Raw genomic sequence first — 60,948 nt, 5'->3', positions numbered from 1 at the left:
ATTGGTGTATGACTTAGACAAGATTTTAAAAAATGCTGCAGAGATGACAGGATTTTGAAAAATCCTAATATTTAAGACTGCGATTCTAAAATCTTCAGAATATGCTTTAAGTCATGCTATAGAACTTTTATTGTCCACTAACTCAATTTTAGCATTGAGGAGTAAATCAAATTCTTCACCATCCTCTCTCTCCAGCAACCATCATGACTGTTCATCAAAATAAATCCCACTGCAATACTCTACTGGAAGGCTTAGCATCTGGCAAAATTATGCTACTAATTTGTTTTGAAGAACATAACCCAACATAAAAAGTGCAAACAGAGCAGATGACACAGTTTGAATTCCATTTATTTTCAAATTATATTAACAGCAGAGTTTTGGGGTTTTGTGGAAAGCTTTATTTTTTTTTTTTTGTTAGTGTTCATTTGTTTGGTTTTTTAAAGTTTTTTAATTATTAGAATTTGGTTGATTACTTGGGGCTTTGTTGGATTGCCTTTTTTTTTTTTTCCCCTTGAGTTATTTTGGGTTTTTTTGGGTTTTTTTTGTGTCAGCAATTCTAAATGATTCTTTATTATTACAATCATGCAAAAGACACAGTTAACTTGAAAATCTGTAGGGCTGGGATGCCATTATGTTCTTGAAATCATTCTGGAGTCCTTCATGACTAGAAGTTTGGGGTATGAGAACTGATACAAGGCTCCAGAATTTTGGAATAAAAAATCATCTAGAATGTTAGCAAGAGAAGAAGGAAGACACTTGATTTTTTGAAAATAGCATAGTAAGAAAAAATTTTTTAAATATCAAGATTTTTTTATAAAGTAAGTTAGAAAACATTACACAACTGTTAATTAAAACAAATTAATTTAAAATTGTTAAATAAAAACAATGCTAGATTGGCCTAAGTATCCTAAGTAGACTTCCAAAACCAGTTTAGCTTGAGAAGACACATATTGCATATTGAGACAGCTATCAATTTGAAGAGGTAGATAACAATATTAATCTATTAACAGTACAACTTTTATGTAAATATCATTAAATATTGTCTATACAGTGTCCCTATATTTTTAAGGGTGCAAAGAGAAGGAAAAGCCAGCCTCTCATCTAAAAACAACTGTATTAATCTAATCCCTTGGTCTAAATCACCAGCTCTTCTGGAGATGCAGGTGGGGGGAAATGAAAGGATTAGTAAGGCAAGGAAAAAAAATAAAATCAACCCTGTTTGTGTATGTAGAGAGAACACACCATCCAGACTGCAATGAGGGTGGCTGAGCTCACAATACAGTCGACAGGACAGCTTGGCTACATTGAGTGGAAACAGTAGAAGCCCTCACAGGCAGAAAAAGAAGCATCAGAAGTCATGCACAGTTCCCACGATGCCAATTCAGACTCATTGCCTAATGTATTTATGAAGGTGCTTCACTGCTGGAAAAGCATTTCTGTTCCTATTCACCCTGTCCATCAGATTTCTGGGTTACCAGAGGAAAAAGCAGTAAGTAAGAGCAGCACTGATGGAAAGGCTTTGCCACAGTGATGATCCGAGTGCGTTGCTAACCTGCCAGCAGCTGTAAAATGTTGGCTGTTACTAAAAGCCATCCATCTCAAAGTGTTAAAAGCACAGCTCAGTACAAAAATGGGATGACAATTTTTCTGTCCTTTGGATAGTCTTCAAATTTCTCAAGGTACCATCTGAAAAACAAAGAAAAAAATCTGAAGAGTATTGAGTCTTCAAAACGCTGTTGAGGAAATTGAATAATTGTACAATATATTTCATTTAATCCATATATATTTTGGTCTACAAACAAAAAGAAAATGACTTTAGAACCTACTCTGGATAGAAAAATGGCACCTACTGCACTCACCCTAATGACATCTAATCACCAAATATAACAACACTAAGTTACAGCTGCCTGCAATGGGAAATCAAACCAACAGATGTGGTGAGTTACGTCAGGGAAGGAATAACCAATTCTTTCAAAATGTATATTGTTACACACCCTGAGTATTTACACATTTTAGAATTAGAGAGAGAAAAAATTAAATGAAAAACATGTAATTGCATAATGACTTCACATGGAAACAAGGGATACTTCATACACTGGAATGAGAGTCCCATTCTGCATAGAAACATCTTTGGCTGCAGTTAGAGTTTGGGTAATCAAACTCAACATGACAAACATTGCACTGGCCTTATTGCTAACATCCCTCAAAGACCATCACTATTTTCATATCCAGACAATAAAAACAAAATGCAGAGCACTATCTGATATTTGTGTTTTCACCTTCCATAACAAGCATGTTTACTCCCATTTTTGAATATTTATTCTTCTGCTTCTCTGAAATGAAAAAACTAAGATCACCTGGGCTCCTCAAAGGTGCAGATATTCATTGTATCAACAGCTAACTGAAAGATCAGAGCTGGAATAAACAGAACAAAACATGCAATGCACGATAATCTGCATCTAGGGAACACAATTATTACGTTATTTACCCATTTTAGACATTTATTCTAAGTTTTTTAAATAAACAAACTACACTAACATGTTTCTTAACTTACATGGATTTGATATTTTTATTTGCTTGGGGTTCTTTTCCTGCACACCTCTTCCATTTTCATGCATTTTTCCTTTAGTGTAAATAACTTCCTCTAACAACATTTAGCTTTTCTTGATGTTCTGAAAGAGTGCCATCAAGGCTTAAGATTGGTGGAAACCAACCATGGCATTTGAGCCTGAAGGATGTAATATTTGAGCCTGAAGGAGAGGCAGGAGAACATGTCCTTGCTTCATCTGGCAAGGAGGAGATGCTCAGAACTCAACGGGATGAGCCCTGGGCAACAGGCAGAGCCTTGTGGTTTGCCCTGGCTGGAGCAGCCACAGCAGTTGTCTGGACAGCCTTCAAATGCTCCTCCCAACTCACCATACTCTGCAACTCTGCTCAGTAATAGCAGGTGATAAAACAGGAAGAGATGGTCATAGGCAACCGGTTTGGAAGGCTCAGGGGGGACAGTGGAAGAAACTTGTTCACTGAGAGAGTAATATAGACCCAGAACATCCTACAAACAAGGGGCAGGAAAACCTCTGTTTCTGGAGGTTTTCAGGACTCCATTAGATGTAGACATGGCTGCCCTCACAGATGGTCAGTATTTTTTTCCAACTAATTTTCTCCTTAAATTCATGCTTATTTCCTCTTATGCCACTAAGTTTCAACATGAGAACCAAAGCAGGAAGCTGAAAATAACCAAAATAAAATGAACATGTTCAAATTCTTTTAAATATGCTATTCCTTAATGAGAATCCTTTCAGGAAAGGAGTCTCCCCAAACTATGGTCCTTCTTGTTAGCAGGAAAGCCACATTATACATACAGTACATGAGCAGTCAAAATGTTTAGAGCAGAGACTTCATTAAATATCATCTACCAGAACTGTTTTCATAATGTCCATACAATTGATTATAGATAATATGACACAGACGTTACTATAAAGTGTGCCTGTTAAATACAGCTTGGGTGATTTTCATAATTTTTATATTACAGAAACAAGTTTGAGAAGGGAAAGTATAGCATTTGATGAATTAAGACAGTATTCCTAAACTTTTCTATAATCTTTACAGACCCAGGATGAACTATCTTCATTTAAACATTATTTCTACCACCTCGTTGTAGTGTGTTTATGCTCTGTACTATTCTGCTGAAATTCTGCAATACTTAATCTTCTCAGAGTATTCTCTATCATATTCTGCCCTACAGCAGCAGTCTCTTTCACAAGACTTGCTCTGCAACATCCCTATAGGATGAGGCATAATTTGTGAAATGGAAATGCAGTGTGGCATAGAGACAACAGAAATGACAAGGCAGGAACACTTACTTGTGGTGTTGTCTTGCCCTTGAACCCAGGATGAAGAGAGTACACAATGCAAATGCAAGGCTTTCAATGGTGCAGCAGGCAAGGGCAAACCCAAACCATTCCAGGATCTCTCCAAAAAAGTTGGCTCCACTGACATACTCAAACATTCCTCCTGAAAGCAGGACAGATTTACTTCAAAATACCTTAATCAAGATGTCCAGCATTATCTTTTCTGTACACCAAATAGGAGGTATATCACCAATGTCTCTATTTAATCTTTAAAGGCAGTGGAGACAGCATTTTTCAGTTCAACCTGTACTATGAAGGATCATTTCAGATCTCATTCTAAGACAGACCTATTGTAGCTCCACTTTTCCTCTTTAAATAAAGAAAAACAGATTTATTAGCATTAGAAGCAAGTACATGCCTTTGCAAATAGTTACTTAATGACATGTTCTTTGATCATACACTAAACCTTTTTTTAAAATACATAGAAATAGAAGACATACTCCTCTTGAGTCCCAGAAAATACTCATAGGGTTAGTTAACCTACAATTTTTCATTTCTTTAAGTACTTCAGAAATTGAGTTAATTATGAACAATACTATTATTAAGTAAAGTTCCAATTTTATTCTCTAGCTTAAAGTTGTACTTTTGTTCCCACTCCTCATCAGATCTGCTGTTTCAACCCTTACACTCAGTGAAAATCACTGTGTTAAATCTATTGTATAGACAATTGTGCGTAAACAATTGGTACTCAGCTGCTGAGAATTTTATAAACTAAGAACTTCACCCTTATTCCAAAGTTGGTGTACAAATTGATAATATCTCAGTATGTGCTTTACCAGTGGGACCAAACAAACAAGTATTTGGCAAATGTAATAAAGGATATGTTTTGACCTTGCCCTTATTACAGTACTTTGTGACAAAAGTCAAATTCTAGCAGTTAAACTGGGTAAGAAACATCAAAAAGACCACCTCCTCCCGACCTTACAGCAAATAACATATTTCCTTCAGAACCTTTTTGTGCACTGAACACAGTACAGTCTGTTCATATCCATATTAATTTTTCACATGAGCACTTCAATTTACATCTATTAAACTTAGAATTATTTTTACCATCTTGGTGAAAAATAACAGTCTACCTTATATATCTTAATTCTTACAGTTTTATTAAAAGAAAGTAACAACCAAGAAAAAGCAACAACTAAGAGAAAAAATGTAGTGAGACATCAGAATTTGGAGGTAGTATTATCTTTCTGCTCTCAGAGTGTACTGTACCCAGAAGAGTGCCTGTTTCCAAAAGTGTCAGTAAACCTTAACACTTCAATATAGGCTCCATAAGAAAGCCTTTTATATTACCAATTTTCCCATGAAGGCCAGAATTTATGACAGATTCATTTGGATTTCTGTCCTCTTTTCCCCCGTGTCTCTCTTTCCAAAATTGTTGCTGTTCTCCAATTACTTCATATATGGGACATGAGATGGGTCACATGCTGAGTACATTCTTCATTCCCCTCCTGCCCCCACATTGAGTTGATAATCGAACTCTTTCTTCTCCACCCACCTGCTGATTCCCTGAAAAGTTGGGCAGTGCTGTTACATTTTTATCCCTTTCTAAAAATACAGCCAACATTAGTCAAGAAACCCAAAGATCTGCACAAGCCAAATGGTATCATGAAACACATTCCTTACAATACTTGGCTTACAAGCAAAAAAAAAAGAAAAAAAAAAACAAAAAACACAAAACCCAAAAAAACCCCCCACCACTTTTCAAAACTATAAAATCACTTCCTGTGGTAGAAAACAAAATTCTATTTCCCATTGCCTCTTCTATAATTAATTACTATCTCCTCTAAAATACACCAAGTTTTATAAGGTCATTTTCACACAGAATTCCTTGAGGTTGGAAGGGATCTCTTGAGATAATCTTGTCCAACCACCACTGTTGAAGCAGGATCAGGCAGAACAGGTTGCCTAGGACTATGCCTAGTCTGGTTTTGAGTCTCCCTACAATCTCTCTGAGGAACTTGTTCCACACCTGTGATCAAACAATCACCATAAGAGGAAAAAAAAAATTAAATCTAATTTTATGTGCTTGAATTGTGTCTACTGCCTCTGGTCCTGTCACTAGGCACCACTAAGGTGAGCCTGGCTCTCTCTTCTTCATTCTCTCCCATCATGTATATATAAACTCTGGTAAGATTTCCCTGGGCCTTCTCTTCTCCAGCCTGACCTGCCCAAGCTCTCTCCACCTCTTCTTATATGAGAGATACTTCTTTTGGTTGTATTAATTTCTGTACCATTTTACTTACCTCTTGGTATCTTGTAACCAGTTTCCCCTGGTTTTCTCAGATTTCTGAGAATATGATCAGAATGAATATTGATGGCCATGCCAATCAACCACCCTAAAAAACCTGACAAGAAATATTGGAAATACTACATTTAGTGCACTGTGTTTGTTCAGAAAACAAATTATAGTCATAAATCACATTAGGCATATTGTCTCAAAGCAGTAGTAATGTAAGCAGCATAAACAGTTTTGGTGACATCCTGAACAGTCCCAGTCCCACACTGGGCTCTTCAGTCAGTAGAGCTCACAATATCAACAGCTCCCTACAAGGGAAGTAGCACTGTAAAAATGCATTTTATTCTTCTGTTGCTAGACTTACATAAATGTATGTGCATATATGCAGATGCAACTTGTATGTTCCCCTAACCTCCACACAGAAAAACAAGTACACTAGAATTTTACACACTGAACGAAACAGCCATTTTTAATCTTCCCAGAGGGACACATCTTAGCCCCACTCTCCTTTTACTATTTTACTGATAGCATATCAAAATTTCCCCAACAGATTTTTGTGCAATAAAAGGAATACAACTGTGAAGGAATTAACGTACCATTTACTTGTGCCATTCAGCAAAATGGTTTAGCCATTTATTAGAGCCTTTCGCAGAAACTGAGATTGTTATCACATTCTGCATCCTTATGTTGCCATGAGGATGGGATAAATCAAAAGGAATTTTCGATTAAAATTCATTATTTTTATCCCTTGGCGACATGTTACCTATGTTATCTTCCCTTGAAGGCCACATGTCCTGCTGATAAGAAACAGATAAGCTCTGCATTTTGAGGTTAACCAGAGCCTCATCTCAGATTCTGTGATTAGTTTTTCCTACAAGACACAATCATCTGGAGCATCCAGACACCTATTGATATTAGGAGAGACACTGGTAATCCACATCCCTTGCCTACAAGATTATATCCAGATATGGGCAATGCATACACACTCTTCAGGTCTGATGTGTGGAGAGAGCAGAGGTGAAACATGTGCTTAATTGCCTGATTGCCAGATAAAATGCTTCATGCAACATTGAGGTGCTGATGTTCTGTAACCCGCACCTTGTGACTTACAGGTGCTCTTCTGCTTTGCAGAGCTGCTTCTAAAAAAAGTAGCAGAGCTGCTACTAAAAAAAGCATTTTGATGCACAAAAGAGTTGGCCAACTCTTCAACAATCGAAGGAAGTAGTTGAACAGGGACTTAAAGGAGTAAGAGAAGACATGGCATATAGCAAAGCGTTTTGAGAAGCTAAAGCAAGCAAAGGAAGAAAGGAGTTTCCAATTAAAAGTGCAGATAGATTAGGAAAGGACACAAGGGAGAGGTACAGAGGTGCTGGTGTCCTGTTTGTAGCAGTCACCACTTCAGGGTATCACCAGCTCTCTCAATAAATTCACAAATTCTTTAGTGGCATACAGGTGGAAGGTTCAGGCTGAAAGATTATCACTTTGCTCTTGGTTTGCAAGCTCATGGTTCTGCATTTGAAGCAGAACATTCCCATTTCCTCTGAAAACGGACAGGTTCACTGCTATGAGCTAAACCAACACAGTCCAGAGAAACCATGAGGAAATACATCAAAATACATATTCCTGCTCCAAATCTCAACTGCTGGTATAGATGTGTTATTGTGTTCCCCAAAACAGACAAACTATATAATAAGGTTCCACAGTCAGAGAACACATCAGTTGTTTGAAACTTCTCACCACAATAGTTAGTCAGCCTGACTTCTCCAAATTTCTGTCTTCACTGAAAATTTATCTCATTTCAGCTTCCAGATATTGAGCCTTGGTTGGCTGCTACTTGTAGACTCTCTCATTTATCTTCCACATGTAACTTCATACAGCTGAAGAAATATCGCATTAACTACCAGGAAATGCGCTTTCTTGCTATCATTATTTTCTAATAGCCTAGAAATTTTTTTTTAGTAATTTTAAACAAAAGCCTAAAGATGCTGTCAGATATTTTTGAACTACTATAACGTAATAGTCCAGTTGTTCAGGGAGTACCCAGTGTACAATACTTCACCTTGGCATTTGCTTTGACCAAAGCCATAAGCATAAACTGCAGGTATTTGGAAGTGCCCAGGTGGAATGAATACCAAATAGGAATTATAAGCCCCTAAGATCCAATTATGTCGATATGCACTACAAAACAAAAAAATTCCAAAATATATTCTAGTTATAGGAATAAAAAAGAAAAAGAAGTCTTCACTTTAGCTGTTTAATGGACATGGCAAATTTTATCTCAAGATTTGTTAAAATTACAGTCTCAAAAAATCAGCAATGGCCACACTATTAAAGTGGCTGATACATATATCAGGAATCTTCACTTTCTTAGTTTTCTGGATAACTTTTTAAAGCACTCTATTGACTAACAATAATCACCAGAGCAACACTCCACTTGTGCACAGCAGTACTAGAAATTATATATAAGCATATATTTCAAACTGGTATTATTTGGGGGAAAAAAGCAAACAAACAAAACCACAAATACAAACCAAACTAATTCATACACAGAACTATTCATAGCTGAAGGCAGATGAACCCAACTCTTATCATTTATACATTTGCATGTTGCAGAAATCCTTGAAACTTAAAATAAAAAAACCCAAAACAAATACCCAAAAGAACCCAAAGAAACTTGATCAACACATCTTATTAAGCTGATTTTTTTTAAAGATATTTGAGTGAGGAGGAACTGGATTTATGGCTCCTTAACCATGATTTATTCACAGCACTGTATTGAGATATCTTTCATCTAAGGTACTGAAAGCAAAGCCTGCCTGGATTTAGTCTTCAACAGTTTTGATCAACAAATCTTTTATTTTTTTTTTTTTTTAATTCTGATTTAAGAAGACTGGAAATTTGAAACAATCAAGAAAATTTCAAATACATTCTAGTGCCCTCTAAAGTTATCCCCTTGTACCTCGAGTTCTCTATTTTTAGTGCACAAACAGAATTGCCTCCTAATCTTGGCAAGAGAATCTACTTAGATTGAAATTTCTTAAACCTTATATTCATGACAGCACTTAGAACAGTTGTCCTCTATTGTCATCCACAATAACACTGGAATAAAGACAAAAAAATTTGTTGTTGTTGTAAAAGGCTCGAGAAATATAGGAGAAACACTAACTTGCTCTGGGTATGGAATAACAAAAAGAAGGGTACTGATCAAGGATCTACACAGTTCAGTACTCTGCCTTTGACTGATGAGGCAAAATATTCTGGTTTATCTTCAGATGAAAATGATCTTTCTGTAAAGATTTCGTTAAGAAATGATACTATCATTTTTACAGTAGGCAAAAGTAAATGCCTAGGAAACAAAAAAGTAGAGTAAATAAAATACTTTTTCACCAAATACCATAGTCTTTTAATTATACCCATGGCTTCAAGTATAAATGCAGCCTCACTTCCCAATTGGGAGTGAATGATCAACCCCTCCACCCCTTCCTTGTGGGGCCAGTTCTGTCATTTGACAAAGCCATTCCCCAATTGCAAGGGTAGCTGGATTGGTGCCTGTGCATGTATCCAGTGTGGATAACCTGACACTAAGGACTTGTAGCATTTGCCACAGTATGTCGGCAGTTAGCAGCTATCCTTGCTAGATTTTTTTACTCCATGAATTTGTTTACTTTAGTTTAATCCACATGTTACACAGAAAACCTTTGCTTCTTCTAAACATGCATGCTGCTGGTTCCATGTAGAGCTTCAAGTTTCTACGTGAAAAAAAAAAAAAAAATGCATGAGCTGGATCTACTTGGCCGCTAAAGAGTAAAGATGACAATCAGATCATCTAGCACCGCAGAAAGAAGTGCCAGCTCACAGTTCCAAAGTAAACAAATTAAAAAGCCAGCTAAATCAATGAGAAAATGATGAGAAGACTTATAAAACGGCATTGAAGATACTATAAAATCGCAATAAAAAATTAATAGCCATGAAGACAGAGGCAAATTACATGATTTAACACACCTGTAATGAAGCGTGAATCGCCCAGCCAGCCTGGAGGGTAAGTTGAATAGGTGGTTAAGCTTCGGCCCTGCAAGTATCCATTGAAAACACAGAACAGAAGCGCTAACACAAAAGTGAAAAACGGTGTTGGTTTTCCTTCACGGATCAGAAGAGGAAAGATGAGTGCTCTATAGCAAACAAAGAAAAGAAAACTTATTGTATTAACCACAAAAAATGATAGTTTTGAAGTCCAAACACTGTCCACACTACCCTACTTTTCAAATTTTTCAGCACCAGCCCCTAGCGCCTGTTTGAAAGGACAGCTGTACTTGCTTTAAAATCTAAAACATTCTCCTTTTTTTTGCCTAACTGGAATTGCAAGATCAGTCTTCTCTCCCATATAGCAGAAATTTTGAACTTTGTATCCAAAGCAATTACTTTGGTGAGAGGAACAAAGACAACTGATACTAAGCACAGTCCGGTTTTGTTCCTAAATCCTCAGTTGTATCATCAAGGTTTTTGAGATGAGCTAGGACTCAAGATCCCACCACCAAATTCCCCCACTTCCAGGGGGAAAGTCAATCCCCTTGAAATTAACTTAATTGACCTCAGTTTCCTGCCTACCCTGTAAGCCAAACATTAATTGCTTCACCTCAACAATTTTGGTTACTCTATGACACCTCTAAAGATGTGACAAACACACAATTGCCATCCCGTTTGGGAAAGGAATCTTGATGGCTTCTCCTGGGGGATTATGCAAGTAAACAAACTAGCTCCAAACAAGAAGAGCAGGTGAGTATTTCATGGTCTTTCTTGTGGAACTAGCCAACTCCCAATTGCCTATTGATTTAATTACGATCTATAATGATACAGAAGCAGGATCACTGAAGCCTGAGCATTCTTCACGTGTTTTCCATCTACCCAAGGATGACTGCTTCAAAATAACCCTTCCAAATGAAGTCCAACCCTAACAGCTTTCAAGAAGAGTAATAAATTAATTGCAGGATTATTTAAAGCACACAATGCTACAACAAACAGAACTAGATAACAGAGGTCTCTTCCAGTCTACGTCCACCTACAGAAGAGTCCCTCAGGTTTGGCAACAGCAATAAGCAACTGGAAAAAGAGAAACTGCAGCACAGCGCTCAACTTTTTGTACAAATCCTTGCCTCACGTTCCTAGCTATTCCCAGACATCAAGGACGAGTTAAGATCCCATGTAAAAGCTATTATCTTGATGCTTAAGACAAGACAAAGGGGGAGCAAAGACACAATTCCAGGTTTTCAAAGGCAGCCTCCAGGCCAGCCATATGTCATATACCTCCCCACCACAAGGCTGTGGATACACTTGGTCAAAAGCAAGAGCTTTTCTCAATAAGCACCAGAAAATAAGACATCAGCCACACAAGTAGCTTAAAATAAACCTGACAAATCTATCCCTCCTGTCTTAGGGGCAAATTTACTTGTGAAGTATGACCAGCAGCTACCGTCCATACTCCACAGGAACGGCAAGATTGCACTTGGGCTCCAGCTAAGCTGCCTTCTCCAAGTATTTTTACAAAATGCCTGAATACTGCCTGCTACCTGGCAACATAGGGCACTCAGCCTCAGCTTTGCTAAGACTTTACTACACCATTGAATATGCTGAGCTGGAGGAAACACACAAGCTCATCCAGCCCAACTCCTGCAATGAACACAGTGTTGAAAGACAATGTTGAACAATATAATTGGAAAATAGCTGTTGTTTCGCGGCATCAAGATCATATCAGTACACGGTGCTGAACTGTCCTTGTTGTAACACTGTGACCTGAAAGGCAGCCTGGTCAACCCACAGCTGAAGCGGGAGTCCCCACGAGGCAGGGCAGCAGCGCAGGGACGGAGCCAAGCGCTCCCTTTGCGCGGCGGAGCATCGCAGTGCGCAGCACAGCGCGCACAGGGCAGCCAGCACCGCATCGCCACGGCTATTTACCCAGCCACCCTAACAACACAGGACGGACCTCCACGCAGCGAAGCAGACGAAGAGACGTCAGTGACTATTAAAATAAGTAACAAACGCTAATTAACAAAACCTCAACCCCTTCGGTCGGGAAGCAGCAGCCAGATACCTCTATGAAGACCTGCCCCCAGCACGGCAGGGAGCCCCCGCCCCAGCCCCAGCCCCGCCGGTGCCCGCGGGCAGCGCCGCCCGCCCGAGCCCGCACCTGTGCGCGTAGTGCAGGAGGAAGCAGCCCAGCAGGACGCGGTTGGGCCGGGCGGCCGCGACCGCCCCGCCACAGGCGGCGAGCCCGAGCGGGACGAGAAGGGAGGGCAGCTCCTGCAGCGCCCATGCGGGGCGGGCGGGCAGCAGCCAGCCGAAGCGCCGCGAGGAGTACCGGCCGTAGGGCATGGGGATGAAGCAGAGCAGCAGGGCGGAGGCGGCGCCCATTGCCGTCAGCCCGTAGGAGAACAGCTCCAGCAGCCGCCGCTCCTCGGGGCCCTCGGCCCGGCGCCACAGCGCGCACACGCCACCGTCGCCAGCGAACCCCATCGCGCTGCGCCGCCTCGGTTCATCTGGCACCGCCAGCGGCCGCCGGGGGCGTGGCCGCCGCCGCCCCGCCCGTTGTGGGCGGGGCCGGGCCGGGCAGGGCCGGGCGCTCGGGAAGTTCCGCCGGGAAGCGGCGCCGGGAGAGGGTGGGCCCGCGCATGCGCGCCGGGAGCACGCGGCAGCCGCGCGGTGCCTCCGGCCGAGCGGCCGCGTAGGCGAGGCGGGAGCGGCCGCTCTTCCTCACGGCGGGGCGGGTGGCGCGGCTCGGCCGCCGCCTGGCTGCCATGGGCCGCAGGGCGCGGGACCGCCGGCGGCAGCAGCAGCAGCAGCAGCGGCAGGAGCGGGGCGGCGGCGGCGGCGGCGGCGGGGACCAGGCGGTGAGAGCCGGGCCGGGGGAGGTGAAGCGGGGCAGGGAGCGCCGGGCTGACGGCGCGGCGCTTTTCTTCAGGGCTGGGCCGGCGGCTACCCCGAGATCGTGAAGGAGAACGAGCTGTTCGAGCGGTACTACCGGGAGCTGGGCATCGTGCCCGCCGGAGAGTGGGACGCGTTCATGGCGGCGCTGCGGGAGCCGCTGCCCGCCACGCTGCGCATCACCGGCTACCGCAGGTACGGGCTGGGGCTGCCGGAGCCACCCGGCACGGGGGGACGTGTCCCGCCCACGGCACGGGGGTGGATCTGCGCGATCTTTAAGGCTCCTTCCAACCCGAACCATCCTGTGATTTCTCCATCCGGTGTCCCTCCCGGTGTCTCTGGCATGCAGCCACGCCAAAGAGATTCTCCACTGCTTGAAGGAAAAGTACTTCCGAGAGCTGCAGGACCTGGAGGTGGATGGCCAAAAAGTCGAGATGCCGCAGTCGCTGAGCTGGTGAGTGATCTGGAGGCGGGATAAGGCATTCTGCATGTTCCCGGCTACCAGCCTGCCTCATCGGTCTCTTTCTTCTGCCTCTGTTCTTTTCCCATCTCTTTTTCCACCAGGTACCCTGAAGAGTTAGCCTGGCACACTAACTTGAGTAGAAAAATCTTACGCAAGTCCCCGCAACTGGAAAAGTTTCATCAGTTTCTGGTTAGCGAGACAGAATGTGTAAGTTTTGGATAGATCTTGATTTTTTTCGGGCATATCCACTTTATTGAAATACATTATGAAAGATGGAGACTCTACCTTTTCTTTCAGAAGCTGGGTAGCTCAGAAGAATCTGGATTTTGTGTTGCAGTTGGCAGTGATGCATCCAATGATTCTGTTGCATAACTGCAGCTACAAAAATTTGCCTAAACTAATGGTATTTTTGTTGTTGTTGTTTGGGGATGTAAAATGAGTCCCTGTAAAATAATCAGTTTCTGTTAGAAACCAAATGTTTAAATCTGGTAAAATGTGCGTGTATGTGCATGACAGCACTTAAGTGATGGATGTTTGTCACTCGATTTGAACCAGTTTCTCCTCTCTTTTGAGCAGAAACTACAGAATTAATACAGTTGGAGTAAATGTGCAATTTTTAGAAATTACAATTGGGTGAAATGCTGTGATTTTTTTTGCTAAATTCTAGCAGAATTTAATCCTAATTTTATAATTGTGTGTTTCTGACTGCTTTGTTATTTTACTACGTAGCTATTTAAAAGTTTTATTGCAAAAGAAATGTATTCTTTCATGGAATAAAAACAGATTTAATTTCTTTTTTCCTTTCAAGGGAAATATCAGTCGTCAGGAGGCTGTTAGTATGATCCCACCTCTGCTGCTTAATGTTAGCCCTCATCATAAGGTAAGTCTAGAGTATAATATGTACCAAAGTTTGTTCCCTGAAATTAGCTTAATTGGACTACAAATCACAAGAACAGTATCAAGGCTGATATACGGTTCTGTTTCATTTTAGTACATGTTATGCTTTCTGCACGTCATAAGCAACGCTTAACTAATGTTCAGATCACAAACACCCTATCAGAGGAACATCTGCTTTTTCAGCTGTGTGTAATGCCCTGCAAAAAGCACTTTGATTTTAGTCAGTTGCATAGTCTTTTTTTTTTCAAAGTATGACTGTGTTTAGCTGCATTTGAGTTATGTATTCTTGTTACAACCTGCTTTTAAAGTGAGGTGACTGTTTTTTACTTCCTCTCTCCCTGCGAACAGATGTAGTTTTCAAGATGCAAGTAACGATAAACAATATCCCCTACCTCGTAGATTTCACTCCTCTGTGCCTTTTGAAGAAGCTGAAAAGTTCTACTCTATAAATAAGCTGTTAAATGAAATATTTTGGGTGAGCTCAAACATGCTGTTGGTAGTGGCTAAACAGTATAGGGTGCTAACTTTAACTGAAGTGTGTAAGGAATGCCCATGGTATTTCCTACGGCACACCATAGGAATGAGGATACCTGGAAGCAAACTTTCCATTCTGACTTTGTGATGTTTTCATACTCTGTGCTGGTTTGCAGGCTGAATCTGTCAGGCGGCCTTACTCCTCTTAATTAAATTAATGAGCTAGTTGCCTTGCTATCTCAAGCAGCTACGTTGCGTTCTTCTTTCTTCAGTTTTCATGCTGTATCTCAAAATTTTATGTTTATCAAACGTCTTACATGTGTTTTAAAGAGTAGTTTGTACACAGTTGTTTTTATATTAACATTACTTAACATACATAACTTTTCACCATTTCTTCTCCTTCTTTCACCCCAACCCGGCTATGACTGTTTTATATAAGGCAAGGTCTTCTCATCTCTTTTGAGTGAATAGTAGATTGAAAATCTCCGTCCTGATGTGTCACAGGTGTATTTTGATTTTTGCCTGGAATTGAACAGATGGTGAACGCATTAATCTTAATGTAGAACACAAATTGTGGGGGTATTTTTGCACACACCTTACACTGTATATGCTAAGCTAGCAGTATATAGGCTTTACATTGAATGCTTAATTCGGGTGAGTATTGCAGCATTTTCCAGAAATGCCTGCAAGATTTCATAAATCAGACTAAGAATAGGTTCTTTATCCTCTCTTGTGCCAAAACAGCAAATGATGTAATGAAGCCCTGACTTGTCATTTAGGGCCTTTTATGGCCCTTAGTGCCTTAGCTTAGGAGCTGCTTGTTAGGACCAGACTTGCAGGTTACTTTCGCTTAACCGGCATGTTCTGTAGGTCATTTCTAACATGCTGATTCCATCTTCCACAAGGATAAAATTAATGATTGTCAAACCTCCCCATAGCTGTGTTCATTTTTAATCTTTTTTTCCCATTTAGTTTTCTCCACCATCAGTTTGCTGGGCAGTTTTAGAGTGTGTTTAGTCTTATATATTCTTCATTGTCTTTTGTGTTATCTGCAGAAGTAGAAAATAGTAGCATCACATCTCTTGATTTAAACAGCAGGTCTGATACTGTCAGGGTGTGTTTCGTGATGCGTTAGCGCTGTTGCATGGTAGCACTTGCCACATGCTCTCTGCAGCTCTCTATGTTTCTCTGTGGGCTGTCTTCTGGTTCAGTCTGGTTCATGCCAGGGGCTTGCATGAGGATCTGAGCAGATCATTCCTCTCCTTTATCCTGTTGCACGATCTTAGCTGATTTTTACTGGAGCCAGAGGTCCAGGAGATAGACATATGTTTCTGAAAATCTGTAACTAGGCAAGAGGAAAGACTCTATGCTTCCTTGCTTAAGAGAACAGTGTGAGACATCAGTTCTTTTGCTGTGAAAGTGACTCTACCGGTGACTCCCATCACAAGCCCAGTTAGTGATTAATTAGGAGGGAGAAATATGCTAGAATTTAGGTGTTGATGTCTCTGCTGTTGTATTCAGCTGCCCTGGGACAGTTCAAACACTTCCCAAGTGCTTCTTCCAAGATAAAGAAACAGGAGACATTTACTGCCCTGATTTTATGCATTAAAATGTAAATATGTGGGGAGGGAGAAGAATTAATTTTTATAAAATCTATATAAACTGCTGTCTCTGATTAATTTACTAATAGTTTAAAGTACTACTTACTCTTGAATGTAACTTTGTCATTAATATATGCGTATATATGTAAAGTTGCAGATAACTTCTGTTGGAATTGTTTGTGAACTGATAAAAGGATCGTGTCCCCAAATCTGTATTCAGGTTCCTCTTTTGAATTTTATTTCAGCTGATGTTTTGTTCCTTACAAACTGAAGTCCTTTTTATATTTTCAGTCTTCAAAGGTAAAGCATACAAAGAACAGGATTGTACTTGCTATTTTTTTCAAATTGGTGTTCAGAACAATCATAATTCTGCATATTCAAAACAGTAAATTTCTCAAGTACTGACAAAGTACAAGGCAGGACTCTTATAAACTTTCTTATGTTTATAGATTCTAGATATGTGTGCTGCTCCTGGATCTAAGACTGCACAGCTCATCGAAATGTTGCATGCAGACATGAATGTTCCTTTTCCCAGTAAGTCTGAAAAACGAAAAACTTGTGGCTTGGAATTTCTGCTTTTTCTTGTAGTAGATTGTTTTTAATGTTACAGATGAGTAACTGCATTTAAATGCATACTGAATTCCCCAAAGGGTTGTTATGTGAGTAAAGGTACCCATCTTTGATTTGAAACTTCATGGGCTTCCTTTGCTTGAAAAACAGACATGAATTATATGTATCATTACAGTTCAGGTTACAGTACATGTGATTAGAGCTTAATTTCTGTATATAAATCAGGTTTGCTTGGTAGATGGTGGCCCATGAGCCTCTGTGCTTTCGTGGTATCCTGCAAACACTGGATTAAGCTGCTTTAGACTTGAAGCAATTGTGATATTTATGGTTTTTGTAAGCTTAAGAATCTTTATTTTTTGTTAGATACTCAAAGAAAATACTACCCACTGACATTGTAAAGTTATAGAAAGTGTGGATTGTTTCTACATTGTACTAAAAATTTGCTGATGTAAAGATTGTCTTTGATGACAATGGGGTTTTTTTCTGTTTTAGAGGTTTTCCTTTGAAAAGTTGAAGGGCCCTTGGCTCTGTCTTACTGCCGCAGAATCGGAGCTAAAACTCCTGAGACTATGACACATCAGTTAACCTTCAACGTGCTTTAGGTTATTTTATGCTCAGTAAGGGCTCCCCTATGCATGAGCAGACTTTTAAGTAAAAATCTCTTTGTGAAAGGTTTACAGAACTTTCGAAGGTAAGGTAATAAACTATGTGAAATTATTTATCTGTTGAATATTAAAGCATTTTTCCACTGTTTTATGTTCCCAGATGGTTTTGTAATTGCCAATGATGTCGACAACAAGCGCTGCTATTTGCTGGTTCACCAGGCGAAGAGATTAAACAGTCCATGCATCATGGTGGTAAATCACGATGCCTCCAGCATTCCCAACCTACAAATAGATGTTGATGGAAGAAAAGAGATCCTCTTCTATGACAGGATTTTATGTGATGTCCCCTGCAGGTACCTTGCATGTAAACTTGAATGAATACAAGTGGATTTTACTGCTTTAAGTGCAGTGCTAAATTTTTTATGTTACTGAATTGTGCCTTTTGAGTAGGTTAGTGAGTTAGGATTTATAGTGAATTCTGAATGCCTTTTAAGTATGGGGATACAGAGTCAAGGTGAATTTTTTCATTCCAAGTGGTCCGTAAATTTGTTTAGTTGAAGGGCTTCAAATTTTGACCTTTTGTTCAGGACACTGAAATACAAAGACAGTGATGAAACAGAACAGTGTAGTTTTAAGGGAGAGGAACTGGCATTTTTGTGCCGCTGTAAACAACTTGGATATGGAATGAGTTTTACACACAAATAATACGAATGTGTTCAACCTCTGTTGTAGTGGAGATGGAACCATGAGGAAAAATATTGATGTGTGGAAGAAGTGGACAACACAAAACAGTTTGCAGCTCCATGGGTAAAAATGCTTATTGCATATCTGCACTTTCTTCATTTTTCTCTCCTTTTTCTATGTCTTTACATCTGCATGCATTCACATGTTAATATATGACAAAGTGGAGATTAAGAAGAGTAATTTTTCTCTCAAATCAAGAACTTAGTGCCATTGAGAGGAAGTATAGGGTTTCAGATGAGAGGAGGAAGCATGTGAATCTAAATTGCTTGTATTGTCACAAATATCTGACACAGAAATATTAATTGAATTTAATTTAGACAAGATGTCTAATAAAATGGAACAATTACTTGGTTGGGATTCTTAGAATTTAGGCAGGTAAAATAATCTTGGAAAATACAGTGAGTTGTAAAATTTAATAGTGATATTTTAAAGTCTTCAGGATTCTAGAGATCGTGCACAAATGGTTTCAGTTACCTGAGATGGATTTATGTAGACTGATGCTGAGTGAGTACTTAGCCTAATGCAGACACATGGTAAAATGTAGTGACTGAAACACATGGAAAAGCTCAGAACATTTTACCCCATATTTTTAACAAGCCTGGGGATGCACTGGTTTCTGTGACTCAGCTGACCTATGACTTTTTGGCAACTCATTCATTATTGCAGGTTTAATTTTAGTTGAAAGTATGCAGTTAGGGTCTAAGCTCATGATCCAGCTCAGTGATACCTTTCTCAGAAGGCCACTGCTAATTAAGCTGTGTTGTGCATAATATTTGTAATAGTCAGGCTGCTCCTCATTTTAACTGGATTTCTGAAAAGGGTCATGTTTTGGGGTGTTACTTTTCTAGTGTTGAGTAGTTCATAATAAAATTGATGGGGCTTTAGAAAGAACAAAATACAGAAAGTTTTGTTCAAAGTTATGCTGTGTTAGTGTTACTGTTTGACCTAATTGCTACTTTATTATAATAGGTGTTATTGTGAGCATGTCTGCAGTATAGACTGCACTAAGCTGACTCGATTGAGAGCTGACTATCATTTATGTACTGCTGACAGCTGTAGAACTCCCCAAGGGCTGGCTTAGTCCATGGAGAGTTGTGTGTCTGCTGTAAAGCTTTTTTTTGGGATCCTGAATGATAGCTGCCTAGACCAAGAGTGTTCTGTCAGATTGCAGTTGAGAATTGCAACCCGTGGTGTTGAACAGCTGGCAGAAGGCGGGAGAATGGTGTATTCCACGTGTTCCTTGAATCCCATCGAAAATGAAGCTGTGATCGCATCTCTGCTGGAAAAGAGTCAAGGTGAGAATGTGAGCTTGAACAGAGTGGGGAACTGGTTTTGTTTGTTTGTTTGTTTTTCCCCCCTCTGCTCAAAAAAGGATGTGTGTGTGGTGGTACTAGTGATAAGCTTAGTGTGGGTAATATGCTGCTAGTTTGCAAAACTATGGAAATTTTTTGGTACCGTAAGATTTCATTAATGTTGCTAAGAGCAGTCTTCTTAAATGGGTGTGAATCAGCTGCAAATACAAAACCTGAAGAGTTGTGTTACTTATACAGAAGACTCTTCTACAGATCAGTGGCATTCAGTCTGTTATCTGGCTCCCACTAACTGCTTCCGCTGGCTGGGGTCCATGTCTGACATCTATAATTCCTTTGGAAAACTCAGTGTGGAACGTTGCTGCTGTGCACTACAGGAGTAAAAAGCCTGCCGTTAATCAGTTAGGGCAAAGTAATTGTACACCAGTAGGTGGGAGCCACTGATACCTTTAGCATCCTTTGCCCCACATTTTGACATGCTTGGAATTTTAATGTGCTTAAACTCATGGGGGTTTTTTGCATTTTTGACTTGCATGTGAAGGCTGAGGTTACAAGAGGTAGAAAAACTGAGATGAGCTGGTAAGCTGTACTGCATCACTTTGGGATAGTAGAGTTCCATAGCCCATTTAGTAGCTGGTGTATACTGTTTTTTCTGAATCAATAACCAGAAATTTGGAAACATCTAATTGGATTTGGCATGAAAAGTTCTACAGTTCTACAGTTTTTAAAGCTGAGCCTTTTACAGAGCAGAAGCAGCTCTACTGCCCCCGGAGCTGCACTTACTCAGGAAGTTGGTAGCCTATTTTGTGTAATGTTTACTTTTGACTATTCTGGCCCCAAATTACACCTGAAATTTCATTGTCTTAGAAACAGCACTTTAGCTAAAGTACTTGCAGGTTAATTAGGAATTGACTGTGTAATTTTTACTCCCACTCTTCTGTGCACTGGGGCAGTCTCATCTTGTGCCCTGTGTGCAGTTTTGATCACTGCAGTGTAAGGAAGTCATTAAGCTATCAGAGAACATGCAAAGGCAGGCAACAAAGATGATAAAGGGTCTGCAGAAAAAACAGATGATGAGTGGCTGAGGTCACTTGTTCTGTTCAGCCTGGAGGAGACTGAGGGGAGACCTCATTGCAGTCTGCAACTTCCTTGTGAAGGGAAGAGGAGGGGCAGGTGACCACTGACAGGACCCATGAGAATAGCCTGAAGTTGTGTCAGGGGAGGTTTAGGTTGGATATGAAGCAGAAGTTTTTCATCCAGGGGGTGGTTGGGCCCTGGAACAGTGGTCACAGCACCAGCCTGACAGAGTTCAAGAAGTGTTTGGACAGTGCTCTCAGGCACATGGTGTGACTCTTGGGGTGTCATACACAGGGCCAGAGTTGGACCCGATGATCTTGGTAGGTCCCTTCCAACTCAGCTTATTCTGTGATTCTCTGAAAGGACATTTTTATTTAGAAGTAGTTTCTTTGGTAATCATAGGCACATTTCCAGTAAATTATAGTATGCTTGGCTTATTGAAGGCCATAGTAAGCCAGCATTAATTTTAACAGTGACAAGATTGGAAAGCATTAAGAACTAGTTGGGATAGGAACACAAAAGCAGTAGCATGTGGAGGCCAGCAATTGCAGCACCTGAGGGAAATCCAATACTTCGAAGGAAGGACTGGCTATGATGTTCGGATCTAGTCTTTGCCCGGTGGAGGTATTTTGAGGCATAGTTGGAGGCTGTGATGTGCCCCAGCAAGGAATGTTATCCTTTGAACTTGAGCACAGGTGTAGCTTAAGAAGGTAGTAAAGAGGTAGTTCAGTGGTCTCCAAGGGACATTGTACCTGAAGAACTAGTTCAGGTCTGTCCAGAAGGTTTGTTGGTAGTTTCTAGCGCAGTGTTACCTTGCTGCTTGTAAGGCAGGTAAGAGATTGCTTTCCTCTTAGGGATGAAGGAGTAGGGAGAAGGCCTTTTTGTACCATGTAGCAACTATTGGAAATTGTAGCACTTCTGACAAACTCTTCAGTGCCTGATCAGTCTGATGTAGGCTTGAGACATCAGCTCAAGTCATGCTGTAGGGAGGCAGGAGTGTATTCAAAGGGTGGATGCAAAATATCAGGTGTAATCACATTTGAGATGTCATTTTTGAATTTTTCTGTCAATTCATATATCTCCTTTTATTTAAAAGACTCGCTTAAGCTGTCACTGTGAGAGTAAACAGTTATAGTCATGTAGAACAGGTTGATAAATTATGTACAACATGAAGAAAAGCCTACCTGACTGTTATATAACCAAAGTATTCAGAATCACAGAAAAGCAATGTTAAAAGTTATTGTTTTCTAGGGAGATCACCTATTTAAACAGTAATTTTTTAGTCATTCCTTCTGGACTTTGAGCAGCTTGAAGCTTTTATTCAGTACATTAAGCTATATGCTGTTGATGTTTCTGATAGTAATTTGACATATTTTAGGCACATAGTCTTTTCTCATGTTAGTGTTAAACAGTTTGGAATTTTCCTTTCCATTTTAAAAATCAAATTTTCTTTCCTCTCACTGGAGTATATTGAGATTGTAAATCCTTGAAATAAGAATATCATAGGCATTTCAGAAGGCTTAGTTACACCAAAAGTTATTCCCTGAAAAATACTTAGTCAGTGTAGTAAATCCAAATGCTGAGTAAATGAGAATAAGAACTTCAGTGATTCCATTGCTCAGAACACTGATTTTTAATGATACAGGTTGTAGAGTATGACTCTGCAGCTGCTACAAAAATATCTAACCGTTATATTTTGGCTAATTTATAGGTTGCATGTTATGTAGTTATTATTAACAGCTCTTCTTTGTTAATGTAAGTGGTAGAGGTTGTATAGCATTTTATTTCTTGAATATTTTAAAAAGTACTATTCCTAAAATGGCTTAAAACATTAAAGAAAACTATGTTTGTAAAACTTAATTGGCAACATAACTCTTCAATTCTGTTTTTAAAATGTTTATCTTCTTGGGAATTCAGGTGCCTTAGAACTTGCTGATGTCTCTTCTGAATTACCAGGTTTGAAGAGGATGCCAGGAATTACAAAATGGAAGGTATTTAACCTGGTATTTCTGTGAAGTTCTTGGTCTGTGATAGAGAGTTAAATTAGGGGAATTCTAAAGTGTAACATTTCACAACATTAGGTTGAGCTGCATTAATGCAGTGATTTGATGTTTAAGGGAGAGAGCTAAGCTGAAAGTCTTGGCGAGGGTAAATTCTTTTTTCCTCATCTGCTCTCCCCTTACCTCTAGGTTTCTTTCCTCTGTCTCCTATACTTTCTTTCTGTAATTCCCTATTCTGTTGTGGGTGTTGTGGGTATTGTGGCCTGTAGATGGCAATATAATTTCATCCACTTTTAACGTTAGCCATCCATCTCTGTCTTCAGGGTCTGTGAATGTTAGATTCTGCTGTTCTTCAGCTGGTCCATTTTACTTCATTTGGAAGTAAAAGCTGTGAAACTGTTTCTGCAGATGAGCTATAAAGCTTGTAGTGATGTGACTAATCCTAGAATATTAATAGAATTCTGAATTTTCTTCTAGGCCTTAAATGATTTCACTTCTGGAAACAAGCTAATAGGGAGGGGCAAAAACTTCAAAGCTGCTTCAGCTTCTTGTCAAGAAAAGTAGAAGGCCATCCTAGTAGTGGGGAAAGAAGCTGATTAAATTTTAGTTATGAGTGTGTGCCTTTGCAACGCCATTGGGTTTTCTGTCTTACCATCTCACTAGTATCTTGCAATGGCAGACAGGTTTATGCCTGTGTACAGGCTAATGAACAAGATGCAGGGAATAAAGATTTATGTTCTGGTACTGGAAATCCAGCTTAGAAACTAACCGATTTCTTTCTTATAGTTCCTAAAGTTTACATTGTATGCTTGTACCTGAAAAATAAATGTAAAATGCATAACTGTGGCTCTGTGATCTTAATTTTACCTTATTTTGGTACTCCATAAAGCCACTATATATATAATGATCACTAAGGGTATATTCTATTCCCTGTAGCATCTAATTCTCTGTTTGCAGTTGAAATATAACTCTCCTTAACAGGTTTTAAAAACTGGTCTGATAAAATGTGTTAAAGGTTTGCCAGAGTTTTTTCAGACTTGATTTGCTGCTGCTGTATATTTCCATGCCCCACTGGCTAGCATGTCACTGTGTATCTATTTGCTTACTTTGGTGCTGTTTTTACTTGGTGTAGTCTTTTGTTCCATGGTGCAGCATTTGTTTTCTGGGAGATCTGTGACTGACTACATTGAATATTGATGAACATCAGTTGACTGTAAATCTCTGGAAACAGCAAAAACAGAGATAAGGTTTTGTTCAAGAGACACTTGGGTGCTTGGAAATAGCATTCAGTACTCCCTCCTTAAGCTAGATGATGAGTGAACTCCAGTGAATTATTTTTGGCGTGAAGGAAGAAACCTTCTTAACTCCAGATTTGGTCTGTTCTGTTCCTGCAATACTTACTCTTCCTTCTGCTCTAACAGGTGGTCAGTAAAATGTGCAGTAGAGAAGAGTTCAGCATGTTCTTTGGTGCTTTGTCATTCTAACAGTCACACCAGCTTACCAATTTGGCTGGTAAACCAAAACTGAACAGCACAGAACTGCTAGGCAGTTTTTCTGGTAAAGCAAAAATAGTTCTAGATTTTTTTAGACATTGGTTATTTATCACTCCTGTTGTTGGTTTTTCTCAAGCTTGAGTCGTGACTTCCAAAGAAAATCAGTTCAGAAGTACAGTCTGTCTTGTCTCCATCCTAGCACTATGAAATGTAGCATATTTTGACTTCAAATACTAATTCTGTAAGTACAGTAATTTTTATTTCAGGACATGTGGAAAGGCACAAGGTGGGATCTGATCAGTGGCTGAGAAGTGCCAGACTTCATGATGCTGAAATCTGCGTTCCAAAGTTCTCAGTGAAATTGTAGTCCAGATAAATGTTACATTTCAGTTTCCACTAGAGCACTTGATTAAACTTGGAAGACAATCACAGTGAGATGCATGAAAGTCCTTCATCATACTTGCCAGTCCTGAAGTCACCATCACTGCAACTGCTTTGCTTTGTTGCCTTAACAACAAAAATGGGCCTTCATCTCAGTGATGAATTTCATGCGTTTGCCCTGTGCATCCCCATTTGGGACCCTTCTTACGGCAGCATCCAGTACAAAACCAAGCATCTAGGACTCTGAAGACAAATTTTCCCTGACTTATTTTTTCGCCTTGGTATCTTTGCTTGAAGAGCATTCTGAATTCCTTCCTGTAAGATTTGTGGCTCTAACCTTCTGCTTGTATCTTAAGAGTCCATCAAAAGCTTTGACCCTTAGCCAGACTGAGGTGATGTTATGTCTACACAGTGTCATAGACCAGATCTGTAGATATGTTCTGAGTTCTAAGTAAAGGTACAGATGCTACAGAATTCGTGGGGACATGGGTCTTCAGCAACTTTTGCACTTCAACAAAAGCATCTGTCAGTGACTTGTTTATGCCTGTGTCATGTAGCTTTCTGCCTACCAAGCTGTTGTGTTGCACTCTTGCCTATTTCTTATGTAATGAAATTGAGATTCTTCAGTTCTGATCTTTACTAGACTGAAGTAGCTCTTTTCCTTTGTATACTACTGCTTGGAAGCTGCCTATAACACAGTGTTTCACAGCTAGTCTCAGGGAAAAAAAGGAGTAGTGTATCTTAAATCTGATGGCTCATCTATCTTATATATTTCACCACTGTTCTTCTACTGGATTTTGGTGGTTCACATGTTTTAGCAGGTTAACAAAGGTCTTTGTAGTTGATTCAGCACCAATCTGCACTTTGACGGTATGCTTTTTTTTCTTTGAAGCATATAAAGTGGAGCAAAGAGCTGCAGCTGTCAAGAATCTCCTACTCTGAAGTGCACACATACAATGCACAAAGAAACAATACACTTTAAAGAACTTAATTTTCTTTACCAGAAAATAACTTCTCTATTTGGTGTCCGAGCTTTGATTTGCAAGTATTTTAATTAAAACTTGTAAAATGGTGACCTATATTCTTCACTGAATTTATATTTACCCCTTTGAAGGTGATGCTGAAAGATGGACAGTGGTTTGAGGAGTGGAAAGATGTGCCTTCAAACAGACAAACACAAATACGTCCTACTATGTTTCCTGTGAAAGACGAAGAGAAGCTGAAGACAATGAATCTGGAGCGCTGGTAAGTTTTGTCAGAGTAGATCTTATGAAGATTTGATGTAACGTGTGGTGGTTCTAATTGTGACCAGATTATAATTAGGTCAGATTAGGAGTGTGTATAGGTTGGAGTATATTTTCATTGCTTCATATGTAATGGCAGTGCACAATATTTAAGCTCCAGTGAATCAGGAGAAATTATTGCAAGTTGCATAAGAGGAATAAGTACTCACAAGAAAAGGTCAGAGTCTTTGTAGCCAACAGAGATAAACAGTCAAAATTACTGAAAATGTACGTAAAACTTCAACTTATTAATAGTGTGATTTACTTGCTTTTAAAGGCTTTCCATAGCTATTCTAAAAATATTGTTTAGAAGTGAGTCATTAAAGCTTGAATGTGAACAGTGAATGAATGTGTTGCATTGATGCAAGTAATTTTGCCAGAATGCTCTATTTAGATCCTGTTTCTAGTTTGATAAATTAAACCTACACAATCCTACTAGGAACTTACCTTGTCCTGAAAGTAAATATAAATGTTGGCCTTTTAGTATTTTGTGATTCTGAATCCAGCTATGAATGTGCTGCAACATTTTTTTTCTTTTCTCTCTAGTCTTAGGATATTGCCACATCACCAGAACACAGGTGGCTTCTTTGTGGCTGTCTTAATAAAAAAGTCTCCAATGCCATGGAATAAACGTCAGCCTAAGGTAACTGCTTTTAAATTATCTAAAATGTCAATTACTAATAATGTTTCAGGATTTTTTTTAAAGTTTGCGCATAATGGAAAACATGCTATATCTGTTCTGTATCTGCCCTTCAGTTCAGTCTGTCAATTAAATTACTAAATCCATGAAGTACTTAAGAAAAAGAAGTGACAACTGTTAATATAGGAAAGGGAAAAAAAAAAAAAAAAAAGGGGATTTTGAAATGGTAGTAAAATAACAAGATAAACCTTTACCCTAAAATTAAGGCTTTGAAAGAATTACAGAAGCATATTGTATTGGATAGCTAAAGCTGTCACTTCCTTCAGCTGTGTGTGGTCCCCTGCTAAAAGGCTTTTTTCTGCTGTGCTGTAAGCTAATTCTGATGTCAGTTTATCTTTGTGGCTGGTTGCTTAGGAGTGATTCACTAGCAGATTAGCAGATCAGCATTACGGGGAATGGATGTAAAACTGTTTGGAGCAGCAGCTTCAGCCATCTGACTTTAATCCATTTGTTGTCAATTGTCTTTAAAATCCTGTCAACAGGATTTTAAGTTGATGTGATTTATTTGATCTCTTAGATTGTTGTGTCTGTGAGAAGAATTTCTTGTGTGAATCCCTGTTAGGTGTTTATTTGATTTGCTTCATTAGAACAACTTAAGAGTAAAATATATGGGGCAATAGGGAAGAGGCTTTTATTCAGAAGCAAGCACCTTCCAAATAGCTTATGCTGTTCTAAGTTAAACATCATACAGAATGTGTATGACTCTTACAGAAGGTGTGCAGCAGCAGGTTGCATGTGTCACTTTGAGTGCCATGAGGAAAACAGCAGATCCTGTTTTAAAACAGTAGTCTCTGAGTGCTTGAACCTGATTTTGTAGATGGTACAAAACAGCTTTCTTGGACAATTGGTATGAAACTGTCCAGATCAGTACTAGAGGTAAATGCAATTTATAGTGGTATCTTGATCTAGTAATCAGATTAACTCCCTGAATGGATCCGTTTAAGCGCTTGCATACAAATTGACAAGAATTAAGCACATACAAAGAGAGAACATAGGTGCCTTCTGTTACAAGTTGGATACTGCTTTTCTTTTTTTGAAAATACTGTAATTTGAAACAGGTTCATCAGAAATTACCACAAAGAACAGGAGATACTGAAGTGACAGCAGCTAATTCAGGTAATGGTTCTGACTGTATTTTTGGAGAACCAACACTTGCTGAAAATGAAGAGTCTAAGAAAATGCAAGAATTGCAGAATTTGGACACTGAGCAGAGTAAAAAGGAAGGAGTGTGCGGGTAAGGACCACATCTAAGTATTTGTCCTGTGACAGCTCCGCAATTGCTGAGTATTTTGTAGTTCCTTTGTAATTTTGAAGTCGATCAAGAAAAATTAATGAATTCATTCAGTTGCCTTGCATTTCCATTTTTTCTGTCTTATCTATGTTTCATTCAGCAAGTTTGGAAAGCAGCCAGTTTTCTTATTAGCATTTGTTAAGTCTTTTAATACTTTCTTCTCTGTTTAAGAAAAAAAATACTTTTGGAAGGTCTGTATTGCCTTCACAATCATTCCATCAGAAATCTCTGTTTACTTGTTTTTGTGAACTCTTTCTCAAAGCACTGCTTCACTTCCTTATTTAAGCTAGTTAAATTGTGTATAGTATTAGTGAAGCACAAGAAAATGCCAGTATTCTGTTTGGCATACTGTTGTTAAAATAAACCAAGTGTTGACGAAATGAGCTGAATATACTTATTTTAAAGCAAGTACTTTTAGTGAATTGACAATGCAATGTTATTTCCTTTTTAGACCACCACCATCTAAAAAAATGAAGTTGTTTGGATTTAAAGAAGACCCTTTTGTGTTTCTCCCTGAAGATGATCCATTGTTCCTCCCTATACAGTAAGAAAAAAGATGTTTCTGTTTTGGCAGTAAGATTCCTATTAGTACAGGGATGTTAGTAGTTCAAATTCAGTTCATTACAGAAGATGGGTCTCGTTGGTCTTGTATAATGACTTTTGCCTGACTTTGCACCAGAGCCTCCTCTCCTCAACATTGAAATGAAAATAGCCAACTAGAGTTTGCACTGGCAATTTTCCAGTGTGTCTCAGGGTCTATAACAGCTTGTCTTTTCTGATGTCATGCAGCTTAGAAAGTCTAATCTTTGTGTTCTGAAGCCAAAGTACTAAGTGTTTGCAGAGATAGCTGGAGGAAATGGTCTAAACCATGCATTTTGAGTATGTGATTTTTATTGCTTGGTTAATCAAAACAAGTATTATGGCCACAGGAAGTTTTACGCATTGGACCCATCATTTCCCAAGATGAATTTACTGACTCGAACTCAAGAAGGAAAAAAGAGGCAGCTGTACATGGTTTCTAAGGAGATAAGGAATGTGCTTCTGAACAATAGTGAGAAGATGAAGGTATGGTTCATAAGCATCAGTGTATATCTCCTTGAACTTGCCAAGTGTACTGTTTACACAGAGGATTAGCCCTCTGACAGGCTTTTATTTTTTTTAAGTCTGGATTAATGTTTTCCTCTCTGTCCCTCCTGTGTTAGAGATGAAAAGTTGACTCTGAGAGGTAAGTAAGAGTCTCTGAGATGAAAATCAGTACATTTTTGGTGGATGAAAGAGAACTTAAAAGTAGAGAGAGGGAATATATAACTGCTCTGTGTGTGCCAGCATTTTTATGTAGTTTTCAGGTAACTTTACAAGTTTACATTGATGATGTTGTATTTATTACCCCCTTAATCATAGAACTATTAGGAGCTTTGAAAGCCAACCAAAAAGCTGAATTATTTACTGGCTGTGTTACATAGGGACATTGTTTCAAATTTTAACAGTTAAACATTTTGAAAGTTCATTAAGCTGAGTGATAATAGGATAATAAGTAGTTTTTGTGAATTAGAGGGATTTTGGTTTGTTTGTTTTTATGATTCCCTGTGGAAGATGTCTTGCAAACGCTAAAGATTTGTCTAAAAAGTCATTTTGTAATTTAGGTTGGAATGAGGTTATCTAGTCTAGCTTCGTTCCTACATCAAACAGAGCTGACTTCAAAGCTAGATCAGATACATTCTGGGGCCTCGTCCTGTCAAATCTTGAACATTTTTGAGGATATTCAGTACATCTTTGCAACAGATCTTTGAGATGGATAAACAGTTATTCTTTTTTATCCCCTATGCAGGAAATTGCTACATAATTGACAAAATTTTAAGCAACTGGGGCATTATATTAGTTTGTGAGACTTGGAGTACCGCAAAAGATAGTGTCCAAATAGTAATCACTTGCACATTTTTGAAATCCTGTCCTTGATTGACTTTCCCAGAATCACACAGAAAATTCTTACTCAAACTAAAATTAATATTTGATACTAGTAGTTTGTTGCCGTCTTTTTAAAACTGCCACTTCCTTACACTGTTCAGATCTCAATATGGAAAGGAGTAAAAGGCATTTTCTGTTGAGGCAGTGCCACATTTTTATAGCAAGAGTTTCTTCTTCCCTTGAATGAATTTTCACATTAATTCAGTGTCCAGTGCAAATGAACTTTTAGTTGAACAGTTGAGGAAAAAATAAGTTCAGAGTGGTAATTTAGAATGTATGCTCCCTCCTGATGCTTACTGGCTTTGCTATTTGCAGGTTATCAACACAGGGATAAAAGTCTGGTCTCGCAACAGCGATGGTGAACAGTTTGGATGTGCATTCAGATTAGCACAAGAGGTAATTGCATAGCATTGTGTTTTCCAAGGAGGTACTGTGGTGTCCTTGAGAGCCTATAAGACAGCTGGCATTAACTTTGTCAGATTAATGGTAATTTACATTTTCGGTGTGGTTTAAAATGTGAAAATTGTTTCCTGGTATTAGGTAAAGTGCATACTGCTTTTAATATTTTTTCATTCAGGAATCAGTGGTTAAATGTTGAGATAATTGTCTTTATTTATTAAACAGGGAATTTATACCCTGTACCCATTCATTCATGCAAGGATTGTAAATGTCTGCATAGAAGATGTCAAAATTCTACTAACCCAGGAAAATCCGTTCTTAAGCAAATTCAGCAGTGAAACCCAGAAGAAAGTCAAAGATATGGGTAAGCCTGCTAATTTTGCTGTCACAAAATTATTTTTATACTTTGCAAAGAAGGTTGTGGAAATCCTGATAAACTGTGTCTGCTAAAAAATTTGACTAAATTTGTCTTAAATATACTTGTTAGGTAAGTAAGCATTACTGTAAGCCAGTGTGCTGCTAGAAATTGTAGTCCTTTCTGATTGCAGCCTCTAAGGTTTTTGAGCTTTAGAGAACAGAAGAGTTGCCATACTTATGACTTCTGCAAAGTAGTGCTGTGAGGCAGCATTTAAAATATCTGATGAACAAAGATGTTATATACGCTTCTTCTGGTTTTTCTGCCTGTTAGTGCTCCAGCTGAAACTGTTTATCATCTGCAATTGCTTGTCATGACCTTATGTATCAAATATAGTTACTCAGATTTGATTTTCTTAAATATGGGGAGCGATGTCTACTCGTATTAAACTTTTATTTCCTCTACACTGGATGCTTCAAGATAGGAAAATTGGTTTTCAGCCTTTTGTTATTGTTTTATTTCCAATTCATTGCTGATCCTTGTACTTCTGTTTTTGATGAGACAAAATGGGAAGGAAAAAATGTTCTGAAGTTTGGTCTGGCATACTCTTAAATTCATTTTAATTAAGTAAAAGTTCCTTACTAGATTCACTGAGTTAGTTAATCCAGTGTGTGGATTTTGTATTTTGATTTGTTTGTTAGGGATTTTGGAGGAGCACATGTTGGCAATTGCTTCTGTAACTATATAAATACTTCGGTTTGAAAAAAAAAGAAAATAAAATCTGGTATTGTCTATAGTTCAGTGTACTGATGTAGATAACTGCTGACCATGTCATGCTCTGTATTTGTCTAAAAATTTGTTTTCTTGAACATTTTCAGATTACAGTCATTGTATCAATGTACCAAGTAACACATCTGTTTTGTTTTTGTTCCCTCTTCCCTGTAGCCATGGGAAGTATAGTTCTGAAGTACGACCCAGACCCTGAGTAAGTAGATGTGTTGCTTTCCATTTGTGCACTTCTAAGACCCAAACAAGAATGTATTTTCACTCAGCAAAAAACAGAAGTAGAGGCAGAGATGCAGAGAGGGAAACAGTAAAGCCATATAGAATACAGAGAATAAGACTGGGAAGGAAGCTGTCTTGTCTATGAATTCTTGAAAGAAGTTTAGAATTTAGCTTCATAAAGGAGAGCTGGTAGTTGTGCTAGAAATCAACAGATCACTGCTGTGATTTATTTGTTTGCTTTCCTGTAAAGTCCAGCATTTGGAATGGAAAAAGTTACTTTTTATTGTTCCTTTTTGTGGATAAAGTAACTTTCGTTGACAAAACTTGAAAACTTTCTAAGTGTAAACTTTCATTTTGCTATTCCTTCTGTTAGTTTTTGTACAAACCAGAGCCAGAAAATTATTTTGCTTGTTGCAAAAACTTAATAGCATTGTGTTCTGGGGTTTTCAGCCTCCTTGCTTGCTTGTAGACAAGCAAGTGTCTGTGTACGGGTTGAAGTTAAAAACAGTGGACTTTCATCTTCTGTGAATAGTTAAAAAATGCATTCAGTGTTAGAACTGCATTGGTGTATGGCTATAAAATGAAGTTTTGAAGATGAGCTTTCTCGTAATTGACTCAACTTAACTGCTTGTTTGTAGAAAACCTCATGATCTTCAGTGTCCAATAGTGCTGTGTGGTTGGCAAGGGAAAACGTCGCTGCGTGCCTTTGTGCCCAAGAATGAGAGACTTCATTACCTGAGGATGATGGGAGTTGAAGTGTTTAAAGCAAAGAGGAAAGAGGAGGAATTGGAAAACAAAACTGAGGAAGAAGTTCAACGCAGACTGGTGCAAACAGAGGAACGAATGGATGTGGAAGATAAAGAACATGATTCAGTCACAAAAATGGAAGCAGAAATAGGTGAAGAGTCTTCCCAGAGTCCTGTGGAAAGCAGTGCTATGGAAATAGAAAATAAAATTGAGGATTTAGATCAGTCTAGTAAAAATGCCAACACTCATGTAAGCCAGGAAGGCAAAGACACGGATGCGAGTAATGTGAAAGATTAGGTTTCTTTCTGTATTGCTTGGCAGCTTCCATGAGGCTCACATCCAGACTTTTGCTTTTAGCATGAAGCTGTATTTTAAAATTTGGTTGGAATGGGATGTTCCTCTTTTAAAGTTTCAACTATTTTATATTTTAAATGAAAGCTATAAAGAGATTTCTCTTCAAGTGTGTCTTCTTTTCACCATTTAAAACTCCTTTTTATTGGTGGGTTTGTGAGTCTGTTGCTGGCAACAGACCAGGCACCAGTAAAATCTAAAGCCTGTATTTTTAATGGAACAGGGGTATGCACAAATGCACTGCACATGTGTAACTGGTCAAAAGTTCCTTCAAAACAAAAACCTGAGGTTCCAATCAAAGCACATAGATTCCAAAAACATTTTTTCTCCTATGACTGTTTACCCCTCCTACCACTATTGGTTACAGTTGATAACTGCAGTTTCTTTAAAAGGGTAAGAGAGTTGGTATCCATACAAGTGCACATATAGGATATCTGACTGACAACCTGGTGAATGGTTATTCAAAAGAAAACCATGTCCAGCATCCTGGGAAAAAAATGCAGAATGCACTTTACCAGTGACTGATGTCTGAGGTTCCTCTTCATAGTCATTAATTGCCTGACAGACCCAGCTAGATCTTCAGGTGTGCTGAGTGTGCCTCAGACTCCTGTTTGGAAATGTGCCTGGGAAGAGTCTGTGACTGTCATTCAAATCTGCTGCGGTCATCTGTTCCTCTGTCAGTTCTTCAAATGGGAGTCATCTCTAATTTTTGTTAGATAACTTGTTTATAGCTGAAATAATAGTTAAAAGCATGGTGGTATGTATGTTGTTGTATAGTAGATGTTTAAAAGGTTGTTTAGGTCTAGAAGGGTAATTTATTTAATCTGATTTTAAAAAAAGTTGGCTACCTCAGAAACTTGGAATATAAATTCTGTCCTTTGTGGCTTAGTTTCAGCAGTACTCTGTACCTCTGTCAGGTTGAAAGTGACCAGCAGTACACAGTATTGTCCTCCTCTAGGACCGTTGTGATGCAAATATCTGTTATGCTTGTCAAGTGGAATTTTACCATGTGTATTTTTATTGATGAAGTCTTATGTGGCTTGGATCCATTTTCTGTACCTTTCTACAACAGACTTTTTGATGTCTGCCCTTGAACTACTTCAGCAAAGGGAGAATTCTTGAGGGACTGACATAAAAGTGAAATAATGCCATGTCCTCTGATGAGATATTAGTCTCATGCAGTGAGGAACCATTGACAGGACTCATTTTCCTCTTGAGAGTCCATAAAATAGGTTAATAAAAAAATCAGTTCTTGCCCTTGTATTTTGCTAAGGTTTGAGTTTGTTCTTTGAGTCGAGAGGTGTGATGGGACAGCTTCTGTGCTGGCAGCTCCTTAGGCTGAAGAGCAGTATAGCAGGATTTTCTTTTGAACAGAGATGTGTGCAAAGTATAATTTTTAGTTCTTAAAGTATATGAGGAAAAAGATTTTGCTGCTTGAAACCTCAAGAATGTTTGTGTATCTTTGCATTTATTCTGGCATATTGGGCATTTGCAGCAGAAGCAGGGTGGAAGGACCAGTTTCAGTTATAAATCACCATTGTAGTCTGCAGTACCCAGCCCTGAGGCTGATTTGAATCCATCCAATCTTTATGCTCTGATGATGTCCATGAATTATAAAAACGTCAAGTGTTAAAACCTATGTGAAGGAACTAAAATTTGTTTCGAATTATGCTTGCTGTTACTCTATCTACTGATATTCCTGAGCAGCAGCTTCAGCTTCTTTTCAGTCAGTGACTCTGCTAAGCCTACAAGTTTGTCAGGTTAAGCTGAGAAGAATACTTGTTGATACAGACAATCCAGCAGAAAGTGAACTATAGAAAAATGAACTGTCCTGATTAGGTTTTTTTGAGTGAGCTTATGACTGGCAGACTAAAATGAGAGTAGGAAGCTTTTATCTGGGAGCTAAAGAAAAGTAGGTTCTTGGATCATAAACTGGCTGAAATGTGGTATAACTTAAACTTGTAATAGAATAAGAGCCCATGATTTTAAATCCTCTCAGTAGTCCCATTTTCCTGTGTTACCTATGAAATTTTGCTTTGCTCTTGGCTTTTTGGAGGTGTATTTTTTTTTTTTTTTTTTTTTTTCTCTCAAGTGAAAGTGGGAGATTTCAGCTAAGAAACTAGGGGTCTAATTTTCTTGTGCTGTTCAGCAGTTTCTCTATCTCCAAGCAAATCCAGAGATTGCAGATTCATTGCAGGCTTTTTTTTTTTTTTAATACTGTGCGTTTCCTTTCACCGATTGCCCTGCCCCAGTTGATCTTGCCTCGATAGCCAGAAAGGAAGATGCAGAAAATTGTTGATAGTGGCTAAAAGCCCTGTCCCAGTTTCCCAGGCTGGGGACCCGATGAAATGGGTGTGTTCTGTTTGTCTCTGCTGAGCTCTCTGCTACTGCGGCTCTGATGCTCAGGTGGCCGAACCTCTGCCCGGGTGGTTGCTGCAACTAATTTGAAAGGAAGACAAAAGAAAAGTGATAAGCAATCACATTAAGCTTGAACACAAATTATGAAGTCTGTCCTCGTAAGTAGTCCCTATTAAATTTGGTGAGATTTCTCTGGTTTTTAGAAGCACGGGACCGTAGATGTTTGCACTGATGGTAGGGGGTTTTATATGTGATAGAGAGGAAAACAGAAAAAAATCTAAATGATGATGTGCTGTTCAGAGAAGTTCTCAGCAATAACTGTTGGATCCTTAAGAAAATCTGTTGTCTGAAAAGCCTAGAAAGCTAAGGAGAGAACAAAGGGAACTCACCACCTGGGATGCTTTCCTTCAACATTTACCTGATGTTAGTCTTTGTTACTTTTGGAAATTTGTTAGGATTTTCTTACTTGAGTTTGCTGCAAAATTAATATACCACAGCCTCGTGCCACTGAGGTGATTTTTTTTTTTTTTCCCCCCCTTTAAAGGTTTGAATCCTATTAAAAATCAATGAAGCTTCTCCAAGTGTACAGACCCCACGAAACATTCCTGCCCATGAATTTCAAATGTAGACGAAACAGTAAAAGAAAGCAACTTAGCTCGCGTAACAAGCCCTTTTTGAAGCTGGGGCGAAGGAAAATCCGAGCGTTTCTCTCTTGCAGTGGGGAAACTCCGTTGCGGAAAACAATCGGCAGCGTGCTCACGCCGCGCTGCTGCCGGAGCGGGACGCGGCACACTCTCCGTGCCCAGGACGAGCCTTGTAAACAACCCCAGCGAAGCGGCGCAGACACAAGAGCGGCTCTGTTATTCCCAGCCGGTGTCCCGAGGAAGCCGGCCGGCGTGCCCGCCCGCCTCTGCCGCTGGGCTGTGCAGCCGGAGCGCGGCGAGCCGGCCCCGCACGCCTGGTGCCCGCGGCCGGCAGCAGCCAGCGAGCCCCGGGCGTACCCTGCCCGCACCCCGCTCCCCGCTCCCCGCAGGGCATCTGCCGCGCCTGCCGCTCGCCCTCGTACCCGGTACATCGCTGTATTTCATCGTCGCTTCATTCGTCGCCCCGCGGTTCTTAAACGAGCCTGAGTGCTGTTTGTGACTAAAATCGGGTTTTCTTCCGAGGGCGCGGCTGCTTGTGCTACAAACTTTTCTTCGGCGCTCGGTGTTTCTATTCGGTTAACATTTGGGCAAGCTGTTGGCTACATAGGTGCCTGCCCACGTCGCCAAATTTTTTCATTAAATGTTTTATCCATGCATAGTTTTGGCAGGATGGGTAACTCCAAACCATCACTTGGGGACATGCCTGCACACTCCTGCCTCACCTGAATACCTCCTTGTATTTCTGATATTTTGCCTCTCTCTTCCCATTTTCTGTTTGTCATCCCTTGAAATTATGGACTTTTTCTTTTTTGTGTCGCTCGGATGCTTTCAGGTGTGTTAATAATGGATTTTTGCCTGTTCTCAAAGGGAAAACCGGTATGACTGGTGGCCAAAACAATGCTTACAATTTATGTGAGAAGGGGGTAAATATGCAATGATCCTTGCCCAGAATATTCTTCCAGACTCCAGGAGTTTCTTGGACCAGAGATTATATCTTTGGGTTTAATGGTCCTTTATGTATTTGTCCTCGATTAACTTGGTCCCTGAGACCATGTGGACTTTTAGCGCTCATGACATCCTATAGTAGGGAACCCCAGAATCCTACCTCCTGTTGTGTGAAGTATTATTTTAGCACCTAATAGTTTTGTTCAATGATCCTCACTTCTTGCATTGAAAGCCACAACAAGCAACTGATTGCTAAGTGGTTTCTTCAGGACACTTGTGATTTTATCGCCTTCTGTCATATCCCTTATCAGTCACCTTTTTTTCCAAGCTGAAGGATCCCAGCTAACTTGTTTATTGCCTCTATGGAGACCGCTCCAGATCATTTTTTCAATCTTTATCAAATGTTTCTGAACTTTTTTCAGTTTGTATGTCCTTTTCCAGGGGGAGTAACTGCACATGGTGCTTAGGATGTGGCATTTGTGGAAGTGTGTGTTCACCGTTCCATCCTCCAGTACATTGCTTGGTGATTCTTCATGCCACTAAATATCAAGCTGAGTTTTCACTGGAATTGCTTGTCATAACCTCATTATTATGTTCTGAGTGGCAACTGAGAACCTGGGGTTTTTTGCATGTGCTAACAGCATTATTTTTCCCCAAATAAATCACTTTTGTTATCTGCATTGAGATTTGTTTGCTGTTTCATCCCTCAGTTGCCTTAGTATTGTAAGGTCCTTCTACACTTCTTTGGAGCTGGGCCTAAACCAGTAGTTGCTGACTGAATTGTATCCCACCCAGAACAGTTTTCTGGGAGTCTGCAGGTCCTCAGTAGCTCTGAAGTGATCCTAAGCTGGTTGTTTATTATGACTAGGTCACAGGAGAGGAATTTCATATTAAAATGCTGAAGAGTAGGATGACTGAGCCCAAAGAGACTATAGTATTTTCTTTCTAATATTTAAGTAATTAAATATACATCCACAAAATACTCTCATAGCATGGCTGCTGTCTGGAAAATAGCATCTTATTGGAGGGGAATAAAGGGTCCTTAGGAGCACAGCAAAACTTCTGACAGTTTCCCCCTAGTCTTTTCCAGGGCTCATCAACCTAGAAAACTACGAAGGAGGGTCTTGAGAACCACCCCCTCAACTCCTCTATGGCTTCTCAGGCTTCAAATTCACCAACTAACTTGTTGTGCAGTGAGGTGATGTCCTGTACACCATGTTACCAGGATTTCTTGCCCTTGTAGGTCTGGATGTCTCCCTGGCCAGCTGTTAGTCAGGTACACTGTCCAACTGTGTGTCCATATTTTCAGCTGATAATTCAGGGTAATAAAGAAGGAGTTTAAAACAGCCTCAAATACTAAAATTGTCTGTGTCATTTGTCCCAAGTGACTTAAAGCCATTTTACCACATAGAAAACTTCACATTTTCTTTGTCTTATAATTTCCTAACTTTGAATCTGAGTATAGAGAGACAAGTGCACTCAGCTGATCTGAAATGTTCTTCACCTTTGAAATATTTGTCTTTTACACCTTAGTAATATATTTTATGGTGGGGTTTAAATTCGTTGCTGCAAAATCAGCTTAGCTTATCTGGATTTATATTTTTTATTGGTGAAAATACTGTAGAGCTTGTGAAAGGTGGCAGATTGACAGCCTTGAAGTTAAGCTGATTGTTCCATTATTTCGCAGCATCTCTCAGCCTTTTAAAGACATCTGTTCTTTTCTAATTTCCAATACTCAGTTTTTCAGATGATTGCCAAGTCTTCTGAGTCAGTGTAAGCTACTTCTCTAGGTATCCTCTGATGATGTTTATCAGGCTTGTCTAATTTGTGAAGTTGTCTAATTTAGTTTGGTGTAACTTATTTCATTACTCTCTATCTTGTTTTTCCTCTGGTCCCCAAGAGGAAGGACATTCATTGATGTTATTTGCATGAATACCCTCATTTTGTTTAAGGGCTAGGCCATCATTTTAGATACATTAATTACTGTATAGAGAATGCAGGTTCAAAAGAAGTAATAGGCAGCTCAGCTTGAAATCATCTGCTGATCATTTTTTCTTGAATATATTTATCGGCATTTCCTTTGGGCCATTCAACAAGGTAAGGACAAACTGCAGAGAATGGTATCTTGTTGTCCTGAAATTCTCTTGCTAAGTTGAATCTCATTTTGTAAAGGCACTTCTCAGGGCAAAGTGATGTGACTCACAACAAAGGATACAAAGACGCAGCAAGGGAAGCTTCAGTGGGGCATGAGGAAAACATTACTCCCCACAACAGGAGCTGAGCACTGGGGCAAGTGGCCCACAGAGAGATGTGGATCTCCATTCCTGGAGATCTTCAAAACTTGTCTGAGTGAGGCCCTGAACAAGCTGACCTAGCCAGGAAGCCAGCTCTGCTTTGAGCAGGGGGTTGGACCAGCTCTCCTCCAGAGCTGATTCAAACCTTAGTCCTCTTCTGTTTCTAGGATCACTTTCTAGGTGAATGCCTTCAGCCAAGCACAGGCAGCCACAGCCCCTTAAGTCTTTTTGCTGAGTACACCTTCACCCACCCTCTGGCTCTTCAGTCATGGAAATACTGCATTTAGTGACTGGGGAAGCACCTGTGCCTGTCTAACTCCAGTTAAACCAGCCTGCAATGGTCTAACAACGCACTTATTGCATCCTCTACTGACTCTGTACAGTAGGTCGGTATTGCCAGTGTTTTGTTTTCTGTAATTCAAGCTGATTCAGTAGAATCTGTCAAAATGCAGCAGGAATAACTTCATGGTTCTTTCAACTATATCATAAATCGGAGGATAAAAGAGTTGAAACTGCTGATGAAATTGTTAATGTTAGATTGCTGTGGTAGAAATGAGCCTCCAGTGTGGCATTTTGTACTACCAGCATTCGTTCAGAAACTCTGCAGAGGTAACAAGGCTGGGGAATTGTGTCCTGTGTTCCAAAATGCTGCATTGCTGGCTGAGGAGAGCCGCAGCACATGAATAGTGTGAGGCATCTACAGATCTGAATTGTTCCCGTTTTCATTAAGTCATGTGTTCAGCTGTAAATGTTACGTTGTCTCTAGAGGCAGAGGATGAGTTGTACATAATGACTGTGAATTTCAGATAGAAAGGGCAGATCTGAGCAGATTCAGAACATTTTCATTCCCTAAAAAAAATAATAAAAAAAAAAATCATAGTTATCTGCTCACTAGACAGCACAGGAAAATCCATGCTCCCTTCAATTTTGGTCAAGAGATGGCCACCCACCCCAGCTAACACCAGCCCAGGCCTGAGCTTTGACCAGGGGGGATGTAAGACACTGCTCATCGATGTGCTGTAAAATCAGATGGTGCAGGAGATTCAGTGTGTTCGTTATCTCAAAAAGGAAATGATGGTACAAAAGGAATGACAGCTGTGAGGCACTTGTCCCGGTGGGACTACAGGATGTTCCAAGGAAGCTGGGCTCTAGGGAAGAAATACTGGTGGAAGGTGTTGATAGCAGGCAAGCGGTTTGACTGTCTTAAAAAGAAATGTTCTGTGCAGAGAAGTAACACGTGTGTGTGCTGATGGTCTCCTGTACGTCGTACAGGATGTCAGCCAGTCCCGTGGAGATATTTCTGGTGCTCTGGAACACCTTAAAGACAGTCAGAGACAACATTAAGGCAACTGAGCCTTACTTCCACTGGGTGGGACTTCAGTGTTTAACTGAATTGCTTCTGACATTAGACTACCTGGGTTTTCTTTGGGATAAAAAATTTGTTCGGTGGGGTGGTTTGTGGTTGTTTTTTTGCATTTTATTTTGTTTTGTATTGTTTTGTTTTCTAATCAAAGCATTCTTAAGCAACGCTGGCAAAAATGGGGAAGAGAAAGAGAAACCTAGAAAATGTGTGTCAAATAACAAAAGCAGTCATCACAACTGATGAACAATTTATTTGATTCCTATGGACAATCCAGTTATTCTGCTTTTCACATCCAAACAGGATTTGAATTTACATCCAGTGTTCAGAAAACTCGCATAATACCTTACTCAAAAGCCTTAAAAAAGAACTAGCTCTTTAATGATTTCATTCCTGTGACAAATTGCAACAGGTCATGAACATGACACACTTTGTTAAGGACTGATGTCATACAAAAGGGTTTACAGGGTTAAAATAATACGAAATCGCTGATCATGCTATTACAGAGACTGTGCTGTTCCCTTGGAGAAGAAATAGGAGGGATAATGTAACACAAATGGTGTGTCTGAACAGAGGGAATAACATTAACATTTTGTACTGCAGGCTGCCTTGGTACAGGGCTGTGATAACAAGCTGATGCTGTTGACCTCCATGAACTACATTGAAAGGAAAGTCAAACTCAGCCTGATTCTTTCCTGAAGTTTATAGAAAAGCACATTAAATCAGATTTAATCTGAAAAAGTAAACATCATGAAACAGGGTATTTCCCTGCTACATTCTTTGTAGCATGTCAGCCATCGACACGAAACTGATGTCATTTTCCGTCTCTCTAGATTAATTTCCGGGCTCTGTTCTTGAAGCAAACGAGACTGTGTTTCAAATCAACTCTGTCCACTAAACTGAGCGTGTAAGACCGTGCAAACAGCAGAACAGGCTGGGTTGGAAGGGACTTAGGGAGGTGGAGCAGTGAGCCTCCTGCACCACTAAAGGCCAACTTCCCTGGTTGTTCAGGGTCTAGGTGAGTCTTGGGAATGTCCCAGGGTGGACTGCCTTGCTGGGCAGATGCTTCAGTGCTTACCTGCTCCTGTATGGAGGCCATAGAGCAAAATATGGCAAAAAAACACTGGCAGCTGACCCTTTCATAGAAGCATGGAATAATTCAGGTTGGGAAAGACCTCAAAGATCATGAGTCCAACGGTCAACCCAGCACCACTGTGTGCACCACTAAACCATGTCCCCAAGTGCCACATCCACATACCTTTGGAATACTTCTAAGGACAGTGACCCCCACCACTTCTCTAGGCACTCCATTCCAACGCTCAGCTACTCCTTCAGTGAAGACATTTTTTTCTAATATCCAATCTAGACCTTCCCTAGAACAACTTGAGGCCATTTCTTCTTGTCCTATCACCTGCTCCTCTGGGAGAAGGGGCTGACCCACACCTCACTACAACCTCCTTTCAGACAGTTGTACAAAGTGATCAGGGCCCCCAAGCCTCCTTTTCTCCAGGCTAAACAACCCCAGTTCCCTCAGCTACTCCTCACAGGACTTGTGCTCCAGACCCTCCACCGACTTCCTTGTCTTTTTCTGGACATGCTCCGGCACCTTCCTGTAGTGAGAGGCCCAGAACTGGATGCAGCACTCGAGGTGTGGCCTCACCAGCACTGAGCACAGGGGGACAATCACTGCCCTGGTCCTGCTGGACACAGTGTTTCTGATACAAGCCACCTGGGCACATGCTGGCTCATGTTTAGTTGGCTGTGAACCAGCACCCTCAGGATCTTTTCCAACGGGCAGCTTTCCAGCCACTCTGCCCCAGTCCTGGAGAGCTGTGTGGAGTAATACTTTATAGTGAAATACAGCGTTTTCCTAAAATCCTGTAGATGTGTTTTAACACACATACACACACAAAAACAAAACAAAAAACCCCAACAAATGAACAACAACAACAAAACCCCACAGTACATAGGATGATGGAGAGGTCTCAGTAGGAGATGACTGATTCCCAACAAATTACCATTGATTTAGAGAGTTAATATACAGATGACAACTTTAGTTAGGCTCACTGCTGAAACTGCCAATAGAGGACCCCTACTGTGAAAGAATGAACAGTAGATGCAGCTCATAAGAAAAATATAAAAAGTCTGAAACAGCTGGTAAGGACAACACTTGTGTTTATGGCTGGCTGAACCAAGCACAGATGCCAACTACTGTTTCTAAGCAAGATCTGAGAACAAGAATCTAACAAATGCACTGTGATTACTGGAAATCTCCGTATTTGCCTCCAGACCCCCAACTGGGATCAAAGACCTGTGGCTCTAGAGCTGCTCACCCCCTCCTGCCTGGAAGATGTGTGATCCCAGCACCAAACTGCTCTCACCTCCGGCACAGCTAAGGGATGCCCAGAAACAGCCTCTCAAAAGAAGCCAAAGCAAAAGCAGCCTCTGAGAGCAGCTTCACAAGCTCTTGTTGCATCAGTGTTCTTCAGAGGGGCATGACCTTGTTCAAGAAATTGTTCAAAACCTCTGCCTCCCTGCACCCCTGGAGGATGTAGGATGTGTCTGCAGGAGCCCAGGGTGCTGAAGAAGCCCTGAGTCGAGCAGTGTGCCCTAGCAATGCTTCCTCAGAGGTAGGCGAGTGGAACCATTGCAAACGCCAAGTTAAAGCTTCTCGTTTCCGTAAGCGCTGCGCCCCCACAGCGCTTTCCTGGCACAGGGGAAAAGCTTGTGTGGCCTGGCTGTGGATATGCTTTTAAATGCTGCGTGCCTGCTTCCTCCCAGAAGGATGCATCCATTCACAAAGGGCTTCCTAGCAGGGAGGTGACATAGGCAGCCAGCCCCCAAGGAGCCTGTGAGGCAGGGGAAGCTTCAGGGAGAAGGGATGAACAGGATGGAAATGGGAGGGCAGAGGATGAGCAGTAGGAAAAACTTGGGAATTTGGGGAAGAATTCTGGGAGCCAGAGGGATCCTGCAACATTAGGAATAAGAAGCAATTTAAAGTATCACAGCTGGCGGCGGGTGAGAGGAATGTGGAAGGATTTTGAAGGTCAAACATCTGATGTTAAAAGGAAAAGATGCCTCTGGGGAATTGTGTGTATGCACAGCACTGGAACTGCTGCTTTCCAGGACTGAGCAACGTGATGAAGCACTGATGCACTTACTGGCTCCAGCTCCTGAGGGAAATGTGTCCATGCAAGAGCTGCTCTCTCTGGTGCTTGAAGGGAGCAATTAAGGCCATCGCTAGGCAAGCAACGCGACTTCCTAACAGCAACTGCCTCTGCAGACAGGGTTGAAGAGATGCCAGTTTTGGGCTCAGGAATGACGGTAAAGTCTTCTGAGGATGGGAAGTACCAGAACAAACTGGTGAACAAAATAGGAGGCCCCAAATTAATATGGCACAATATGGCTGTTCCAACAGGCCCAGCTGACTTGTGCTTGCGAGTTCAGAAGGGGCATAAACCGAACACTGAAGGGGTGCAAATGAAATTATGTCATAGTAAATAACACATTGTTATATACTCAATGCTTACCCTACATTCAATGTTTATTAAATATGTATATACTCAGATTACCTTAATTCATTTACTTTGTGTTAAATGTTTATATTTATTTATACTTTGAACATATTACTTAAAAATGTTACTGATTATTGATAAAATTTATGTATTTTATATTATAAACTATATTATATACTCTGTGTACTCTGTATGTATGTCGTTATAGGTTTAATAACAGAGAGTGTATAATATATGAACATGTTAGTGTAATTATATAATGCATGCTATCAGATTACATAATAACATGTCGCATATTATTTCATTAGAATTATGGAATGGCCTGGGGTGGAAGGGTCCCCAAAGACCATCTCATTCCAGACCCCTGCCGTGTGCTGGGATGCCTTCCAGCAGACCAGATTCCTCAGAGCTCCATTCAACCCTTTGAACACTACCAAGGATGGGACATGCACAGCTTCTCCAGGCAATCTGTTCCAGTGCCTCATCACTCTCACAGTAAAGAGTTTCTTCCTAATATCTGACTAAACCTACTCTCTTTCATTCTGAAGCCTTGTTGCCCAATCCTGCTCTTGTAAATGGTTCCTCTCCATCTTCCTTGTAGCCTCCTTTCAGGTCTTCCTGGAAGCCTGCAATTAGGCCACCCTGAGGTCTTTTTGATTTGTTATGATTTATTATATAACACAATGTAACCAGTTCTATTTACATTATAGAATGTATAAAGTATACGTATAGTATTGCATTATACAATCTATATACATAATATATAAAATAGTATCTATTGCGTATTAGACATTAATTTCTCACAGAATCCTGATTTTGGGCTAGAAGGTTAGGGAGACAAAAAATGTTGAGTGTCTTTCTTGGTTCTGTTGGATTTTGGTGTGTGTTTTTTTTTTTTTTTTTCCCCCCCCCATTAAAAAAACGAAGATTTTTTGGTGATCCTCAGAATCAAGTGCCAGTAAAACTTACAGCTGCAGCTGGCAAATAAATTTAAGTGATCATTTGAAACAGGAAAAAAAAAATATATATATATGTATATGAAGGACAACATAATGCAATTGATCATTCAGAAAGCTTTCAGGAATTCCTTTCTTAGCTATAAAAATGCAGATTTTTCTTATGGCTACAAATCTGGCTATGATACAACAAGCAGAGCAGAACTGACGAATCAATTTTCAGGGTGGCAAAAGATTAAAATCATCAAGATGTTTAAAAACATTAAGCTTCAACAGGTGATCTACATAACACATTAAATACATGGACACTTGGAAAGGGGATATGAACCGTGAGTCAGCAAAATTTGTGGAGACTACAAGGCTATTTGTTTTGTTAAAGCCTGAGACTATTACAAGACAAGCTGAATGAAGAACCTAATCAGAGACAAGTAAATGGAGTATTCCATGGCAAATGGCCCTTCATAGTCAATAGAAAGGAAAGAGAAGTAGAAAGAGAAGACAAAACTCTGCAAACACTTGAATTTTAGATGGAGAATACCAACGTGGTGGTGAGAGTTAGGCGCCGCTGTAGGCAGCTCATGGGAGACCTCTGCTCGGCTGGAGGTTCCATGAGGATAAAACACTGAAATGTCACCTTGAGACACACTGGATAAATATAAACATTCATCTCTATCTTTTTTACCTGGTTTTATATTCACTTCTCAGCAATGCAGGCCTCTCTCAGAGGTTGTAAAGAAGACAAGATCCAGCAGCCATGCTACTAATTGGACAAAAGGAGAAGGGGAAACACCCAGAGCGTAACTAAGCACTGGAACGAGCTGCCCAGAGTGGTGGGGAAGTGTCTACCTTTTGAGATATTTGGAATTCAAAAGGACAGTGCCCTGAGGAATCTGATCTAATGTCCCAGATGATCTTTTTTGGAGCAAAGAGTTGAATGAGGTCATCTCTATTCTAACCTGAATCATTCTGATCCCCAGGATGAGATTCTGACTCTCCCCTCTGAGCTGTCAGGACACAGAATTAGATGACTTTCTCATCCAGCTGGACAACTAATTTGTACCGATCTCAACATTTCTATATTACATCAAAAATACAAACCAGATGCCTCTTTCAAATCTTGCCTAGCACAACATAAAACAGTTATTTTTATTGCACATCATGAACACAGGCTGGAATTTGCAGGTAATATTGAAAGATTTTAAGATACAATTTATAAATATCATTAGGCATTCTTTAGGAAAAGCCTGTATGTTTGTAGAGAGTGTTCTGAGCCTTCAAATACCCTGGCAATAAAGTTACCAAATAGCCAAAGCTGCCCCACATGTAACAATGTGAAAACTAAGATTCCGCTTTGATCAGCTTTGAGCAGGGGGATCAGACGCAATAATAGACAAAATCAAAGCTCTAATTGCAAACTGAGAAGCTTTGATGAATGTAAAGGTGGACATGACCCAGCAATGTGCACTCGCAGCCCAGAAAGCCAAACTGCATCCAAAGTGCGTCCTGGGCTGCATCCAAAGCAGCGTGGCCAGCAGGGCCAGGCTGGGGGGATTCTGTCACTGCTCTGCTCTGGTGAGACCCCACCTGGAACACTGCATCCAGCTCTGGGGGCCCCAGCACAGGAAGGACAGGGAACTGTTGGAGCCAGCCCAGAGGAGGGACAGAAAGATGATCAAAGGAATGGAGAACCTCTCCTGTGAGGAAAGGCTGAGAGGTTTGTGGTTCAGCCTGGAGAAGACTCCAGGGAGACCTCATAGAAGCCTTCCAGCACCTGAAGCTGGGCCAACAAGAAAGCTGGAGAGGGATTTTTCATGAGAGCATGAAGTGATAGAACAAGGGGGAATGGCTTCCAACTTGAGAGTGAATTCAGACATGAGGAAGAAAGTTTATATAATGAGGGTAGTGGAACACCAGCACAGGTTGCCCAGAGAAACTGTGGATGCCTCATCCCTGGAAATGCTTAAGGTCAGGCTGGACTTAGACCAACCTGATCAAGTTGAAGATGATCCTGATCATTGCCAGGGGCTTGGACTAGCTGACCTTTAAAGGTCCCTTCCAAAGCACTCCAGTCTGTGATTCTGTGACACACATCCTTTTCAATTGCTCCCTAAGGATATGCACAGCTCTGAGGCAATGCTGATGCTTCTGTGCTTCTGGCATCCCTCAGTGCAGTACCCAGTGCTGAGTCATTTGGAGCAATCTGGAGAGGCCATCATGTCTTCAGAATGACACACGGATCACACTGAATTTGACATCAACTTCTACTGTTTTCCATAAGGTTATTTTCCACTTTCTGAAATAGTTGGGTCCCTTTACACTAAGTTAGAAGTTATTTTTGAGTAAAAAGCATGCTTGTGACTAGTGCTGATAAAAATGGTTGGGGTTTTGTTGTCTTTGTGGGTGGAGATGTTAACTACTTTTGTCTCTGAAAAGGTGAAGCTTCCTTTTAAGCGATTTCTCAGGTTCAATGCAAAGTGTTGTGTTGCTCCGGAAGGAAGGAATGGATGACAAAGGGAGGGCAAGGTATTTCCTAGCAACTGAGATTTAATTGTGTGAGTCCCTTTTATGGATGTTTGCCTTACTGATAGAGTGACAAAGAGTGCTGGAGTGACATGAGGGTGGTTTTCTGTCTCAGCTCAATTCATTTTCTTGTAGCTGATTCTCTGAATTTGCTCCCTTTGACTACATTAGTAACATCTTTGCAGGTTAACTCTGATAACTTTGCTTTCCTTTCTTGTCCCTCACCCTGCCCTACTCTTCTCTCTCCTTTTCTACCCCAGCACAAGAAATCTGAGATTTTTATCCTTGGGCACTAGCAGATGATTCATTTAGAGAAGTAAAACAATGGCAAGGGAAAAAACAAAAATCTATCTTTTCCATAGGTAGCCTGTAGAGAAAGAATGTCTCTGATCAAGGAGCTGTGAAATAAGAAGCAGTCTCCTACTGCGTATTTCCTTCTTAGATGGAGAAGCTAAAACTTCGCATTTTCTTACAAGACGGTGGGTTACATCAAAGATACCTAAACTACTACCCAGTATTACATTTTGACTAGTTGTTTGAATCACAGAGGATAATCTCTTTACATTACAGATGTTGACTAAGCTTTGCCAGTGTTGTTATTTACTGAGCAATGGTATTCCTGGTTTGGCAGTCTATCAGGGAACCAGGGGCAGGACACGTCTGTGGAGCTGGAAGCAATGCACAGTGGCAAGGGGGTCTGTTTAAAAGAGATTTTTTGCCCTTAAATGTAAAACTTCCCTCTGTAAAAAGCTAAGGATCCTTTGAAGACATATTTTATTGGAAACAGGGACGTCCTACCCTTTGACTAGTTTCTGTTTATGTGGAGAAAAATCTGACCAAATGTTTAAAAAACCCCTCTGTGCTTTACCCACTGTCAGTGTAAGCTGGATATACCTGCTGTTTACTTTCATGAGTTAATGAGTATTCTTAAGCTTTCCTCATTTGTTTAAGTGCATCAGCATTAGAGGACAAAGGGATGTCGGTGCTGGGAAATCAAAATACTGCTATTTGCTGTTTTGTTGGTACTGGGAAATCAAAATTTCTCTATTATATTAGAGCTCTTGTTTTACATCTCAGATAACTTGACAAAGTGTCCTGAACAGAGAATTTATGTCTTGAAATTAATTTCAGTGACAGAGAGATGATAAACCAGGGCTTTCTATTCTCAGATTCATACATTTAGCTCTAAGAGGAGATGGCTGCCAAAATTGCTCTGATCCAGCAAATCTTGCCTTGAAGCCACACAAAGGCCGCAGCATGTTTCTTTGTGGTCATTAAGTTAACATACACTTCAATTTACTTTTTAAGGACAATTTTCCTTTCTCATTCCAGCTGGTATATTGCACAAAACTCTCCTAAAAACCGTATCAAATCAACTATAGTTCTGCAGTTACAAGTGCCTCCTAGCTGAGGATGTGGGGAATGCACTTACACTTGTGAGTGCTCTCCCTCTGACCAGCAACTTTACATTTAAAAGGAGTCTGTACTGGCCTTTGATGGTGTCACTGACAAGACCCCTTGAGTACAATCCACATGTACTTCAAATCACTTGGGGAAACACTGGGAAGATGGAAAGGCATATTTAACAGAATAGCCGCTCAAGGCATGTGAAGTAATGGAGCGCAAGGAGCTATAAAGAAGAATTTTCTAGTCATCTTTCAAATATCTAGGCAACCCCTGATTTCTCATCCATCCCTCTTTGGCTTTGTTTACTGGAAGGAATTGATGCTCTTCTCTGTTAAAAGGAGATTTCAAGAGAAACCAATGGCATAAACTGAAGCTTCTCCCTCCGGAGGCTGCAATAACTTCTGGTTCTTTTCCTTGCAAAGAACCTGTAAGCTCTTCCAGGAACACAGTCAGTAGGTGTACTGGTGAAGGATGTTTCTGCCTCCTCCTTTGCCACCTTCACCCTGGTGGATCCTCACCACTCGTACCCTGGTTTGTCTAGTTACACTTATGCTTCTTCCATAAAGAATATACCATTATTTATGGCATTATGTATGGGCAGCATCCAGCTGTGACTTTTTGAGGGATGGTGCATGAATTGTAGATAGCTCCAGCTAGCAATGGATGGATCACGTTATCTGCCCATGAAATTCGTGTCACAAAACACCTGGACGATTCAGGTCACTTCAAGTGAGCAGGAACCTTTAAATTTATTACTGCCAATACAGAAGGAAGAGCAGAAATGGCTGTAGATAAAGTTGTCATTTCTACCCCAAGTCCTGCAGAGGATGTCTACGTAGTTATGCCCCAGGTCTGAAAACCTCATGGGTGTTGTGAACAGAGTCTGTTTCATCTTTGGTCTTGATTTGGGTCGAGGGTTTACACGTATATATGTATGCATGCATGCATGCATGCAAGTATGTACGTATATATGTATGAAAGTAAATACCAAATAAAAATACATATAAAATTTAAAAGTATATCAGGAATAACTGACTGGCCATAGAGTAACTGTTCAGAAGATCAGGACGAGGGTCAGATTTTTTCTGCTTGGTGATGGAGCAGAGGGGAGAAGCAACTCAGCACAGGTGCACCTTGTTTGCAAGAGCCCTGTAAAGGCTGGGCACCACTTGTGCTCGCCGAGAGCAGCAAAACTGCTCTTGCAGTGCCTGACATTCAGACTGACAGAACTTCCAGAATGACTACATTTTGCGGGACTGCAGAGGATAAGGGAGCTGAATCACAGCACTATATTCACTGTGGCAACGTTACCAGCTGTGCTCTAGGGCGACTCACTTGGAATACATGAGCCCTTTGTTCCGTCCCTTTGTTTTTCCAAGTGCTCTGACTGCCCTTGTGAGGGAGGGGTACTTGACAACACAACTTTATCTCAGAAATAGGGTCAAAATAAGTGAAATCAGAGGAGGCTTTTGTATTCATTCAGGTTCAGCGACGTAAAGCATACAAGGGAGCAGGGAAGGAAAGGTAAATCCAGGTCCTCATATCTCCCGTAGAGCTTTGGACCCTATGAGGTGGACAGGGGAGGTACATATATTGACCAACCCGGGGTCTGTTGTGCAGCAGAATGTGGACATCAAATGCAAAGCAGAACTGTACCGTGACACAAGCTGGATACAGGACTTGAAGAAATACTGTGAAAGTTTGCAAATGATACTAAACTGGGAGGAACTCCCTCAAGGACAGAGAGGCCCTGCAGTGAGACCTTGAAAAATAGAGATGGGCAACCACCAACTGCATGAATTTTAACAAGGTCAAGTGTTGGATTCTGCACCTGGGGTGGGGCAATCCTGGATGGGTGGGCAGACTGGGGAATGAGATGCTGGAAAGCAGTGCTACGGAAAGGAGCCTGGGGATCGTGGTCAGTGGCAAGTTGAACACCAGGGAGCAGTACCCTGGCAGCCAGGTCCTGAGGACCGCCAGGCACAGCATCACCAGCTGGGCAAGGGAGGGGATTGTCTTGCTCTGCTCTGCACCAGGGTGGCCTCACCTCAAGTGCAGGGGGCAGTTTTCGGTGCCACAATGTAAGAAAGGCATTAAACTATTAGGAGTGTACAACAAAGATGGTGAAGGGCCTCGAAGGGAAGCCGTATGAGGAGTGGCTGAGGGTGCTTGGTTTGTTCAGCCTGGAGGAGACTGAGGGGAGATCTCACTGCACTCGCAACTTCCTCATGAGGGGAAGAGGAAGGGCAGGCACTGATCTCTTCTCTGTGGAGACCAGGGACAGGATTGGAGGCAATGGCCCAAAGTTGCGTCAGAGGAGGTTTAGGTTGGATGTTAGAAAAAGGTACTTGACCCAGAGGGTGGTTGGACACTAGAACAGGCTCCCAAGCGAAGTGCTAACAACACCAAGCCTGACACAGAGTTCAAGCAGTCTTTGGACAATGCTCTCAGGCACACGGTGTGACTATTGGGGGGGGTCCTGTGCAGGGCCAAAGGTTGGACTTGATGATCCTGGTGGGTCCACTCCAACTCAGCACATTCTATGACTGTATGCATTGACACATTACAGGAGAAAGTCCCTGTCAGAAATGTCACCAAAATCCTTTTCTCTTCAAATGTTAATGTGCAGAATGTTTAGAGGAGGTAAAACTAGGGCATTATTGAGAACAGATGCTTTGGCCCTAAGAACTCAAGGATAGCTCACCTTAGCAATCATGAAAGACTTGCACTGTAACACAACTTCAACTGGAGTAGCTTGCTTTCTGTAATTTAAAAATATTTCTTGCAGAAGATCCCCGCTGTAAGCTCCAGGCTTGCCTTCCATGACTTCTGCTGAGGGAAGTACTTTTCAATCTTGCATTGCAGGAAAACAGACAACATGACAAACCTGTTAAGCCTAAAGTTCTTCAGGGAAAGCAGAATTAAAAGTTCTCTCAAAACACCCATTTACATGGAAAATATTTGTAACAGTGGAGTCGTAGCTGGTGTAGGTGTGCAAGAATTTTAGGGTAAATTAGTGACACCTTCAGCAGGCATTTGTACAGCTTCATACTCCAACACCCATGCAGTGAAGTTAGAGCACAGGGTGCTTTACTTTCTGGCAGTTAGCAGTTTTATGAATCATATTTTTGGCTATAAATTTTGTTTTCCCAATATCTCTAAAGAGCAGACTCTTATAATACATATAATATGACAGAATTATGGAAACACTTAGTTTGGAACCGGTCTATGGAGATGTCTAGTCAAAATGCCTGCTCCTAGCATAGATCAGGTTACTCAGGGCATTTTGCAGCTGAATCCCAAAAATCTCCCGCAGTGGAGATTCCATTATTTCTGGGCAACCTACACTAGTGCTTGCCTGCCTGCATGGTTGGAAAATGTTCTTCCCTTTATCCAGCTGGGACCTTGCTTCCTGCAATTTGCATCTACAACCTCTTGCTCTTTGTTCACCCCAGAGATGGCTTCATGCATCTTCTCTGTAGCGCAAGACTGCTGTCAGCCCGCTCAGAGCCTTCTCCTCCCAGTCTAAGCAGAAGCTGCTCTCTCAGCCTCTTCCTGCACATCACAGGCTCCAGACCCTGAACCCTCTTGGTGCCCCTTCAATTTGTCAAAGTGTGCCATGTTCTGGGGGGCCAAAACTGGACACAGTACTCTGGATGTCAACTCACAAGTGAGGAAAAGAATCATGCTCCTTGACCAGCGGGCAATGCCTTTGCCAGTGCAGCCCAGTGTGTGGCTGGTCTTCCCTGAGACCTTGAGACAGGGGTGCAGTGCTGATCCCTTGTAGCTCCTGTCTTCCTAGGACTCCTAGTTCTTTCCTGCGGTGCTGCCAGACAGCCCCAGCCTGACCTGGTCAGTTGGGTGGCTCCATTTGAATACAGGGTCTCATGCCTGTCACTGTCAAACTTCATGAAGTTCCTGTTGGCCCATTTCTTCAGCTTCTCTGGGTCCCTCTGAATGTGAGCCCTGCTTCCAGGATACCAATCATTCCTCCCAGTTTGTTGGGATTATAATAAATTCTATTAATACATTGCAAAAGTATATTTATGTAACAATCAAATAATTAAAACCTCATCCAGTACAAGACATTACCTGTGTTGTATTGTTACCATGCATTTCCAGAACTAAACGATCCTGGCATAAATGGTTTAAATTTCCTGTAAGGATGGTCTGCTTTCATTCCTCAGACACATGCTAATCCATGTCAGCATGGATTTTGTGCTGAAATTGAAGTCTCGATTTTATTGAGGAATACTTTGTAAAAGTCTGCAGATCTTGCTAACGTAAATGGCAAGTGAAGTACGCTTCTAAATCACCCAGGCAACTAGAATTGGTTCAGCTACATTTCACTGATTTTTGTCAAGAGGACCCGCAACATACTTCACATATTTCTATTAATGAACCACAAATAATTTGAAACACAGGAGGTCACTGAATAAGAAAATATGAGGATATTTGACAGCAAAAGATAATGAATGCTATGTGTGGTGGCAAACACTGAGTACAAAATACAAAGTTTTCAGAGTGCGAGGAGTTATCTCTGAATTCCTGTTTGGTGAAGCACAACTGCGATGAATATTTATGGCTACCTTATTTAGCAGCATGAACAAAAGGAACTGTTATAAATAAACAAACGCTATGACAGTTCCACTGCTGCTAGCTTGACGTTCTCGTCTGCAGTCAGTCAAACCGAAAGACAAAGCAATCAGTGAAAAGATGAAGTCAAACATCCAAATTACAGAGGTTCTATTTTTGTGTTAACTACCGTCATCACTGATTTGTCCATGACTTGTGCAAGGAAGCTGCTGGTGAAATTTGACAGGCGTCAGCACGGCATTTGCATGCTTCCAGATTGAAACGACGGCTTTTAATGTAAATTTACATGACTTGCCTAATGTTTCCTTAGCATATGACTAAAACTTTGAAGGGGCTAAAATTTACAAAGCAGAGCAATGTACACTTAAGAGGATGCAATTAGGTAGTCAGTAATGTGGGACACACACACATGACAGAGGAAGACTGTCTTTTTAACTTCTTGCAATGTCCTACTGGTGTCTCTCCCTCAGTATCTCACCTCCACCCTTTGATGTAAGGATGAAACCACCTCTACAGTGCAACTGTTCTGATAATAGCAGGTGACTCACTTCCAACCTATTCGTGCTCAGACCTAGTTTGACAGCCACTTCATTCTTCAGAGCCAGCAAAGCAAAACTTTAACCGTGTTGCTAACTTCCACGAAAGCCCACAGTGCGTATTTAGTAACCCATCTGCTCTGCAAGCAGGAGCTTGGGTCAGAGGCGTACTGAACCCTTCGATTCAATCCAAGTAATATGCATGTTTGTGAGGTGTTTGCAAGGTCAGCGTTTGACAATAAGGCAGGGATGCACATTGTTTAGGTAAGCTCAGAGGCTTGCTGCCCCCCTCATTGCAGAGCGGGCACCTTGTAGGGCAGAACATGGTCTCAGTGCGTGTGCACGGCCCTCTCTGTCTCTCTTGTTCACTTAGATGAGGGCTACATCTTCCTCTCAGGAATGCAGTGGGAAGGCTGGAGGAGATAATATCCAGGAGTTTTACTTCAGCATTGCTACTAACTGTCATCTTCTGAAACGTGTTGTCTGCAGCAGACTATTTCAGTTGGTGCTTGTCACGGAGGGAAAACGTAACTGGAGAATTTTATTGTGTCAGCAGGTTGGCCTACTTAATTCTGTTGTATAGATCATAGCACAGTTTCAGAGGATCTTCTTTGCCAGAAGTTACGTCCTGCATGGAAGAGACACTTTCACACTGACTATGGAAATGCTTCCCCGTGATTTCAGCTAAGCTTTGGGATGCCTACGCACGCATCACATCTGCCTACGTAACACTGACAAGTAAATCCTCAGTGCGTCTGCCAAGCTCCACACCCAGGCATTCAGCTGGAAGTCAGTTATCCTCTAAAAACTTCTCCAACAAAGTGTGCTCATAATTAGCCACCTCGCTGGAGTCATGTAAATTACCACACTGATCATACTGCCAGTACGTGTGTACCTGAAAATCTTGAAAGAAAAATAAATTAAAAAGTGGAGAAGAAAACCCATTTAATTCAAATTGATGGTTTAAATTCCAAAGCCAGTTAATTCTACACTATTTTTCTCTGTACAGCCAGCCTATCAAGAAGCTATTTCTCCCTACTGCAAGTTCCTGTGGAACGGAAAGTGCACGCACGTCGGAGCACTGGCCATCACAGCCACCACTGCTTGGCAGTTGTGACTCTCAGTGTCTTTCTAAATGAGTCTTCTAAAAGAATATATATATGTTACATTGTCATATCACATGTATTTGTCATACCAGAAAGGCTTTGTTCCAACCCTAGTGTTCACTAAAGAAGTTTCATCTTAGGATTTTACGCGCTGCTTTTGACAAGGACACCTAAACGAGTCTCTTTTTTTAACATAATAGAATTTCACAGCAACAAATAAACACACCATATCTATGATCTTTCTCTGGGCTCGGGACTGAACTTTAGGCTGGAATGAAGGAGACACATTGTGTTTGGGACAGAAAACAACATAAGTTCAAGAGGTTTTTGACTGCTAATGTTTTGATTGTTGAATTTTTAGGACCCATTTCTAATGACACAGAAATACATTCCCATATAAATCATCAATCCTGTTCTTTGTGGAAATCATTCAGCATTTAGGTATTCAGGGACGGCTTTCTTCCTTTATCATAAGCTTGCTTTCCTCAATGCCTGTATTCATTCGAATAGCTTTTTCAGACTCAAAGAAGATCCTCCAAAAGGATATCTTCCAAAGGAGCCAAGAAGTAACTTCCCAATTCAGCTTCACACCTCCCCAGATGATAGATTCAAATTAATCATCTGTTCTGGGGATAGCAGATGGAAAATAATGTTCCTGATAAAATGGGTCTAATGAGAGCCGAAGGACCCGTGCTGACTGCTAATTTTACAAGAAATCCTAAGGAGATTTATGATTGGATAAATGGGGAATATTGAGGTTTGCTTTCGGTAAAATAAATCCTCCCACTTCACTGATTTTGAGGAACTTTGACCAAGCAGATGACTGTCCAATCTGTTTTCATTCTGGCCTCCTGGAATTTAGAATCTGGGAATGACACTTGGGTTTATTTCTCAGTCACAGAAGAGACATGTCGGCCTGATTTGAGTTCCACAACACAGCTCCAAATCCTAGCATCCTTCTTCTCAGCTGCCAGAAGGACAGAATATGGAAGAAGCTCTCACTTTCTGGGATACAAACAAAAAGGACATTATTGGATCTTAGGTACCTTAAGCTCTGCAATAAGTTCCTGCAGTATGTCCTACCTAAACCGCTTTTCCTGATGCTGTGCTGTCTCCCTTGTTTTATACCCTTCCATTGTGCGATGGAAGTATTTTTTGTCCTATGTTTTACTTGCCCACTTATATTTTCTCCAGACCATACGTTCTCTTTCTTTCTCTCTCTTTCTCTCTTTTTCTTCTCGGGTCTTCCTCTTTTCCTTCCCCTCATACATCCTTACTTTCCTAACTTCTCCTTCACTTTTCTTTTAGGCTTGTCTGTTGCAGAGAAAGTAGAACCTGCCTAGCATACAGCTGGACAAAAACCATGAGCTAATTTTCCTTAAAATAGATAAACTCTCTTTATAGATCTCTTAATTAACCACTCTCCTAGCCATCTCCCTCCCTCCCTTCCTGCTCAGAAAGAAGCACAAAGCTTCTGCACTCCCTGCTGTCCCCTTTTTCCTGCATGCTCCCAGCACAGGCTGCTCCTGCCATAAGCCATGATCTCTTCAATAGCAGCAGTATTATTTTTGGTGCAGCAGGAACTCCATCCTGCCCTAGTTCATGCAGCGTACTTTGCCTTCTTTCCTCCTCGCACGAGTTGTTGCTGCAGCTTATCATCACACGCACTCTGCTCCCCTTCTGCTACAGCTTCAAAGCACTCCAGATTTTTTGATTTGCTTCTCCTACTGCTCCAAGACACTGAGTGATGCAGAGAACCTCCTACAGCCAGAAAGTAACTGTGATTTTTAGCGATGATGTTTGCTCTAACTATTTAAAGCACACTTAAGAAGACACATAATAAGTAGGTTTGAGGGAAGTGGTAGCAATCCACCCACTATGTTCCTTTTCGCTAACCCTTTAATTAAATATTAAAGATATGGTTCTCAGGAAGATTTAAAATAACCCACTGACAGAAAAAAAGAGGTTAAAAACCAGCAGAAAATTAAATAATCCCCCCTAAAGACTTACCACACCTTCACGCTGTTTTTAACGTAATTTTACTGTGCTGATGAGTGAAGAGCTTTTCTGAAGGGAAATAACAAACCTTATGTTTTCCAGTGCTAGATCACTCTCTGTGTTCTCAGGGAATCCTGCTAGGGATTACATATTATTTGATGCTTAACTAAACATACCAGTTTCCTCTTCCATAAGGGAGAGCAAAGAAAGTTTATAAAAACTGAGAAAGTGAATTACTTGAAATGTTATTCCTCACTCAAAAGACAAATTCTGCTGCTGGATGCACAGAACTGATAGGCAGTTTGAGAGGAAAAGTACATATATACACTGCTTATAGCCTTGTCTCCAAGTATAAAGCAGAGTGAGATAAATGACAGCAAGATCTAGGCAGATTTGTGGTACGAAGCATTTCTTGTTGTAACTGAGTTAAGGCACAGCACAAATGATCAGAGGAGAAACAGAAGTGACAACTGATGGAGATCAGAAGTGTAAGAAACCAGGTATGCCCACAAAACTGAGTGGCTCTGACCTGCATATTCCTTTTCGTGAAGGCTTTGAATATTTTTCTCTGTATCTAGCCAACAAAGCTCAACACCCTCACTGAGCAGTGTTTTTGCACCAGTACTGCAAGAATAGCTGCTCTGCTGCTTCTTCTCTTGTGCTTGAACTCCAATGTACTGCTTTTGTTCTTTTATGCTGTGTGTAGTCTTAAATCAAACTCCAGAGCCCCAAGCTCTCTGCATAGTCTCCCAATGTTGCTGTAATACAAAAAGAAACTTGTCAACCATTTCAATTTGTTCTCGTGTTAGCCATATAATGGAAACTGCTTCCAAACACACACTGCTTTCCCCCTCCAAATCAGTCTTGCAATTGATACTGTCCTACTTGCAATTAAAATACCACCACAACAGATACATCTACATGTTGCTTAGAATATCACAACAGAAAACCCTTTACTTTGAATACAAAAGCTAGACAAAATGATTGAATTCCCGAGGCAACAGAAACGATACTGGTGATTTTATTCAGCACGTGTCCAATACGATTTTCCATTCGGAATCCACATTTTTTTAATGCTTTTCTATACCATTCTTAACATCACCTTCAGCTTTTATGGAGTCCCTTAGAAAGTTTTTTTGTTTGTTTTTTTTTTTCAATTTGTTTACCAGAAAACTTAAATTTTAATGATTAAATAATAGGACATTTATATACATCAGTGGGTTTTCTCAGATACTGGGCTCTAAGTACATACAATGTCTATTGAGTGAAAATAAAAAAGAAAAATTCCAGTCATGCAAATCATCGTACAAACCATGTTCCATTTGACTTGAAAATCTTTACTCTGTTACTGGCATATCATTTCAAAATTAAACAGATAACGTTTTAAGGTTGCTTTGTCCATTTCTACTCATTTGTTTTGCTGTTTTGAAGAACGGACAGGCCACATGCTACTGCAGAAGGTACCGGCAGGGTAATCATTGTCCTGCGACCACCAACCAACCCCTCTGAGCCCTGGTGTGGACGTGTTTTAAAAAACCACCTAACCTTCAGCTAACTGCACTGGTTTATTTCTGAACAGCACATCACAATATCAGCACAGAGAGCACATTGTAACCGGTTGGGTGATTCCACTTAATAATTTTTTAACACTAGGACCTTTCAGCATTTTAATTCTGGTTTCATTTATGAATTAAAGGTCATATATAGAGCACAAATGAGGTCTAAATTTAGTCACAGCAGACCACAGTTCCACATAAAGACAAATCTTCAAGTTATGTTGACCTGCTAGGAGACAAAGATAAACAGCACAGCAAACATGTACCTGCAATGCACTGCTTTCCTATTAAATATTAACTGTTTCATTTACATTTAAATGAACTGAGCAGCAATGGATAGACTTTCCAGTACTGCTGTTTGGTGCTGCTGTCATGGAAAGAAGCTGAAGACAATGTGGGCTGTATGGGGGCAAATGACGCAATCTCAGCATCCGCTCAAGTGACTTCAATGATGACCATTCTCCAGTCTTGAAATATAATCCTACACAGCATTTTTTTTTTTTTTTTTCTCTCTCCCTCTGTAAACACATCTGTTCATAAATAACTTAGATGTCTCCTTGACATTCATGGTATGTAACTGAAGCTGAAGTAGAAAAGGATGGGCGGTGTACAGCACTGAGGAGATGTCACAGTACTTTTGTTCAGCATTTTTGTCAAGTGCAGGTTGCTAACATCAGCCATCAGAGACGGGCGGGGTGACCCACCCATATTTTTCATGGGTCTTCACCAAACTCTTAAATGTTGCTTCAGCTTCCTTTCGACTGAATGACTTTTTTGATTTGCCAGCTTTTCTGCAGATACGGCCCTGCGCCAAACACAAAAAGAAAACTTTCATTAAAGATGTGAACACGCATCTGGAAACCACAGCTTAACTTTTCAACTCATCAGGACTAGAGGCATCCACTTACAGGTTCCAGCAAGCACAGTTCCCAAACTTGAGCAGACAAATGCGTTATTAGAGACGATTTAAAATGATATTCGGGGAACGGGTAAAAAGGGAAGAAAAAATAAAAACAATAACAAACAAAAGAAGGCATCTGGCGAGCTGTTCCTTCCCGGCGAGCCCCTGCGCTGGCACGCCGCCCCGCTTGCAGCAACCCGCGGCTGCTGCTGCAGCCGCGCCTCCGGGCTCGCCTCCCTCTCCGCTGCTCCTGACACCTCCGGCATTCCCTGCTCGGCGTGAGGCTGCTCCTGCCCATCCCTGCTGCCCCTCCTGCCCTGCCCGGGCAGCCCTGGCAGAGAGCCACTGCCCGGGCACGGCTGCTGTCAGGGCTGCCCGCGCCTCACCGCCCGCTGCCACCGCGCAGCGACACCAGAAAGCGCATCCACCCCGTGGAACGCACCGCATCCTTCCTCCTGCAACCCAGCCCCCAGGAACGGACAGCTCTGCCCTTCCTCAAAGGAGTGCCTCAAACCAGCTGGCTTCCATCTTAAATTGAAACTTCGAATTTGTTTATTGCCCCTTCATGCCAAGTTTGATAATGAATGAAAATATGCTATTTGCATATACTGCATTTTTATTACTCTGTTATTAGACATTACTTTTAACTGCACAGCCGTACAGTGAAAATTCAAATCCTTGTTTGGCAGTAGAGACTTTTACTGAGTTACCAATAGCTTACCTTATTTTTCACATTGGTCTGTGTCAATTACCAATCAACAGAGACACAAGAAAAATTACAGCTGCAGATTAACACCTCTCTACAACAATGAATACCTTTAAACAAAATAATTAAAATAAAATTAATACCTTTAAAGTATTTATGCCTACTGGATTTGTTACAAACCGGAAGTTCACTAAAGTCACTAGTCTAGTAATTTTAGTAATTATTTGACAGATTGCACCGAAAGCCTTTTTAATAATAAATGGTATCTGATGAGAGGATACCATATTACAGTGTTGCAGTTACTAAGAATCAAGTTAGTATGTTCTCATTTTTTTCTGTTCAAGTTAGTATGTTCTCATTTTTTTTTCCCAGTTCTTTAGCTCAAAAATCATCTTTTTCTTCCCTGATTTTAATGTCAGTTTGGATTTTAACCCAAAATTTGGCATTTGCAATAGCATGCAACAAATACTGAGAAAATAGTCAGGTATATGAAGGGAAGAAAAGGGGGAAAATGGGAACAAAGAAAATAAAATCTCTCCTCAGGATATCAAATTTACTTTTACAGACTAAAATTAGTAATATTAGCCTGCAGTGTGGACAAACAATTTCTTTCTAGAAAGCTGCCACAATACTGCAGAGGCTCTTTTGTGTTCAGCACTGCTCCTGTTACAGCAAAACTATGGACACATGAAAGAAAAAAGCTGCCTCCTACTCCTGTTTCAACAAATAATTTTTCGGTGCAGTTTGAGTTGTCTCTCAGAGCATACCTTAACC

At 40.7% G+C, this 60,948-nt stretch overlaps 3 protein-coding genes across 3 annotated transcripts in view; 1 reads left to right on the top strand and 2 right to left on the bottom strand.

The window, feature by feature from the left end:
• Positions 1 to 336: 336 nt before the first annotated feature.
• On the bottom strand, positions 337 to 12,657 carry SRD5A1 (steroid 5 alpha-reductase 1). The gene is made up of 5 exons (XM_040067929.2): positions 12,332 to 12,657; positions 10,153 to 10,319; positions 6,158 to 6,259; positions 3,864 to 4,014; positions 337 to 1,686 (listed from the first exon to the last, which is right to left on the bottom strand). Exons 1-5 carry the CDS (start codon positions 12,655 to 12,657, stop codon positions 1,620 to 1,622), a joined length of 813 nt encoding a protein of 270 aa, XP_039923863.1. The 3' UTR covers positions 337 to 1,619.
• A 281-nt stretch (positions 12,658 to 12,938) lies between these two features.
• On the top strand, positions 12,939 to 32,882 carry NSUN2 (NOP2/Sun RNA methyltransferase 2). Its single transcript, XM_040078785.2, has 19 exons — positions 12,939 to 13,031; positions 13,103 to 13,260; positions 13,415 to 13,519; positions 13,630 to 13,735; positions 14,337 to 14,408; positions 16,950 to 17,034; positions 17,836 to 18,028; positions 18,408 to 18,482; positions 19,584 to 19,714; positions 22,724 to 22,797; positions 25,795 to 25,925; positions 26,510 to 26,606; positions 27,722 to 27,897; positions 28,406 to 28,498; positions 28,884 to 29,019; positions 30,235 to 30,315; positions 30,544 to 30,682; positions 31,619 to 31,658; positions 32,317 to 32,882. The coding sequence occupies exons 1-19, from the start codon at positions 12,939 to 12,941 to the stop codon at positions 32,720 to 32,722; spliced, it is 2,391 nt and encodes a 796-aa protein (XP_039934719.1). The 3' UTR covers positions 32,723 to 32,882.
• A 25,134-nt stretch (positions 32,883 to 58,016) lies between these two features.
• UBE2QL1 (ubiquitin conjugating enzyme E2 Q family like 1) overlaps positions 58,017 to 60,948 on the bottom strand; it is an 18,018-nt gene continuing 15,086 nt past the window's right edge. The window contains exon 2 of the mRNA XM_040060335.2: positions 58,017 to 59,372. Coding sequence (XP_039916269.1) covers positions 59,241 to 59,372 — 132 coding nt within the window. The 3' untranslated portion in view covers positions 58,017 to 59,240. The remainder of the gene's footprint in view (positions 59,373 to 60,948) is intronic.

The sequence above is a fragment of the Hirundo rustica genome, chromosome 1 (genome assembly GCF_015227805.2).
Source record: "Hirundo rustica isolate bHirRus1 chromosome 1, bHirRus1.pri.v3, whole genome shotgun sequence".
NCBI classification, from domain to species: domain Eukaryota; kingdom Metazoa; phylum Chordata; class Aves; order Passeriformes; family Hirundinidae; genus Hirundo; species Hirundo rustica.
Note: the sequence above shows the minus strand (reverse complement) of the source record. Positions and strands in the feature narration are given on the sequence as shown.

Coding starts and splice junctions, on each gene's coding strand:
- NSUN2 (XM_040078785.2), top strand. CDS start 12,939: ATGGGCCGCAGGGCGCGGGACCGCCGGCGGCAGCAGCAGCAGCAGCAG. Junction 13,520..13,629: donor ATGCCGCAGTCGCTGAGCTG/GTGAGTGATCTG, acceptor TTTTTCCACCAG/GTACCCTGAAGAGTTAGCCT. Junction 29,020..30,234: donor ACAATAGTGAGAAGATGAAG/GTATGGTTCATA, acceptor TGCTATTTGCAG/GTTATCAACACAGGGATAAA.
- SRD5A1 (XM_040067929.2), bottom strand. CDS start 12,657: ATGGGGTTCGCTGGCGACGGTGGCGTGTGCGCGCTGTGGCGCCGGGCC. Junction 10,320..12,331: donor CTCCTGCACTACGCGCACAG/GTGCGGGCTCGG, acceptor TGTTTGCTATAG/AGCACTCATCTTTCCTCTTC. Junction 6,260..10,152: donor CGATTCACGCTTCATTACAG/GTGTGTTAAATC, acceptor ATTTCTTGTCAG/GTTTTTTAGGGTGGTTGATT.